The sequence below is a fragment of the Sabethes cyaneus genome, chromosome 3, assembly GCF_943734655.1.
Source record: "Sabethes cyaneus chromosome 3, idSabCyanKW18_F2, whole genome shotgun sequence".
NCBI classification, from domain to species: Eukaryota; Metazoa; Arthropoda; class Insecta; order Diptera; family Culicidae; genus Sabethes; species Sabethes cyaneus.
In genome coordinates, this window is record NC_071355.1 from 150001077 (window position 1) to 150073165 (window position 72089).

At 40.2% G+C, this 72089-nt stretch overlaps 5 protein-coding genes across 5 annotated transcripts; 1 reads left to right on the forward strand and 4 right to left on the reverse strand.

Moving 5' to 3' along the window:
- Positions 1-823: 823 nt before the first annotated feature.
- On the forward strand, positions 824-1900 carry LOC128741641 (serine/threonine-protein phosphatase 6 catalytic subunit). Its single transcript, XM_053837596.1, has one exon. The coding sequence runs from the start codon at positions 901-903 to the stop codon at positions 1813-1815; it is 915 nt and encodes a 304-aa protein (XP_053693571.1). The 5' UTR covers positions 824-900; the 3' UTR covers positions 1816-1900.
- Positions 1901-6922: 5022 nt separating this feature from the next.
- On the reverse strand, positions 6923-14891 carry LOC128742403 (angiotensin-converting enzyme-like). Its single transcript, XM_053838753.1, has 7 exons — positions 14733-14891; positions 13579-13655; positions 9185-9404; positions 7907-8977; positions 7563-7846; positions 7357-7507; positions 6923-7289 (listed from the first exon to the last, which is right to left on the reverse strand). The coding sequence occupies exons 1-7, from the start codon at positions 14820-14822 to the stop codon at positions 7146-7148; spliced, it is 2037 nt and encodes a 678-aa protein (XP_053694728.1). The 5' UTR covers positions 14823-14891; the 3' UTR covers positions 6923-7145.
- A 9819-nt stretch (positions 14892-24710) lies between these two features.
- LOC128743462 (17-beta-hydroxysteroid dehydrogenase 13-like) lies at positions 24711-32989 on the reverse strand. The gene is made up of 5 exons (XM_053840054.1): positions 32772-32989; positions 32378-32707; positions 25493-25749; positions 25090-25203; positions 24711-24974 (listed from the first exon to the last, which is right to left on the reverse strand). The coding sequence occupies exons 1-5, from the start codon at positions 32961-32963 to the stop codon at positions 24890-24892; spliced, it is 978 nt and encodes a 325-aa protein (XP_053696029.1). The 5' UTR covers positions 32964-32989; the 3' UTR covers positions 24711-24889.
- Positions 32990-48783: 15794 nt separating this feature from the next.
- Positions 48784-63565, reverse strand: LOC128740259 (17-beta-hydroxysteroid dehydrogenase 13-like). The gene is made up of 5 exons (XM_053835794.1): positions 63374-63565; positions 62976-63305; positions 49100-49356; positions 48934-49047; positions 48784-48876 (listed from the first exon to the last, which is right to left on the reverse strand). Exons 1-5 carry the CDS (start codon positions 63563-63565, stop codon positions 48804-48806), a joined length of 966 nt encoding a protein of 321 aa, XP_053691769.1. The 3' UTR covers positions 48784-48803.
- A 5647-nt stretch (positions 63566-69212) lies between these two features.
- On the reverse strand, positions 69213-70351 carry LOC128743387 (uncharacterized). The gene is made up of 3 exons (XM_053839949.1): positions 70269-70351; positions 69744-70117; positions 69213-69671 (listed from the first exon to the last, which is right to left on the reverse strand). Exons 1-3 carry the CDS (start codon positions 70281-70283, stop codon positions 69506-69508), a joined length of 555 nt encoding a protein of 184 aa, XP_053695924.1. The 5' UTR covers positions 70284-70351; the 3' UTR covers positions 69213-69505.
- Positions 70352-72089: the final 1738 nt, after the last annotated feature.

Consider the following 72089-nt stretch of genomic DNA (forward strand, 5'->3'; position numbering starts at 1 on the left):
ATCTGTCGGTAGCGCCCTCCAGATATAGTTTGCCAAACGCATCAAAAAATATCCATGTACCTTTATCAATATTTCTTTGTGCTGGAGTTACATAGCAGCGATGGCAGCGACATCAAGATTTAATTTGCCGCTTACTGCTCGAGGGGTGCTCTATTGAAGTATTACTCGTAATAGATTACATTTAAACCTTTTACATACTTTTGTCAATTACCTGGTAGTCTGTTCTCTGTGATTATGTTTTGTTGGTTTGATCGCGTGGCGGTTTCAGAAAACTTAGTAGATGCCCGGGGGTTGGATATGACTAGTTTGTTCTTAACCCATTAAGCCCCTCACTTTTTTCCGCAGAGATAAAAAGCTGAAACCTTCAGGAAAGGTTTGTTCCAAGCATTTTTTTGTGAATTTTGCTAAACAACTCGTTAACATTTTAAAAGGACCTAAGTATTTAATATTGAGTGACTCATTTTGGCGACCCTCCCTTCAGATTATTACGATGATATAAATTCATTTAACGAAAAAAATTATAACGTTTAGCTAAATAATGACGCTACCAACCGATTCATGCGAAGTTTATGTAAAAGTGAATAGACATTGTTATTTTGCGTTTGCATTGTTACTTAGACCCTTTGGAAAAGTTACGCGAGAACCTGTTGAACCGATTCAACGGATTCAACCGATTCAACCAAATTCAACCAAGGATTGAACCGATTGGCCAGTTTTTATTTTTCTCTAAATGGCACCACTGAACAATTGACGTTTACGGTAATCGCGTTTTGTTCTATTTATATCTGTGTTGACAATCCTTTCTTTCAGTGAAAAAGTATACACCTCGATTTCACAAATTTAATCTATTTAATTAAATTCGTAAAACTAGCACATAGTTAGTTTTCAATAGGCTACAATATGACTTCAGAGCTTGACCATTGGATAGAAATTACCAAACAGTGTAAATATTTGCCAGAGAATGACTTGAAGAAACTCTGTGATTTGGTGTGTGATTTGCTGATTGAAGAATCAAACATTCAGCCAGTCAGTTCTCCCGTTACCGTGTGCGGAGACATTCACGGTCAGTTCTATGACTTGGAGGAGTTATTCCGCACTGGCGGGCATGTTCCAGATACAAACTACATTTTCATGGGTGATTTCGTGGATAGAGGATATTATAGTCTGGAAACGTTTACACGGTTGCTGACGTTGAAGGCCCGTTATCCAGATAAAATTACTTTGCTGAGAGGTAACCATGAGTCACGACAAATTACCAAAGTGTACGGATTCTACGATGAATGTTATACCAAGTATGGCAACGTAAACCCGTGGAAATATTGTTGCCGGGTATTTGACCTGCTAACCATAGCTGCCTTGATCAACGAAGAAGTTTTGTGTGTTCATGGTGGTCTTAGCCCAGAAATTAAAACACTCGATCAGATCCGTTCAATCAACCGCGACCAGGAGATTCCACATAAAGGTGCATTCTGTGATTTGGTCTGGTCGGACCCGGAAGACATCGACACATGGGCCGAAAGTCCGAGAGGAGCCGGTTGGTTGTTTGGTGCAGCCGTTACGCGTGATTTCATCCATATCAACAAACTAGAGCTAATATGCCGGGCCCATCAGCTGGTACACGAAGGAATAAACTACTTGTTCGATCGGAAATTGGTCACTGTTTGGTCCGCTCCGAACTATTGCTATCGCTGTGGTAACGTCGCGGCGATACTTGAGTTCGATGCAAATAACGTCTCTAATGTGGAGATTTTCAAAGCTGTACCGGACAACGAGCGGGTTATGCCAAGTCAGCGTGTTACACCGTACTTTCTGTGAAGTTGGTACTTGTGCTACGTTTTGTCGTGAAATATTTGTATAACGAACGCTAAAAATAAATAGCTGCTTTGTGAATATACGTAAATCATTTTGGTTGAACACAAGCCATCGAGTATTTATTAATACCTCTAACATCGTTAAGGTTCGAATCATTGGTGTTTGGGATTACAAAAGCAGTCTTATGCCCACAATAGTTGTAATGTTCCTACAAACATAGTCATTGTCTACTAATAGCTGGAAAGAATGAACATTACTACTGCTTGAGCATAAAACTGCTTTTGAAATCTCAGAAACCTTGAACCTCTGTGGATTAAATGTCTCATTTCTAGATAACTGAAGACTGAACTGAGCCTATCAATAAAAAGAATTTTTGCTTCAATAAGTTGTTTAGTTTCCAAGAAAAGGGTAGATAAAGTCCGAGGAACTCGATTTTGCTGACATATTACAAACATTTTTAAGCCGAAACGGAAATTGTATCAGAGCTGAGCCTTTGAGCGTTCGGTCACATACCTACGATTTCCTTCTAAGTTTATTTTTCATTTTTACGGTTTATTGTCGCTTTTCCACTGTTTTATACAGAGTCACATCATAGCAGCGATTAAATTAAACTCTTGCACCGGACAGTAACATATCACACAGTGTGTGATAACAAACTTCCACATACATTCAGATGTGTTTCCTAAATCCGAAAATCTATTTTTCGCTTTGTATTTATTATTTTCACCATTTTTTAAGACTACTGAGAAAAGTTAATATTTCGGAAAAGGTAATCGACCCAATCCCCAATCGATTAACTTTTCCGTGAGTCAATTGTACCTACATCGTTAATAACAATTCGGAAAAAGAAAACTTCATTCTATACTAGCCTTTTCCGAGCCAACGGAGCTGGGGAGCCTATAGGGCTTTTGCTACATACACATGCAAGACGTCTGTTGGGCACACATTGGATATTTTCCTATTCGATGCAGCAAAAACGTGCTGGATAAAATTATCATTTTTTCTAAAATTATTTATCATTTTAGTTGCTTAATAGTCAAAGTAACCGACAAATGTTTCCTGAAATATATGCTGACTTTTGGTAACTAGGGTTTCGGTGAATTCGCGTTAAATCGGTGTCCCAAATATACTGTTGTTTGAAGCAGTATACGGCATAGGCCAAGTTGAAAGTAACGGAATATAAAATTGGTTTTAGCATAATAAATTGCTTTCTTAGCCGAAAGCAGCTGATGGCTATTGATAGGGCCCTATTCTGTAAGTCACGTCGAGTGTCACTTTGCTCGACTAGTCGACTTTTGGTATTATGTAAGTCACATGCGACCCGGTTTTGTCGAGTAACTTGACTGAGTCCACCGCCAAAAAGCTAGTGACTAAACGGTTAGCAAATGACGCTTGAGTTAGCTTTGTTTTGGTCCTGCATTGAGTCGCTATGCTGCCCGTTTTTCTTGCACTCGACACTCGACAGTGACTGAGTCGAGCCTAGTTGCTCGACGTGACTTACAGAATAGGGCCCATATTTGTTTAATTTTATTCCGCTAACATAGGTCATAGTTACATTTTTGATCATTGCTACCGCGTCTTAGCTTATTTGGTGAAAATAATTTTTTTATTTAGTAAACAGATATATTACCTTGCCATATGTATGAAGCAATTTGTAATTTCTGTTTTAAATGAAGAAAATAAATCATTTAAAAAATTTTGCTCTTCCAGCCCGTGTGTTTTATATGGAGCTGTCACTTTTGCCTGCCCAACAGACCTCCAATACATATGCACTCTGCAAACACCCTATAATTTACAGGACAAAAAATCCGCAGAAAGCATTCCTAAAGGCTGGTCGGTAGGTGTCTCCGAAGAAACGGCAAGCATCAAACCAAAAGCAACAGACCAAAAGCTACAGAAGATCTTTCATACGATTTGAAACATGTTATTTTTCTGTTAGGTATTACATGATTTGTATAACGTTCATTGAGTTAATTCGCTGCAAGTGTATTTTTATTTTGATCCATAATATGATGAAGATTGTTTCATAATTGTGACCGCTCCCAAACGTGATCCATGAGTAGGTTTGATAATTTCCGTGTGGTATATAAGCATAATTTCCGTGGAAAACGTTTGCACTAAACGGGTTTAATAACTGAACTAACTGAAAGATTACATATTTCTGCAGCTAAAAACATTTATAAACTGCTTTTAAACAATGGTTTGCGCTAGAATTGATTATTTTAAACTCATACTTCTGGTTAAATGGTCCATAATTGCAGGGGAACTGTACTTTCCCAATTGAATCGTTTGAAAATATTGTCTAGTGATTCTTTCCCATTTTATAGCTTTTTAAATCTTGCAGAAAATCGTTACTACGGAACAACTAGTACTCCTAGAACGTATTTAACTATTGTAATACAAAGTATAACTATTCAGCAATAACATTGCTCAACTCAACTTTTATCCAGCAACTCCGATCCCGACCTCCTCGTGGTACCAGCCGGAATACGAGCAACCTTAGCGGAGATCGGGTAACCAACCCCGGTGGAAACTAAGGTCGTATACTAACCGGGAAGGAGGTATAGTGAGTCTTGGCACTATAAGATGGCAGCCCCATCGCGAGACTCGGTAGTGTTGTCCCAGTACGGCTACACACCTAAATTCAAAAACTAACAACATTCAAGCATATTCGGAGCGGAATATTCGCCATCGACCTAGGCGACGGAACAAGGACGACGAATTGAGACTCGGGACTTGGAACTGCAGATCGCTAAATTTCGCAGGTTGCGAGCGGGTGCTGATTGAACAACTGGAACCCCCCAAACTCGGCATCGTAGCTCTGCAGGAAATCTGTCGCAAAAGAGAGAAGGTATGGAAAATCCGTGGCGGAAAGGCCCAGTTTTAACAGAGCGGTGGCGCTACCAACGAACTGGGAACGGGCTTTGTAGTGCTGAGCGGAATGCAGGATCGCGTGATAGATTGGAAGGCGATCAACGAGAGAATGTATGTATAGGATTAAGGGCCGTTTCTTCAATTATAGCATCATTAACGTGCACTGCCCGCACGAAGGTAGACCCGACGATGAGAAAGAAGCGTTCTACGCGAGACTGGAGGCAACGTACGACAGCTGCTCGTCACGGGACATCAAGATCGTCATCGGGGATATAAACACCCAGGTCGGTAGGGAAGAAATGTATAGACCATTGTAGGACTCCATAGTCTGCATACCGACACAAAAGATAACTGCCAACGATGTATAAACTTCGCAGCTTCCCGAGGCCTGGTGATCCGAAGCACCTTTTTCCCGCGCAAGGATATCCACAAAGCCACCTGGAGATCACCTGACCAACGTATAATGAACCAAATTGACCACGTTCTCATAGAGGGCCGGTTCTTCTCTAACATCACGAACGTACGCTCCCGTCGGGGTGCGGATATTGATTCTGACCATTACCTAGTAGCAGTACATGTGCGCTCAAAGCTGTCCACCGTATACCGGACACGTCAAAGCCGCCCTCCTCGGCTGAACATCAGGCAGCTAGATAACCCACAAGCTGCCGAGAACTACGCGCGAGTAGTGAATGAGGCACTGCCTTCTTCCGAGGAGTTAGGTGCTTCAAACCTCGAAACGGTTGGGGCAGAATACGCTCGGCCATCGGAGAGGCCGCTACCGCGGCACTAGGTATTAAGCCTCGGAGTACACAAAATGATTGGTTTGATGGGGAATGCCAACAAGCGGTGGAGGTGAAAAAAATGCTTGGAAAAATTATTTAAGTATTGCCACTAGAGATAACCTGGCCAAATACCGACGAGCTAGAAACCAGTTGACCAGTTGAGGAGAAAAAAGCGGCAAAAGGAGGACAGAGATCGTGAAGAATTAGAGCAACTATTCCGAGCTAATGACACGCGCAAGTTTTATGAGAAGGTGAACCAAACTCGGAAGGGCTACACACCGAAACCTGACATGTGAAGGGACGAGGGAGGGAATATAATTACAAACGAGCGCGAGGTGGTCGACAGGTGGAAGCAGTTCTTCGATGAACACCTTAATGGCGAAGTCGCAGAAGGAGGCGGAACGGAAATTAACCTAGGAGCGCCCATGGAAGATAGTAATGTCCTAGCACCCGATCTCCAAGAAGTCAAACGAGAAATCGGGCTGCTGAAGACCAATAAAGCCGCTGGGAAGGACCGCCTACCGGCAGAGCTTTATAAACATGGCGGAGAAACGCTAGCAAAAGCTCTACATTGGGTTATTTCGAGGATTTGGGAGGAGGAAAAGCTACCGGAGGAATGGATGGAAGGAGTGGTTTGTCCCATCTACAAAAAGGGTGATCAGCTAGACTGCTGCAACTATCGTGGTATTACGCTGGTAAACGCCGCCCACAAGGTACTCTCCCAGATCCTGTTACGCCGGCTGTCACCGATAGCACAAGGTTTCGTAGGGAATTATCAGGCGGGTTTCATGGGGGCTCGCGCAACTACGGACCAAATTTTTACTATTCGACAGATCTTGCAGAAATGTCGGGAGTACAACGTGCCCACGCATCACATCTTTATTGATTTCAAAGCAGCATACGATACAGTCGATCGAGACAAGCTATGGCAGATCATGCACGAATACGGTTTTCCGGACAAACAGCCGCGACTGATCAGAGCTACATTGGATCGAGTGATGTGCTTCGTACGCATCTCTGGGACACTCTCGAGTCCATTCGAGACGCGACGAGGGTTGAGACAAGGTGACGGTCTATCCTGCATGCTGTTCAACATCTCTCTTGAGGGGGTGATCCGACGAGCGGACATCGAAACGAGAGGCACAATTTTTACCAAGAGTAGCCAACTCAGTGGAAAAAGTCGTAAGAAAGGATTTTTCTGACTTTTAGGAAGATAGATCAATAATAAATAAAACATTTCTTATACCTAAAAGTCAAAAAAGTTGACATACCGAAAAAAAATTTTGTACCAAAAATGATGATTCGATTATCCGGGTGATTCGATTATCCGGGCTGAAAATAAAAATGAGCACCCGGATAATCGAGTCCGGGCTGTATTAATCATTGGAATATTTCGCTCAAATCGTTTCAATATTTTTCAGTTTTTTTAGTTATGTTGCAGAAAAAGTATGCTTTATTGTATGTATCAACAAATCAAGTTTTATTCCGGTGGTATATGAAATGCTATGCCAACATTCCTGTTACATTGGGATCTTATGACTATCTGCTTCATTCCTGTTGGCAGCCAACATTAAATTGCTTAGCCAAATAATTCGCTACTTGCAGAGTGTCTTATGAAGCTCTACTATTTTAGTGGTTTTATTATATTTACATTTAATAATAGAAATATTACAATATTTATAAAAAGATGTACAAACTACAGGAAAACACAATGATAGCTACTAGACCGTACGCCAACCGCACTCCAGAATTGCGCCTGGTATGATCTACCAAAGACTGGAACAACGCAAAATCCTCCATTCGAGAACTCCAACCAATAATCTGCAAAAATATTACTTTCAACAAAGAACTGTACGGGGAAGTCTATCTGTTACTTTTCTATACTGACTGGTTCGTCTCTGTTTTGCAACTCCAACCAAGCCTCTAAAGGCCTAAAGAAATCCAGAAGTGGATCGACTGAGAGTCGAGAAGTTTTGCCTCGTGTGAGTAGCTTAATCAACTGTGAGGAAGTCAGCGATGCCCCTTGTTGCATTACGTCACTACAATACATCAATGCTGACATCAATTTAATAAAAATATCGAAATGAGAATCACCTTAAAATCCTTCCAGCTTCTCGCGAACGATAGAAATCACATGTATGCAAGGGACCCACATGGTGTGCTGCCAGACAAAGTTCCGAGTGAACTTGGAATTGCAGTACTGTCGCTACGAAGTACTTTATGTAATCCTGGTCTGAGATGACATGATACTTGGCACCGGCGTCGAAGTGTTCCGAGCTTCTCCCAGCGGGAGGAATGATACCCTGGTAACGAAGACGCAGTTCCCACCATCGGGCGTTCATACCAACCGGGCCTTTCTCAAAAACGTACCATCGCCACTGCAATGATAGATAAAGCATACTTATAAAATTTATACAGCATTGGATAAAAGCATTCACCTTCTCCAGTGCCAAACTGTAGGCCATGAATGGCAGTTTATCTAGAGCAACACTCAGAAGATACTCGATGTTGATCATGGTGTTTCCGTTGCTCACTGAAACCGGACTATTTAGAAGTGCTAACTTTTGCAAATGAACAGGACCTCCAACGCAAAGACTAACTGCGTTGGCAAGAGCTTCATGGAAGGCCGGATTTGGACCTTCTCGGTAGAGAAATAGTTGCCCAGAGTACTGCATGTAGTACTGCACGTGAGTCATTTCGTGGTGTGAGTTCACGAAATCTTCCAACGAGACCTGCGTGCACTGCTTGATTCGGAAGTCTATCTTATTGCAAAAGTCCCACGCAGAAGCTGTACAGTGTCCATGCATTTCGTTCGATTTTTGAAGCACCGAATTTCGCCAAAATTCCGGAGCCATTGGTGGTAAACCAATCGAAGTAAAAAATTCCTCTGCTGTCTGAAACATTTTCAGTGGCGTGTAACCTTGACGTATCATTTCTCCGGAGACGTCTGGCATTTCCGATGGACCTGGTAAAATTAGGACAAGTATACTGTGCCAATTTTGAGCCCACATATTCCCCAGTATATGCGCTGGTAGTGGTCCATCCCTACGAACTACGTGTTCACCATAATGCCGCACGAGTCCCTTTCTAACGAAAGTAATCAACTGTTTGTACAGGGGTTGTATTTTGGCCCACAGATCATTCACCGAGAAGAAAAACTCACTATCGTCATATAGCGCACGCATTTGTTCTCCTGCGTCATTGAATCCATGTCTTTCGGCTGCCTGATTGGCAAGATCTATGTATCTCATGAAGGTGTTTTTCACGGGAGGGCCCGTCTTTTCCCGCCAAGCTAGCCAGTAATGTTTCAGTTCCGGTTCTATTCGACTGGTTTCCATTATTTGGGCCAAGTCCGGTTCAAGTTTTAAATCACAATAGGAAGCATACGTAGCCACATAGTTGGAGCTTCTGTACGAGTCCGATCCGATCAGTGTCGGTTGCGTCCCAGGAAACGGACAAAGCCTAGCGTTATTGTAATTGTCCTTCATCAGCGATATGACGTGTGTTATCTGTAATTGGAAGAAAGAAGAACCAGACTTGAGTGTCAGTAAAAATGCAAGGTTTGAACTGAGTGCCCTATTCAGTAATAGCCATGCATTAAAATTTAATATACATTTAATGCCTGTTCTAAAATGAAACGGATTTTTTAAAAGATAGTATTGATAATTTCTACAAAAAATAATTAATTAATTTCACCATATTAGACATTGTCTTACCTCTGCAAACTTATCCTCTCCGAGACCGCATCGCCCTGGTTGAACGATTCTTCCCATCTGTCGGCGGATGCTGGAATCCACGATGGTTGATGAGTCGAATGAAGCAGCACGTCTCCAGCTGAGACACTCAAACTTAGCGGCAAGATTTTGCTGTTCGCGCATTCGCCTTCGGTTAAACTCAGTGGCATTGATGGCGAACTTCCACTCGCTGTTAGCCACTCTAATGATTTGGAAATGGATAAAGATTAGTATAACTTGAACAAGGCTTCGAAAAAAATGAGATGAGAGTACAAATATATTTGTTTAATTGTTTATTAATTATTAAAGTCAACCGATTGCCCTATTCTACCAAAATTCTTAATCGGTTCATAGCTTGGTAACCGGAGCAGATCGTTCTATGGTAACCTACGGAGGCCAATGCGAATGAACCTCTGTTGCACCGACTCGATTCGGCTGACACCGTTTTAGTATCCCAAGATTTTTGAAGCAAACTCACGGCGTAAAGATACAGTTGATAATTGGTAATCGAATATTATAGGATTCAGATTTCTCGAGAACGTACGATGAGTCATTGACTTTCGAGAACAGTTTCAAGTCGTCGACGAACACAAGCCGAGGACTTTTGTGCATTAAGTTGACGTCATAGAAATAAATTACGAAAACCATCGGTCCCAGATAGCTACCTTGTGGTACTCCAGAAAAAGCGGTGAAAGCCGGTGAGATGAACCCATCAATAGATATAATAATAAAATGATTCGACAGATACGATTTAAACCACTGGAACAGCGGCTCTCCAATGTCCAATTTATCCAGTTTTGCGACGGCGATTCGATGATTCAGCTTGTCAAAACCGGCGGAGAGGTCCGGTAGATGACAACAGTCTGGAAACGGTCGTGAAAGCAATCCATTACATAGGTAGTGAGTGTTAGCAGATTGGTAGACTTTGAGCGGTTGGGCATGAATCCGTGTTGTACGTCAACGATGTATTGCTGGACGAACGAAGAAATTGGCTCGATCACAACGAGCTCGAAGAGTTTCGATAATGCACATAAAACTAAGATCCCTCTGTAGTTGTCTATGTTTCTTTTATTTCCCTTCTACTGTACCCAAGTGTACTGGAAACTTGGTTGGTAAATGGTCGGTTAATGCGCAAAACAGACCCCATAGTGATCCTTAGCCTTTTATCCAGCAACTCCTATCCCTACTTACACGTGATACCAGCCGGAATACGAGCGACCTTAGCAGAGATTGGGTACCAACCCTGTTGGAAACTAAGGTTTTATACCAACAGGGAAGGAGGCACAGTGTTGTCTGGACACTATAAGTTGGCAGCCCCATCACGAGACTCGATAGCGTAAGCCCTAGTACAGCTACCTATCTAAACTCATTAAACTAAAACTAAAAAGAGGCAAGAAAATTCTACATTCGGCATGGCGACGAAATAAGGACATAGAATGGAAACTTGGTACCTGGAACTGTAGATCGGTAAATTTCGTTGGTAGCGACAGGGTGCTGCTCGATCAGTTAGAATCCCGAAAGTTTAGCATCGTGGCACTGCAGGAAATCTGTCGCAAACGCGAGAAGTTGTGGAAGATCCGTGGCGACAAAGTCCAAGTTTTCCAGAGCGGTGGAGCGACCAATAAGCTGGGAACGGGTTTCCTAGTGTTGGGCAAAATGCAGGATCGCGTAATGAACTGAAAACCGATCAACGAGAGGATGTGTATGTTGAGAATAAAAAGCCGTTTCTTCAAATACGTCATCCTAAACGTGCATTGACCACACGAAGGTAGACCTGACGACAAGAGGGAAGCGTTCTAACCGCAGCTGGAGGCAACGTTCGATAGCTGCTCACCACGGGACACCAAGATCGTCATCGGTGATATGAACGTCCAGGTCGGCAGCGAAGCTATATATAGACCGGTGATCGAGCTCCATAGCCTGCACACCGACATGAACGATAACGGCCAGCGATGAATCAACTTTGCAGCTTCCCGAAGCTTGGTTATCAGAAGCACTTTCTTTCCCCACAAATAGCGCTCAAAATTATTGACGGTTTATACCTCGCGACAAAGCCCCCTTCTTCGGTTAAACATTCGGCAACCTGTCAGTTACCGAAAACTACGCGCGAGTACTGCATAAAGCTCTGCCTTCAGGAATTAGATGCTTCGACCCTCGAAAGCAGATGGAGTATGATACGTTCGGCCTTCAACGAGGCCGCAACCGCTGTGCTAGGAGTGGAAACCGGAGTGCACGAAATGATTGGTTTGACGAGGAATGCCAACAAGCGATAGAGAGGAAAAAAGAAGCTTGGAAACTATCTAAGCCGATCCACCGGATAGAATTTGGCCGAGCATCGACGAGTGCGAAATGAGTTGACCACGATTCTGAGGAGGAAAAAGCGCCAGAAGGAGAACAGATATCGTGAGAAGCTGGAACAGCTATTCCGGGCTAATGCCACGCGTAAGTTTTACAAGAAGGTGAACCAAACTCGTAAGGGCTACACACCTAAACCTGACATGTGTAGGGACGAGCGCGAGGTGGTCGACGGTTAACGGTTACTTAACAATGGCACTTCATTGGATAATTTCTAGGATTTGGGAGGATGGGAAACTACCTGAGGAATGGATGGAAGGTGTAGTTTGTCCCAACTCCAGTAAGGGCAACCAAGTAGATTGCTGTAATTACTGCGGTATCCCGTTGAGTAACGCCGCCTACAAGGTGCTCTCCCAGATTTTGTTACGTCGTCTATCCCCAATAGCAAGAGAATTCGTAGGGTATCAGGCGGGCATCATGTGGGCCCGTGCTACTACGGATCAAATTTTTACTCTCCGACAAATCCTCCAGAAATGTCGAGAGTACAACGTGCCCTCGCATTATGTTTTCGTGGATTTCAGAGCAGCATACGACACAGTTGAACGCGAACAGCTATGGCTGGTAATGCACGAGTACGGTTTTCCGGACAAACTGATGCGATTGATCAAAGTTACCCTAGAGCGAGTGATGTGTTACGTGCGTGTTTCGGAGACACTCTCGAGTCGAGTCGCGCAGAGGGCAGCGGCAAGGAGATGGACTGTTCTGTATGTTATTCAATATCACTGTTAAAACGAGAGGGACGATCTTCAGCAAAAGTAGCTAACACCTAGCCTTCGCAGACGATCTCGACATCATTTCTAGAAACCTTGGGACGGCGGAAGCAATCTTCCCCAGACTAAAAACGGAGGCTAGAAGGATTTATGTATTTATGCAATTTATGTGTTTTCCGAGTATCTTTTGGTCGGAATTTCTTTTTGAAATAAAAATTAACTTTGAATTAGTTGTATCACGTTGTATGCTAATGCAAAACAAACTTCATACAGTAAAGCTTTTCACTGGTTTCAAATTTTTCGGTTATTAGTGTGCTCATTTGTACGCATTCTTGTATAAATATGGCCGATGACTGCCCAAAAATAGATTATTATTTTTGTGTCGTAGAATGATTTTATGTGTAAAAGGAACATATAGTTAAAATGAAAAATCCCACCGGATTTCCCGCTCTTTCTCCTCACGCCAAAAGGTTTTCATTACTTTCCCCTACCGTCCCTCCATCAGTTGAAGAATCACCGTTTCAAAAAATATTAATGTTAATGCCTGACCGCATTTCAAGGTCAAAGACTAAAGACACGAGTTTGGTCTATTTCATAGGAAGGGAGCCTTTCTCCGAAAACCCGCGCTGAGAATCGCGGCTAACATGCTGACAGACGAACAGCATCACGCGCAGTACCTTGCAAGTCGTAAGGGCCTGCCGTAAGGGTGTCGTCGTCCTGACAGTAAAAACAAGTTAGATTAAAACTTCTCAGTCGGTGGTTTCTACAGTTGACGGAGGAAGAGGCACAATTTATGTTTAAAAATAGCCCAACCACATACGTCGCTACTTCAACAAGGGGGTTGCGCAGTCTCCTTTTGTCCTGCGCTCCTGCAGTTTATAGGTACACGGGTGCCAGCGAGCCACATGCCCTGGCGGGTGTTGTGGGTTCAAATCTGGGTATAATCTTAGATTATAACTTGGTTCGACCCATGCACCTTCCTGCATTGGACAAAAGTTAGGAGTCACAACGACTGCTTGTTAAACGTAGCTACCAATAAACCCCCCCCCCTCACCTTCCCGCTCTTTCCTAACCACACCAAAAAAATTTTTATCACTTTCCCCTACCGTCTCTCCATCAATTGTAGAACCACCGTTTCAAAAAATATTAATATTAATGCCTGACCGCATTTCAAGGTCAAAAGCTAAAAACACGAGCTTGGTCTAGTTATAAGTTGTTGAAATGGACAGATTATTCTTCATTTTATTTCATTTTAAACCTACTAGATGTTTCAACGGCTTATATGACTTGCCTTACTTTTCAGAAACTTACCTGTTACACATTTCTGCCGCTTCACGATCAAAGTCACGGAGAAACTGGATTGCATTTCCTAGGTTATCATTCGTGTTCTGTGGGAAGATTTCAAGCAGTTCCATTTGTAAGTAGGTATCGCTATTCAAACAAGATTACACATAAATTAGTTTTTCCGAGATTGGTACAGACTAACTTTTGAAAGTAACTCAGTTTTCTTTGGAGAAAATGCAATTTCAAAATTTGAACTCCTACTCAAATATAATTTTTGGGTGACACTAGAAAAAAAAATTAAATCCTGCACTGAAAAAATGCATTTGATTTATCCAAATCCGTCGTATCAGAAACGCTATTAGATACATTCTTGCGTTACGGGATTGCAATTAGGATTGCCATTTTTACTGTGCGAATTGGTCCCGCTGGAATATCTGGAAAACTATGTACCTAACTAAAGGTGGCCTGATTCGCAAAGTGGGAAGGGTGTCTCGCAGCGCTGGAATGTGTCATTAGCGAGCCCAGCTGCTAATGATTGATGCCTTGGCCATAGCACAGTATCCAATGTATATTTCTACAGCAGAGTCCGTAAATTACCCAGTTGACTTCAATGTAACAAGGCTTCATCAAAGTAACAGGGCCCGTCGTCGAATGTTCAAATCTAGGCTGAGAGAAACTGTTAGAATCAATCGAGTTTTCCACAGGCAAGAATGGCGGCATGTCGTAGTTGACATTTTATGCAATTGGCATTTAACATTTCATGGAAAGCTCGATAGATCGTAGCACTAGTCTCACAATTGTTCTATACACTATCAACCGGCGGAATGTAACGTTTTTGTTTTCAACGATTGTATTGTACGATAGAAAGAAAGAAACTGTCTTTTTCATTTTTAAATACATTTAATATTGCTACAGCTATCAGCATGATGACTCTAAGGCACATTATTTCGTGTTCACAATTCTGTTCTCTATGAGTGACAATTCAGTGAACATTTGGGTCGTTTGATGTTTTCGCCCATATATGCCTGGATGAATGCTGAAGTGAATGCTGAATGTCTACTAAGCAACGTTGGAGGCATTCTCTACCTCCAAGAATTATCCTACTATTATATTCCTTTATTTATTTTTTGTACTTTCGTTCTACTCATTTCACTAATTATTACATTAAGGTTTCAATTTACCTCCGTATATCGAAGGTCACTGATTTGGGCTAGCACAATAGTTATTCCCAACAACATACAATTTAGAACTATTGATAATTTTAAAACCATTTTTATCTCTTAACTAAGGGTTAAGACACAAGTATAAAAGATGACAAATATTTTGGATTTTACGAAAATTTCAAGAAGTGTTCGCGCCGCGATCCCGAATGAAACTAATTCCAACAAATTGTTCAATAGGTGCTTTTCCCTACTGTTGCTTGCGGTAAGAATGATTTTTCCCCATGTACAAACACTAACTTGAAGTCAATTACCATGCATGCATCTTCATCTACATACCTACTGTAAGTAGGCGTCGTCATGTGCGGCGATCATTATGATTGTTTCTGAAATCACTCATTGTGACGATTTTTTCGTTCACCTCACTATACACACACCCAAGAATATGTACCAGCTTGCGTATTTTCCTCGGGGGTGGCCGATTAGGAGAGTTTCATTACCGGTTAAGTTTTTCATTCTTCAATGACACAATGTCAGGAACACTTCTCAAATGTCTAATTGAGTTTTTTTTGAAGCATCACTGAGACTTGTCGAATTCTTGAGACTCCGTTTCTCGAAATAATGGCTGAACTTAGATATAATCTGACTGTTCCACTCTGCGTCCGAAATATAATTTGAAATGTTTACTGATTCCTATATCAAGCAGTAGTTTAATCGCTGTAGATGTCATTATATTTGAAGTCCAATAATGGCTGGGATAAAGTTCTTCGTCCAATCAGATACCAAGCAATTATTATTTTACAACACAGTTTTAAATTACTGTAGTCATATTTAATTTGTTGCACAAAAAAGGTTTGATTCATTTTTTTTTGCAAAATAGGGAACATTTACACAAATACTGTAGATCAATGTTTGTAGAAGGTTCTTAAGAATACTTTCAGAAGTCCTCTTGAAGCTTATAATTTTAATTGTCATCTGTTTATATCGAGATTCATAGTACAATTCTCATAATATATAAAGGACAAAGCTTTTTAATGTTTTTGAAATTTCCACTTGTCAATGCCACTCCTTATTTTCCCCTCTCAGAAATTCCCTCTTGTCATCCAGTCAAAAGAAACGCACTGCTTTACCCATTTGAACTTTTCGCCATTTCGCCGAATACCATTGTGCGGAAGACCAATTCTCGGTTGACCATAACGCGGAATATAGAGTTTCGCAGAATATCATTTCGCGAAAAACCTTACGCGGGATGTACCATTTCACGTAAAATCTTTTCGTGGAAAGTACCATTTCGCAGGGGTGACCCAACTGAAGAAAAGTAATAGAGGTCAGTAGATCTAGGAAAATAATCTAAATAATCCTAGATAGAGGTGATCTCTACGGGGGGCTGCCCCCCGCTGTGGCCGGCACTTTCGACGGCAGGTTGCTGGCAACACTCGCGGCCTGTGGCCGTCTCGCGCTGAATTATCTAATGTTACGCAAAAATTTCTGTTTTATCCGTAAGAGAGTCCTAATCCCCCTACCACAGGGGTGAGGGGTTTCAAACCATCATTAAAAAAATTCGTGCCTCCAAAGCCTCCCACATGCCAAATTTGGTTCCATTTGCTTGCTTAGTTCTCGAGTCATGAGGAAATTTGTATTTCATTTGTATGGAAGCCCCCCCCTCTTAAAAGGAGAGGGGTCATTTTTCTCCTCCTATAGAGGGGAGGGGTCTCAATTCACCATAGAAAAAAATTGCCTGCAAAAACACCCATATGCTAAATTTGGTACCATTTGCTTGATTAGTTCTCGAGTTATGTTTATGTTTATGTTTATTGAATATAATCATCCGATCTAACTGATCTTAATGATCTTGGGGTGGGGCGTCTTGATATTCTCAAGAGGCATAACAACCCCACCATCTTTTAGGCACATACATACATATATCCAACTATGAAAAATTACAAATAATATAGTAGTCATAAACAATTAAATTAAAACGTCCTACACATAATACACCACTAGTTAAACATTCTTGTCGTCTTTAGCTTGTCTTTGAAGGAAGCAGTAGTTTCGTGAAAGTCGAATAGTTCGATGACCTCATCAAATGTTCGTTGGAGACTGGTTGTTGGTTCGATATTGCCGTATTGACTACTGTGGAATGGTAAATGGAGCCTAATCCGTCCACGTTGACGTAACGGCCGTTCAGGCGTGTTGAACTGGAAACGTGACAGCAGGGCGGGGCAGTCAACTTCGCCTTTCAGAATTTTGGCGGCAAATGTGGCCTGGGCAATTTTCCGATGTGTAAGCAGTGTGTTTAAATTGATCAGTTGACACCGATCAGCATACGAGGGCAGATTATTGGCATCTCTCCAAGGTAATCGTTATAGAGCAAACCGAACGAATCGCTTTTGTATTTGTTCTATACGGTCGTTCCAGTACTCCTGATATGGGCCCCAAAAAAGGCAAGCTGTGTCTAGGAGAGGTCTTACCAAAGCGCAGTACAACGATCGAAAGCACAATGGATCACTGAACTCGTTACAAACTTTTTTGATAAACCCAAGCTGGCAGTTTGCTTTCTGTATGATGATCGATCGATGCGTATCAAAAGTCAATTTATTATCCAATGTAACGCCTAGGTCTTTTACTTCATGAACTCTTGCCAAACAACTACCTTCGATGTAATAGTCGTGAAGTATTGGATTTTTACAACGCGTGAATGATACAACACAGCATTTCTCGACACTTATGATAATACGGTTCCACTTGCACCACTCAACAAAACGATGAAGAATTTTCTGAAGCTCACGGCAATCTTCAGTGTTTCTAATAACCAAGAAAATTTTCAGGTCGTCAGCATACAGCAAGCGGCATCCATCGGAAAGCAGAAAACAAACATCATTCACGTATAATAAAAATATCAAAGGGCCAAGGTTACTGCCTTGCGGAACTCCAGATAAATTCGTGAAGGCCCGGGATTCAACACTACCGAGCTTAACTCGAAGCGTTCGATCAAACAGGTAAGATCGCAACCATTGAGTGAGGCATGTGTCGGCTCCGAGCTTAGAGATTTTGGCCAAGAACAAATCGCGGCCGATTCTATCGAATGCTGCTTTTAAATCCGTGTAGATAGTGTCAATTTGTTGGTGGTTCTCCATGGCGTTAAGGCATTTTGAGGTAAACTGTAGTAGATTGGTGTTAACCGAACGGCTAGCGTAGAAACCGTGCTGATCGACCGAGATATATAGCTTACACTTAAAGAACAGGTAGTCATAGGCAATCAGCTCTAACAATTTGGAAGCACCACATAGTGACGTAATTCCTCGATAATTTTCCATGTTTCGCTTTTCGCCTTTCTTGAAAACAGGGAACATGAAAGACTGTTTCCAAAGAGTTGGAAAAACTCCACTGGACACCGACTTGTTAAAAATCACGGAGAGCGGTTTTGACAACTCGGAACAACACTTTTTCAAAATTACAGATGGTATGCAATCTGGGCCTGCTGCAAACGACGATTTGAGCTTCTTCATGGATGCCACGACAATGTCCTCTGTTATAGTAAAAATTCCTAAATCCATGTAGCCTTCCGGTACAAGCGTCATTGCTATTGCAGTTTCCAGTTGAGAGGGAGGTACAGCTGCATCAAACACACTTTCGAAATGAGTGGCGAAGAGATTGACTATGTCCACCGGAGTGGACGCAACAGTATCACGCAAATACATGGATAAAGGATAACCGTAGCTTTTACGTTTTGAGTTCACAAAATTCCAGAACGATTTTGGGCTTTTCCGTAGGTTTTCTTCCACCCGTGCCACGTATCTATGATAGCAAACTTTGTTATATTGTTGATATCTCCTACTAGCATCAACAAAGCTACATTGGTTACTATGATTTCGAGTGCGTCGATATTTGCGTAAAGCTGAGTTTTTCCTTCGTTTAAGTAATTTCAGTCTTGAATTTCCCCATAGAGGTTTGGCAGGAGCACTACGTTTAGGGACGTTTTCCATAAGCCAATTTCTGATCACCGAAGTAAATTGTTCGACGGAACTGTTAACGTCAGCTGCATTCGTGACGACTGACCAATCAGTGGTACGCAAAAAGGCGCGCAGAGTTATGAGGAAATTTGTATTTCATTTGTATGGGAGCCCCCCCCCTCCTAAAAAGGTAGGGTCCTAATTCATCATAGAAAAAATTCATGCCTTCAAAAACACCCACATGCCAAATATGGTTCCATTTGATTAATTAGTTTTCGAGCTATGAGGAATGTGTATTTCATTTGTATAGAAGCCATCCCTCCTAAAGTAGGGGGAGGGGTCTTTTGCCATCGAGAGAACCTTCCCTGGCCCCAAAAACCCCTACATGCAAAATTTCACGTAGATCGGTTCAGTAGTTTTCGATATTAAAGGAACATACGGACAGACAGACAGACAGAAATCCATTTTTATAGGTATAGATAAAGGTACAGCAATCACTTGCAAAAACCGAATTTCGAAAGAAGGCCCAGCGGGTAGAGTGTCTAGTACAATTCGATTCAGTTTCGAAATCACACATCACACATACACATCACGTGACACGGTGTGGGACTCTAACCCACTAAAAACCTCACGGGCTGCTGGCCAAGAACCCCCCCGGAACTACCGCAAGGCATTACTTCGGGGGGAGGCTGTGTTATCACACTGCTTCGTAAACCTGTCGAGACGTACACCGATCCAGAGATGGCGACCAACATGACTTCATCCTTTCACGGCCACCCTCGCAGGATTTTTTTTAACATGTCGGATGCTATGCTAACAGTACGCCTGTCGAGACGTGTACCGATGCAGGGATGGTGACCGTCCCGACTTCCATCCCCTCACGGCCACCCTCACAGGGCTTATCATCAAGCTAGTTGGCGTTGCTTGTTCGCCGATTGTCCCTTCACGTTCGTTGCAGCTGCACCATAATCTGTGCTAACACGCTACTGACAGCATTCCAAATGCTCTCCTCTTGACACATTTCAACCACAATGCTCTCCACGGTCAGCCACATGCTCCGGTGTTTCTTCTGTTTGTTCGCATTCTGGACAGACGGGTGTCACTGCATATCCGAACCGATGCAGGTATTGCCTGAAGCAGCCGTGTCCTGACAAAAATTACGTTAAGTAAAAGTTGACTTCCCCATGTTTCCTGTTTAGCCAGGTCGACAGCACCAGTATGACCAAGGACTCTACTCGAGCTAGATTTCGAACTCCTCTAGTTTCCCTTCTCGTATAGCACTCACTATCCTCCTTGAGAGTGATACTGATAGGAATCATCCCGGCAATGACGCATACTGCCTCGAATGATATAGTTCTGTATGCACTCGCGACGCGCATGGCCATGAGCCGGAATGTGCTGTTCAGCTTCGCAACGTTTCGTTTGTTTTTCAACGCTGGAATCCATGCCGGACCTCCATATCTGAGGATTGATAAGGAAACATTAGCCAAAAGACGACGTTTACTACTGCTAGGTCCTTAGCTGTTTGGCATAGTTCTACCCACTGCGTTGATGGCCTTCGCTGCTTTGTCTCACAGGCATAGTCCACGTGGCTGTTAAAGTTCAGTCGATCGTCGATCATCACCCCTAGGTGCTTCACTACTCGCTTCGAGACTATGGCATACTCTACCAACTGTGATTTGGGCTCGCTGCACCGCTTTGCCGTTACTGACCAGCAGCACTTCCGTTTTGTGATGCGCTATCTGCAGCTTTACTCCCTGCATCCAATTTTCTATCATTTCGATCGTTTCAGTGGCCAGCATTCCTACCTCTTCCAGCGTCTCTCCTGCTACCGGCAATACTATGTCGTCCGCAAAACCTACGATCATTGTCCCTTTGGGTAGCTTCAGCGTTAACACCCCATTATAGATTCCGTTCCAGAGGGTGAGTCCGAGGATGGAACCTTGAGGAACTCCTGCCGTAATGTTCAACGATCTCTGCCCCTTAGCAGTCTCGTAGACTAACACTCTGTTTTTGAAGTAGCTCTTCAGGATCTTGCACACATAGCCAGGGACTCACATTTTGTGCAGTGACGCGGCGATGGCCTCCCTGCTGGCGCTATTGAAGGCATTTTTGACATCGATCGTTATCACAGAGCAGTACCGATCGCCCCTTCGTTTCTGTTTGGCCGATTTTTGCTCATGGCGCTGCTTTTGCACTAACAGGTGGCAACTAAAACTTTGGAATTTTTTCGAGGCCCCTATACTCAACAACAAACGAGCTCAGGGAGAAATTCGAGTAAGTATTTTTTAGCTCTGGTTTTCATCTTTCTGTCAGTATTTTTTGTTTTGTTTATGCTTGCCAAGTTTTGCTTAAAACGGCGTCAAAACATCTCTGGTTTTTATCTTTCTGTCAGTATTTTTTGTTTTGTTTATGCTTGCCAAGTTTTGCTTAAAACGGCGTCAAAACAAGAAGCATTCCGCGAGCGCGTCGTACACTTCTACGAACTTCCACAGAAATCTCGGGAAAAAGTTTACGGTACAACATTTAAAAAGCAAATATGTTGCGGCTTCGACTGTTTACGATATTCTAAGATGCCCAGCAAGGCACCTACCAAGGCACTACCTTCGCAAGCAAGGTAGTGAAAAACCAGCTAAAATTATGGACGCAGAAGGACATCGTTCTCTTTCTCGTTTCTTCAACAATAAGCTCTCTGATTTGGCTATCAATTAAGATGCACCAGACGAATGTTTGAAGAAGATTTTGATCTCGTTTCTAGAAAAACATCATGCAGATGGACAATACGTGTTTTGGCCGGATAGAGCATCATCGCATTACCCCAAAAAACACAATCGTTCCTGAATACCCATTCGATCCCACTTTTACCTGAAAGCCACGACCGGTAAAATCTATCTCAGTGCGCCCAATCGAAGATTTCTTCGGGATTTTGAGTTCCTTCGTGTACAACATTAACTGGAGAGCCACAAATTGCAAACAATTGATTGGTAGAATCAAGAGATGCATTCACAAAGTTGACATGACGGCCGCACAACGCTCCTGTTTCGACGTCAATCGAACGCTTCGCCGAACAGCCGATTACGAACCGTTTTAAAATAACTATTTTTTCATGAAAATACGTACAAAGGAAGCTCTAGTTTTGATTTTCATGCAAAAAATATTTATCTGAAGAAGTCCTAACTAAGGAAAAACCCACTCTGTTTCGTTTATTAGGTATCTAATGCTCTACCCAGTTATGTTTCCATTTCAGATATATTGCATAATTTAAGTCGAGCATTTAAATCACTCATAGAAAAATATTGAGGTCAATCTTTTGGTTCTAGGATATTCTTTTTTTTTCAAATGTGGAAAAGGAAATACATATTCGCGCAATAATTCATTTCGTATTTCTTCAGAATTCTTGTTTTTGAAAGATGGTTGAATAGCATGGTGAAAATGCTGTGGTAAAAATATTAAGATATCTGTGCACACATTGTTCATATGAGCATTTCACCTTTCATTGAACACATTTTTCATATTATCAATTCAAAACAAACATTTTTTTGAGTTAAACAATAAGTTTTGTTATTCCTAAAAATAGCCAGTTCCTATAAAAAAATAAAAAAATTAGGATCAAAAATATGTGTTTTTGGGTTTATTGTCAAAAGTCTAGTAGAAGCAAACGCACCATGAATTCAGTTTAAAAACTATTTTTTGATTCAAAAATATGATACTTAAGTTGAACTTAACAGCAGAGATTGTTGTTACTAACTATTATCATTTTTCTGCGTGAAATCAAAATATATTTTTTTAACATATGTATTTCCATGTGTAATAAACAGGTTTAAAAACGTTTAATTTCTATAAACATTTCTCTAGAACGAATATCAATGTACGGCATAAAGATTTTTTTTATAAAATGCTCGAGGCGTCATCATTTGAGCACATATGTAGGGGAATGTCCCCAGTTGTGAAACAGTTTTTTTTCTCATATCTTTTGATCGAATTATCCAATTTCAAATCTTTTTAAAGCATTTGAAAGCTTGAAGACTTACGTATCTTTTTGTTGAGAACAGTATATATTTTTCGCTTTAAACATAGCGAAATTTATTCACCAAAAAAAGTGTCTCCGGCTGTAAAACATTCCGGAAAATCCCTAATTGAGAAAAGGAATCAAGAAATATAAAATGAAAATGACATATTATAATCATTCATTTAATGGAAAACACCTATGCGAAGCAATTTATCAGTTTCTTATTTTAATCATCCAAATCTAAATTGCAATCAATGTATGAAAAAACAGAAAGTTCGAAATCTCAAATATACAGCTTTCGCTCTAATGTTCCAGTAAAGCGTTTTGAAAGTAAATGTGATCATTGAAGTATTAAATAATTGATTTTTATGATTTTTCATGACCGGATAACTTAACTGTTTCACAGCCAGTTTGTAAAATTTTTTATAATACTTTTCCAGCTAATTATTTCACTTAAAAATTTGTCTGTGTAATGAAATAGAGGTCCAAAACTAAGGTTATATGGATTGTACAGCCTTTTTCTGTTTTATTTGTGTATCAAACAAAAAAAATCAATCCCAAAATATCAAAAAAAAAAAAAAAAAATTCTGGGTAGTTCTTTCGAACACATTTACTTCAAAACATTCTATAAACTGTAGTTTGATTGTTGTTTGCTCAAACGCTAGAATACAATCAGACGAGACGTTGGTACTAACTTGGTAGTGCTAGCTTAATAAACACGGCAAAAATGGTGGGTGTTTCACAACCGGAGTCGTTTCACAACCAGGGACAATCCCCTACTTTCAAAAAAATGTGTTCTTGAAAAATGTGGAATTATTCCACTCTGCTCACAACAGATGTCTGGCTAGAATTCATTCAAATATTGACCCGTTTAGTGAGTTGCAACAATCTCCCCGGTGGTTTTCTCATCTGTCTAAATACTGCACAATAAACAAACACATTATACTCCGATTATAGGGGGAAGCCCCCCAGCGCTGGACAGGCCCTAATACCGGACACTTCTGATTCTTATGGTCCAATCGGTACCGGTACATCTCAATAACGAATATGATAAACGTTATCAAAAAGAAGAAAGTATTAACATGTATGAGGTTCAAGTCATTCACGAAAACAGCAGTTTATTTTGTTTTCTCGATTGTTGTTGGATCTATTTACTTAGATTTGAATTTATATTTGGTAAAATTTTTAAGTTTCCGGTACTAGGAGATCTCCCTCTACGTATCAAAATTTGATAGCTGTGGAGATCACACACCAATTCTATGTCCTTTTGACCATACAAATAATTGTTTAGTATATTTCTCGATCAGTGAGCTATCTGTCAATTCTGTTTTTATTTGCTCATCTTTTATGGTGCGATTATCATCATCATTTTTAGCTTAGTTATAGGGCGGGTCGGAAATTTGAACGTCAAACCTTCCACCCGAACAGTAAAGGCCCAGCCACAATGCATACGGATTTCACTACGTTGCGGAAATTTGACAGAAAACCCATGAAAAAACTGTCAAATTGCCGCAACGTAGTAAAATCCGTAGGCATTGTGTCTGGGGCTTAACTGTACTACTCTTTAGCAGACACCAAAACAAAGCACCTTGAATGTTTACGGAAAAAATAAATACCCATTCAAGAAGTAAACAAAACTGTAACCAAGTTATGATAGTCACCACTAACCTCAACCTTAACAACTAAGCAGTGCTGATGTGACGTTTCTGTGTCAACCTGTACGGTTGACTGCTTCCGGTACAGTACAGAGGTGTATCTGACTTCCCTTTTGTTTGCTGGTTTCCATCTAGCACGTGCGTGCTGGCTTGCAACTAGTGAGTACTACTGACGTTAGGTAATTATTTGATGTTGAACGACAAGATTTTATCTGTTGACTTGCGGTTTTTAAAGCTGCTTTTTGTGTGCACGCGATCGAACAAAATGTATTTGAAAACACCTTTTCAAAGATTTTTCATTAAAATTTTTTTAAAAATCATTTAGAAACTTCTTTTTTTAATTCAAAATATACATAATACAGAATAATTGTAGATATGTCTTTATTATTAATTATATAAACCACATCTAATCTAATTTGCACATTTCAAATACCGATAGATGATGGAATGCGAGAATTTGCGGTAATGGAAAATATGTAATTGCACGGCGTCACTAGATGTCCTTCTTAACCATTAAAATAGTTCTGTATAATGCAGCTACTATCTTGATAGAATCAGGTATCAAAGTGGAGTTTTCGTCGAGTTTAGTTGGTGCTCTCTAATTACAAAGTCGCGCACCAACTGTTGTATTTTTATGGGAAATAATCTAAAAATAATAGAAATAATTTTTATATATGGTAAATTTGACGATCACATTACAGAGACGGTAGGATACAGAGCCTCTTACTCTGAATTCTGCAGTCTCCGTAGATTTTACATACTGCATTAGCCTTATCCCAAGATCGAAAAGTGGAGGAACAGAAACGTTGATTTCGTTACGCAGGATACCGTCCACGATTACACGTGCTGAGTATTCAGTTGTCAGTAGTTTGAATCTGTGGATAATTTAAAGAGGAGGGTTGAAATCTTGGTTGAAGTTTTTCTAAACTACGAAATATGCGGATGAGTGATTAATCTTTTGAACAGAGGCAATATAATGTAATGCAAAGCATTTTTATCATCTGAGAATTTAAATATAATAAATATTGGAGAAATTCCATTCGCTACTACTACTTGCTACTTTTCAGACACGCGTATTTCGGTTACGACTTATAACTTTCACTGTGGCAATTTGAGCACTGAGGAAAAGTAGAAATAAATGGATTTTGTTACGATTTTAATTACCGAGGTTTCTGCAAAAAGTCGATAACGTCCTTTCGTGTAGCAATGTAATACGGCGACACACATGTTGTCCTGATTTGGCGGTCAAAGCCTTGCAGACGCAGTTGCTCTGTTAGTGCTCCCATTAATCCGCTTACGGCATGCTTCGTTGCTGTGTACATCACGGCCCACGGATGTGGATAAATTCCGCATATTGAGGAAATCGCTACGATGTGGCCCTGTTTTCGTTCCATCATTTGCTTTAGGAATATTTTGGTCACCTAGAAAAACAGAACTATTAGATTAGAAAATCTATATTGTGCATCCAAAAGTATGAGTATGTTTATTAAAATCCTATTTGGAAAATTGTTTGAGTGGAAATGAATGATTGTCTGTAAATTATTTCTCCCTAAAGTTTCTGCGGATAATAAGTTTTGTTTGAAAATAAACCTTTAGCTTCTTTTAACCTTCTCTCAGATGGATCATGTCTTGATTGACAGTCGACACTTTGCGGACGTTATCGATGTACGGTGTTTTCGGGGACCAAATATCGACACTGACCACTATCTCGCAGTGAGTAAGATTCGCGCAAGGCTGTCGAACACGGCGAAAGCTCGCATTGAGAGGACGCTGCGTTTCAACATCGAGCGGTTAACGGCAGACGGCGTAGCAGTGGAGTACGCCAGGAAGCTTGACCAACGAATCGCAGAACAGCAGGTAGAAGGAGAAGATATAAATAGGCTGGGAAGGAACATCCATGGTGCCCTCGAAACAGCTGCGACAGAAATGGTAGGCACGACGCGTGGAAGACAGCGTAACAGCTGGTATGATGCCGAATACCACAGACTGGCAGATGAAAAGAACCAGGCCAATAGTCGCATGCTCACTGCGGCAACGCGTCAAAACAGAGAGAGGTACAGAGATACTAGAGCTGCAGAAAAAAGAATCCTTCGTCTAAAAAACGCGAGTACGAGGAGCACGTGCTCACCGGCGCAGAGGAGCGATACGCCAGCAACGACATACGGATTTTCTATAAAACGGTGAGATGCAGGAATTTTGCCATGCCTGTGATGTGCAATGATAGTGCTGGCAACCTGCTTACCGACAAAACGGCAGTAGCAGCCAGGTGGAAGGAGCACTTTCAGACACTGTTAAATGCGGAGATCAGCAGAGACAGGATAGGAATTGTAAGCGATGGTCAAGCTGTGGAGCCACCAACGCAGGAGGAGGTTAAAAAAGCGATCAGTGAGCTGAAAAACGGTAAGGCTGCTGGGAAGGATGGTATCCCGGCTGAACTTCTAAAAGCGGGGAGCAAGCGGCTGTACGAAGCAATCCACCGGATCATTGTCAGGATCTGGGAGGAAGAACAAATGCCGGAGGAGTGGTTGGATGGCCTTATTTGCTCAATTTTCAAAAAGGGACATTGACTGGAGTGTAAAAACTATCGAGGAATTACATTGCTCATTTCTGCCTACAAGGTGCTTTCCCTTATCCTGTTCTGCAAACTGAGACCGTTAGCGGAGTCTTTCGTCGGCGAGTACCAAGCTGGTTTTCGTGAGGGTCGCTTCACGACGGATCAGATGTTTACCCTGGTCAGTTACTAGACAAGTTCAGGGAGTACAACTTGCAGACACACCATCTGTTTGTGGTCTTTAGAATAGCGTACGACTCAGTTAAACGAAATGAGATGTGGCAGAACATGCTTGAACATGGTTTTCCGACGAAACTAGTTACGCTGATTCGTGCGACGCTGGACGGATCCAAATTATGCGTTAGAATAGCGGGTGAGACCTTAGCTGCTTTCGAGACGTTGGATGGACTGAAGCAAGGGGATGCACTCTCTAACCTGCTATTCAACATTGCCTTGGAAGGTGAATTAAGAAGGGCAAACGGAACTATGGAATGGGAATGGAATTATCATCACGAAATCTCACATGCTTCTTGGTTTTGCGGCTGATATCGTCGGAATCAACCGTAGAGCAGTGGAAGAGGTCTTCAGGCCCTTTAAAAGGGAAGCGGCGAGATTGAGACTTACTATTAACACCGCCAAAACGAAGTACATGGTTGCTGGTAGGGAACGTGGGAGTCCAAGTGATGTTGGTGCCGTGCTGGAGTCAGATGGGGAACGATATGAAGTAGTGGAGGAGTTTATATACCTTAAGCCGAAAAGTGAAACGACGAGTTGCAGCCGCGAATCGGGCTTTCTACGGATTACGTAGCCAGCTGAAGTCCCGTAGTTTGCAAATTCGCACAAAACTGGCGCTCTACAGAACAGTAATCCTTCCGGTGGCCCTTTGCGGACACGAATCATGGACGCTAAAGGAAGCTGATCGGCGAGTGCTTGGGGTTTTTGAGCGTAAAATTTTGCGACCTATACTTGGTGGCAAAATGGAAAATGAAGTGTGGCGCAGACGCATGAATCCCGAGCTGTACCAAGTATACAAATATGCTAAAGCTGATATAGTGAAGGTAGTGCAATTTGGCAGGCTACGGTGGGCTGGACACGTGGCCAGAATGCCCGACGAAAGAGTAGCCAAAACTATTTTCAGCAGAGAACCAGCAAGAGGCCGTAGACTCCGAGGCAGACCACGCACTCGGTGGATGTGTGCTGTCGAAGACGATGCACGTTCAGCTGGTGTTCGTGGGGATTGGAGAACGGCAGCCTAGGACCGACGGTACTGGAGGACCATAATTCGTTCGGTGCAGGATCGGTAACGGACCGTTGCCACTAAAGTAAGTAAGCTTCTTTTAACCACAAACAAACAAACGTAATGGCCAAACCTTTGTAGACGAATGAGGTGGGGTCCATCATCATCATCATCATCATCATCATCATCATGGAAAATCCTACAAAAATATCGTTCAGCACATTTCGGGTGCACACTAGCATACTCTATGAACGACATTCCCAAGTATTAGCTTACAGGAGTATCCCTCAGTTAACCTTCGTAGCCGGTTATTAGAGGACAGGAAAATTACGGGCCTAGTGCAAAGATCCTATTAACTCTGTAGCGGCACCGCCCAGTCGAGATTCGAACATATGACGACTGGCTTGTTAGGTCAGCATCGTACCCCGGAGCTAACTGAGCGGGCTATCCGGAACCGGATATGTCTCTTAAATCCATCTTCGTTGTATTCTTAAAAAGTACTAAATATAATCCATATTTTGAAAGCAAGGTGCACCACGTACTGCTGGTGCCAATTTCTAAAGTTAAATTTCATTTGTTTTCAGAAATGAATTTTTTCTGGCTTTCACAAGGAATTTTTTCCGGAACTTTGTCCTTTTCTATTTTGCTGTCTTCCAGGGAAACTTTGCCAATTGAACAAGATATTAAATTCTTGTCCAGGCATTTGTCCGTTCCAGATTCCCTGTCGATGATCACACGTTTTCCAAATTGTTTCAGCACATCACACACCGTGGATTTGGGATAAGTCAACAGTTCTTCTAAATATGATTCAATAAACTTTGAACGTAATTACATGTAATTTTGAAAATTTTTAATCATACAGTAAATAAATGGCAACATTTTCCATGTGTCCTAATTTTTTCGTGTTGTGCCCTTGTGCAGTAAACGTTCTAGTCTACCTCACCCTGGACTACGATTAACTTTTGCAAATTTGTGCAACTCATAATTATTAATTTAATTGAATGATCCATCAGTATTTCCAGCAGATCGCTTCGGTACAAATGTTTTTGTTTTCATTTTTATTAAACTGGAAGATAGCGCAAAACATGCATAAATGCGATCATTAATTCAATTTGCAAACTGAGTCTTGATTTACTGTTTTTGCTCTTTTGACTACAGCACATCAGCAACAGAAAAAGAATTCCAAAACGTGGTGTAGGGCATTTATTAATGTTTTATCTGTTATTAGCTGACCCGACAAACTTCGTATTACCACAAATTAAACTCTGTTTTACATAAATCACAATCTTGAGTTTCTGAAGAGCTCAACCTTCGATGATTCATTTTGACTATGAAAGCGTGGGTAGTTTAATATACAAATTTGAAATTTTTCCTCACAGAACAGTAGAAAACAACCCCACCCCACAGTTCGGACCGAACTGAAGGAAAATAATAGAGGTCAGTAGACCTAGGAAAACAAATAAACCTAGACAGAGGTGATTTCTGCTTCCACGGCGGGTCGGCGGCAACACTCGCGGCCGTGTCACCCTGAATTATCTAGTGTTCCTATAAATAGTTTTTGGTGGTGCCTTCTTGCCTTCTGAAGCCCCCACATGCCAACTTAATTTATTTCCATTTGCTTGATTAGTTTTCGAGTTTTGAGGAAATTTGTATTTCATTTATATGGGAGGAAGGGGTCAAAATTCCCCATAGAAAAAATGTCTGCCTCCTAAGACCCCCACATGCCAAATTTGGTTCCAGTTGCTTGATTAGTTCTTGAGTTATGAGGAAAGTTGTATTTCATTTGTTTGGGAGCCCCCTTCTGAAGGGGAGAGGGGTCTTAATTCACCAAAGAAAACATTCTTGCATCCAAAAACCCCCTCATGCCAAATTTGGCTCCGCCGGTTGCTCCGGTTGCTTGATTACTTCGCGAGTTATGCAGAAATTTGTGTTTCATATGTATGACAGCCCCCCCTCTTAGTGGGGGGAGGGGTCTCTAACCATCATAAGAACCTTTCCTGGCCCCAAAAACTCCTACATGCAACTTTTCATGCCGATCGGTTAATTAGTTTTCGATTCTATAAGGAACATACAGACAGACAGACAGAAATCCATTTTTATAGGTATAGATAAAAGCCATCCATTTAAAAAATCGGTCGCCTGCGATGGGCTGGGCACGTCGTGAGGATGTCGGACGACAGCCCGGTTAAAAAGTTCTCAATAACGATCCGACTCGAACGAGACGGCGTGGCGCGCAGCGAGCAAGATGGATCGATCAAGTGGAAGGCGACCTGCGGACCCTACGCATACTACGTGGCTGGCGAATTGCGGCCACAGACCGAGTGGCATGGAGACGACTTCTTCGTACAGCAGAGGAAACCATGGCCTGGAGCTGACTAAGTAAGTATCTAGAAATGGTCCGTCTCCTTCACTCTCATAATTGACGGTGTAATTGGCGATTCTATGCATACAGATTCTGTACAGGCGATTTCTTTCAAATATCTGTTAAACACAGAATAATCTGTGCATGTGGTAACCCTGTATGGAGGTACATGCAACAGAAGCTCAATGATTATAAATATCATAATTTGGATGAATTTAAGTTAGTTGTCAACAAGATATGGGATGACATTCCGATGAAAGCAGTGCGTGCCGCATGTAACGACTTCGAAAAGCGTTTGAAGCGTGTTATCCAGGCAAAAAGCGATTCAATAGAGTAATGAATGTTTGTTGCATTCTGAATCTATGGGTAAACAACTTCGAAAACTAAAATTTTAAATAAAGCCTTTATTTACAAAAATATATGCCTTTGTTTTTGTTCGAATATATATGTGTCTCACTGTATGTTTGTTGTTTTGGTATCTAAAAATCACCCAGTCATGAAGATTCCCAAGGAAGATTTTTGTTGTATAGCTGCTTATCAAGCGCTTGTTTCATTGCTTTTAGCTATACAGTAGTTGAACAAGCTACTCTTAAACAACAATGTTTGTTGGGTTCTTAGCTCTTTTTATAACGCTACTGTTTTACCTGACTCACAGCGAATATGCGTTGTGTTCGCGGGAGCTCAAAATCGGGAAAAAGTTGAAATGAGCGACGTTTCCTTGCTTAATTCGCACCTTTGGAAATAACTTACAAAAATGTTATTTTTCAAGTGACAGTAGTATGCAATGCTTTCTTTCTTTGTCAAACTCTGAGTTTTATTCGTGCAAATTTTTACAGGTTTAAAGCAAAATTAAGAACATAACTTACAAACAACTTCTTGATATTCTTATTAACTGAATAAAATGCATATACGCTATAAACGAATAAAACGGTATAATATACATTTCATTTCAATAACACGTATATTCGTTGTGAGTCAGGTAAGACAGTAGGCGCCATGTTACGAAGTGCGTCTATTCAGACGAATGCTGTCTCTAGGGCAGACGTATGTATCTAACCGTACAAATGAATTCGTTATATTGTGTTATGCTATGCGTTCTTTTGCGTGACTGACTTGAAAGGGCCGAAATGAATCTTGAACCGGATTTTCCAACAATAGGAACTTCCAAGGGCCGGTTTTTGGTATAAATAATTAAAAATAGACAACGCCTCTCCTACCATAAACAGGTTTGCTTTCTGATGTGACCCGTAGGTTTGGCACCCTTTTTTCATGTGAGCGTTTGTGCAAGTGTTGAACAGAAAATTAGAGGTTCAAATGTTGACATCAGTATAATTATATAAATTATTCGACTAGGAATTTAGCAATACCAGCTCGAACATAATTGTTGTTTCAGAGCTTTTTCAAATCAATTTCTTTGCATCCAAAATTATTGTTAAAAATGCTACATAAGATAATTAAAAACTAAAATATTTTTAACCAGTAACGCGAATGTTGCTCGTTAATTAACATGTAGCACTGAGTTGTGTTGAATTATAGCATACAATTTAGCCTGATAATGCTCAATGTTGGTATCTGACTACTCATTTACCGTAGAACTTCCGTAGTATAAACATTTAGGAGAGCAATTGTGCCTACATTCGTAGTGCTAACGTATAGGCTTCTACTTTTTTAGTCAAATGAAACTCCCTTTCAGTCTTTTCGGAAATCGTTCCCGAAACTCAGAAACCAAAGTCAAATAATCAAAAGAATATTTTTGAATGTCCTAATAGGATTATTGGGAGAATTTCGTGTAGGATTTCCATTATTAGGAATATCGAAATAACACGAAATACGTTTCAAATAGCTTTAGCTAGTTTTGTTACTGTCCACACAAATATGCTTCTTTTAGCTTCTACTTACCCAAATATAAGATTTTACATTAACATCGATTAATTTATTCACATCATCTACGCTGCTATCTTGGAGGAACGTGAAGTGAATCAATCCAGCGTTATTGATCACAATATCGACAGGCCCAATTTCACTATAAATTCGTGCTGCCAACGTTTCAACTTCCTTAAACGAGGACACATCCACTCGAAAAGCATGTGCGTTCACGTGTTTCTTTCGTAAATCTTCACATGTCCTTTTCGCCGACTCTAGATCGATATCCACGATTATGATGTTGCAGCCGTGATCCGCCAATAGCAAAGCCATTTCTCTACCCAACCCATTTGCTCCACCCGTAATCTACGGTAAAAAAGAACCACCAGGTCACTTAACATTCGGAAGAACACAACACTCCGTAACATACCATCGCCAACTGCCCGGAAACATTTTTAAATTTTTTAGGACTAATAAAACTCAAAACTTTGCGAAACAATATAGGTACACCTAGAACAATCACTTTTATCACGTCCACTAGAACGTAGAAGTAATCAGCTATCATTTGTCTAGCATTAATTCGTGTTGAACAAAAAGATGATTCCACTTCATGATCCGCCATTTCAGCAAACAACCCGCCGATGCAGCGCTGCTGCTGCTATTCGATTGGACTGCTTTTCAAGACTATATGAATGTTTAATCGAAACGATTGTCGACTCGGACGAAAGACGGCCACCGGTGGATAAAGCAAGCGTTTCTTGTTGATTTTAACCCAATAACGGCCCTGTGGCAGCTCATTTGTCACGGTTGAAACGTTAGGCAACGGATCTGACCGAAACATTTTGAGCTTGTTTTCTAGTGTAGGTATGTTGCAAAATATGACTACGGGGTTTTCACGCCCTGTTGAAAGTGGTTTTATTGGTGTAACGAGTGAAGTGGACTTTTCTACATAAAATTCAATTCATTTCACAGTCTACATTAATAAATTAAATAAGTAAACAAACAAATACTGAAAATAAAATTCCATACTGGGAAGCATTAGGTTAAGTTTTCGAAATCTCACAGGTCACCGACTAGGGTTCAAAAGTATTAGAACAAAATGAAAAATAATGCAAGTCATGATTCGTTGAGACAACATCAAATTAAAATACATACGCTAAATAACGAATGATTAGACATGAATTAAACATGAGTGGATAAAATACATCTGATTGTCTTTGAATTGAATATGAGAAATTCACCTTCAGCTTTCGACATTCGGCAATGTCGGGCTGCGTCAGCAACTAGGTGTTGACTTATTTTAGCCAAAATAATGCGTTTCATCAGCCTACCGAAAAGTTTAGCAATTGATAATTTAGCAGGTTGTGTGCTCAGCATTACTCACTACTGCGTTTTCCGTGTTAATATGTAAAAAGAACATGGTAAACAGGTTTAGATTATTTTGACTTAGTGTACATTAAAATATTTATAAAAAAAAACTAAAAAACTATATTTAATTTGACGTTTGACGTTATGTTAACTTTTACCAAATGATTATAATTTTTATTATGTACATACAATATTTAATTGATGAGGCATTTAATTAATGATTAATCGAATGTCATTTCGTGCACTCATCAAAGGGTGACATTCTTTTACTCGATTTATTTACTTTTTCATCGTGTCGTGGTAGGCATATGATGCTTGGACCCTGCGTTCAGTAAGACAAAAAAGACAAGTCAGATTGCCAGGTCAGGGTGCTGCATGGCTTAATCTACGACATAACTACGCTCACGTTCCCATCATAGAGACGGAAAACACAATTGCAATTAACTTTGTTGCGAAATAGGTTCAAAATATTACTTAACATCAGTATTTATGGATTGTCTATTTGCTATAGAACTTGCTGATCGTTCGGAGTAAATACAAACTCTAATATAATCTAATTCCACTTTTCATGGAAGCAATGTAACATTTATGCAATGTAATGTAACGGGAAATTAGCAGTCATTAACTTTTCATGGGAGAGCCCAATTACGGAAGCAGTTTTTGGGACCAAAAGTGGAGTTCTGTTTATAGAAATATATTCAATGCATTCAGCACAGCGAATATATTTTCATGAACAGAAAAAAGTATAAGGGTCCATGCCTAGTGGCACGGGCGCAGGCTTGAAGTAGGACTACGAATGTAGAGCAATTCGTCTCCCAATCGTAACACCGGACAGAGCATTTCCCACCAATTTAAGCCGTTCTGCTTCCGCGACCAAAATTTGGGTTTTCTAGCTTATTTAATATTCTATTATAGCAGCTTATTGTCAATTGCAAGTAAAATTGTACCATCCAAAGTGCGATATCGCTCATAAAAGTGCTATTTTGCATTAAATCGTTTCGGTATCTTCGGCGCACTTTTTCGTTATCTTCCAAGCAATAAGTGCGCCGAAGAAACCGAAACGATTTAAGCTAAAATAGCACTTTTATGAGCGATTGCACACTTATTGATTGGACAATTTTCCTTGCAATTGACAATAATAGATCGATGTTTCGAATCCAACACGGTCGGCGTAATTTACACTCCACACCAAACAATAACCGGCTGCTGCCGAGTTTTACCACCTTTGCTGTGTCCAGAAAGGGAGATAAAATCGTAACTCTCATTATTATTTGTAACTCAAACAACGCGAAAATGATGCCGTTCGCAAAATCAATTCAACTGCTTCATATACTTATTCAGTAGTTCTTAAAAGAACTGATTGTTTTTTACCAGCTGTTAGTAATACGAATCGAAGAAATTTACTGCTTGGCAGCAGCTTTTTTCGGACCGCATTCTCCGTTAGAACTTGTTTTGGCTTTGGAGTTTTCGATGCCTTTGCTATGGTCTTCATTGACTTAGTAATCTTGCTTCTCGCTAGCAAGTTTGGAAGGCGAACGAACCGGAAGCGCCAGTTCTTTGTTTGGACCAGCTTTCTCTTGTTGAAAACTAACTTCAAAGCCTTTTTCACGAATGTGTCCAACTTTGAAACGTCACAATTGTAGCTGGCGGCGATATACTTCTAGACGGCTTGCAACGAAGATCCGTTGACTCTTCGGTTTATTGGCGTCTCGCTTAGTGAATTTGGATGTCTTCGTTGCCTTATTCCGGGGAAGTAGCAACAGTTGAAGCTCAACGATTTTCGAGCGGATTCTATAGAGCGTAAATTAAATACAATCAAACTTTGATCCCTTTGATTCAAAGGGAATTTAATCCATAGCTCTTCTCCTATATATTTCTGTCATCCGTGTTAGGGAAGCATTGGCGTGGGAAGGCAAAAATTTTTAGCAAAAATAAAATTAAAGCAACGTCATGAGTTAGAAGACCGCGAGTCACCACATATTTAACGTTTTATAGATCAAATCAGAAGAAATTCTTCATGATTTAAAGAATCAGCGACATTTGGAAATTTAATTAAAGAAATTTAATATACAGAAAATTTTCATCTCTTCATAAACAAATTTGTTCGTCCTAAAAAGGACGGGTTGTGGTTGAAAATCCGGCCAGCAGAATGGCTTGAATGTTTGAAACAACACCTCCCAGGGCAATGGTGACAATGGTTACCGGACAGAGCATTTTCCATTGATTCAAGCTCTTGCGCTCCCGCAACCAAATATTCTAATATAGCAGATAATAGATCGATGCTCCGGTACCAACGCGTTCGGCGCACTCTACACCAAACAATGATCGGCTGCTGCCGAGTTTTACCACCTTTGTCGCGTCCGGACAGGGAGATAAAATCGTAACTCTCACTCACTAAATCGTAACCCAAACAACGCGAAAATGATGCCGTTCGCAAAATCAATTCAACTGCTTCATATACTTATTCAGTAGTTCTTAAAAGAACTGATTGTTTTCTACCAGCTGTTAGTAATACGAATCGAAGAAATTTACTGCTTGGCAGCAGCTTTCTTCGGACCAGATTCTCCGTTAGAACTTCTTTTGGCTTTAGAGTTTTCGATGCCTTTGCTATGGTCTTCATTGACTTAGTAATCTTGCTTCTCGCTAGCAAGTTTGGTAGGCGAACGAACCGGAAGCGCCAGTTCTTTGCTTGGACCAGAAAATTTTCATCTCTTCATAAACAAATTCGTTCGTCCTAAAAAGGACGGGTTGTGGTAAATTATGTGGTTGAAAATCCGGCCAGCAGAATGGCTTGAATGTTTGAAACAACACCTCCCAGGTGACAATGGTTACCGGACAGAGCATTTTCCATTGATTCAAGCTCTTCCGCTCCCCGCAACTATTTGGTTCTAATATAGCTGATAATAGATCGATGCTCCGGCAACCAACGCGTTCGGCGCACTCTACACCAAACAATGATCCGCTGCTGCTGCTGCCGCTGCGCTGCGTTTTACTAGTTTGTCCTTGCCGAGTCCAGTGAGGGAGATACAATCGCAACTCTCTGCTGTCTGTTCGGCACCGTACCGATGCCAATGCGAAAATGATGCCGTTCGCCGGCTTACTTCTGATTATATACCAGAGCAAACGGCAGCAAGTTGTAACAAAGGCGGATCAACGTAGGGTAGAGAATCATAGACACGAAAGAAAGGCGGTACAACGTACAACGAAACTGTACATTGTTTGAACAAAACCGGTGTCCGGTGGTTCCTTAATGAAGAGCTACCAGTTTCTGCAGAGCAACCTAATATGAAGCATCGTCTTCATGCCACCGAAAACCAGTGGAAAGGCCGCAAAGCGCGATAGGAAAAAGAAGAAGAAGCCACGCCACTAGGAGAGCAACGCTATTTTCTTTCATTTAATGCCGACAGGGATGGCACGGCAACGGGCATGGCAGACGTGCGCTCACAGTTGTGTGTGGTTGTGCCGGGTGAGTTTGCCAAGCGCGCCGTCTCGGAAGGTACCAAAGTATAGCGGCCTATAGTAAATGTGTCTTGTCAGGCTTCTGTAACTATACAATTAGCCCTTTTTAGGGCCTAATATATAAATGAAGATGCAATTCGATTTTCTCACTAAACGCTTTGCCTCGAATTACGAAGTGGCGCAGTTTTCTTTTCAAAGAATTTTGCCAGGTAATGTGGCTTTTCCGTTTCATGCTTTCCAGAAAGAATCACGAAATGGCATAATTTTGCATATGTAGGTAGGTATATGATCAGTTGTATTCAGTAAGTATGTTATAGTACAGGACAATTATTCAATAACTTTTTCTGCTCATTAACGAGCGCTTTTATTGAAACTGTTGGAAATTGGTGTGGAACTTTTATATTTAATAATTTGGCTAAACTATAATGGTCTTTTCGACTCCATAATGGATCTGTTGTGGGAAAGTTGCTGGAAAGAAGGCAACTTATTAAAACAAAATGAAACTGTGAATGCTTGCATCTGTTTGTTCATTTGTTACAATAACCTGATGCTTTTAACATGAGTTCGCAATATTTGTCGTAATGCCGTTTAAACATCCAATTACTGTACGTGTTAAAGCTTGGATAAATAAACTGCCAACTTGTCATGTGCATTTTTAAATGAGGAATATCATTCATGAGAAAAATCAATTCAACTGCTTCATATACTTATTCAGTAGTTCTTAAAAGAACTGATTGTTTTCTACCAGATATTACTTACTTACTTACTTACTTAATTGGCCTAACGTCTTATGACAAGGCCTGCGCAGTATAATTTCTCCATCTGTTTCGGTCCATGGCAACTGATCTCCAGTTCCGCGGGCACCCAGTGCTCGCCAGATCTCGCTCCACCTGGTCTTGCCACCTCGCTCGCTGTGCCCCTCTTCGTCTTGTTCCTACCGGATTTGATGCGAAAACCATTTTTGCAGGATAGTTGTCCGGCATTCTAGCAACATGTCCTGCCCAACGTATCCGTCCAGCTTTAACCACTTTCTGAATACTTGGTTCGCCGTAGAGACGCGCGAGCTCGTGGTTCATTCTTCGCCTCCATACACCGTTCTCTTGCACTCCGCCAAAGATGGTTCTTAGCACCCGCCGTTCGAAAACTCCGAGTGCTCGTAGGTCCTCTTCTAGCAATGTCCACGTTTCGTGCCCGTAGAGGACAACCGGTCTAATTAGCGTTTTGTACAGTGTGCACTTTGTACGGGGGCTCAGATTGTTCGACCGCAAGTGTTTGTGGAGTCCGTAGTAGGCCCGACTTCCGCTGATAATACGTCTTTTAATCTCACGGCTGGTATTGTTGTCCTCTGTTGCCAGCGAGCCAAGGTATACGAACTCGTCGACTACCTCGAACTCATCCCCGTCGATTACCACGGTGCTGCCCAAGCGAGCCCTGTCGCGCTCGGTCCCGCCCGCCAGCATATACTTCGTTTTAGACGTATTTATCTGCAATCCAATCTTCTCTGCTTCGCGTTTCAGTCTGGTGTACTGATCTTCCACCGCCTCAAATGTTCTGCCGACAGCATCCACGTCGTCAGCAAAGCAGATAAATTGACTGGATTTATTGAAAATCGTGCCCCGCATTTCGATCGCCGCTCGCCTTATAACACCTTCAAGCGCAATGTTGAATAGCAGGCAGGAAAGACCATCTCCTTGTCGAAGTCCCCTGCGAGATTCGAATGGGTCCGACAATCCACCCGAGATTCTCACACAGCACTGGATCCCATCCATCGTAGCCATGATAAGTCTAGTAAGCTTACCCGGAAAGCCGTTTTCGTCCAAAATTTTCCATAGCTCTTGTCGGTTTACGCTATCATATGCGGCTTTGAAATCGATGAACAGGTGGTGCGTGGGGACTCGGAATTCGCGGCACTTCTGGAGGATCTGTCGCAGGGTGAAGATTTGGTCTGTTGTAGACCGACCCTCCATGAAGCCGGCCTGGTAACTTCCCACAAATCTATTGGCTATTGGCGATAGTCGATGAAAGAGGACTTGGGACAGCACTTTGTAGGCGGCATTCAGGATAGTGATGGCTCGGTAGTTCTCACAATCCAGCTTATCACCTTTCTTGTAGATAGGGCAGATAACCCCGTCTTTCCACTCCTCCGGTAGTCGTTCCGTATCCCAAATCTTGACAATCAATTGATGCAGACAGCCGGCCAACTTGTCCGGGCCCATTTTAATAAGTTCCGCTCCAATGCCATCCTTTCCCGCTGCTTTGTTGTTCTTCAGCCGCTGGATGGCTTCTTTAACTTCCCTTATCGATGGGGGTGGCACATCTTCGTCGCTTGCTGCACCAATGTGGTCACTTCCTTCGCTATCATGGTCTTCCGCCTGCACGCCATTCAGGTGTTCATCGTAGTGCTGCTTCCACCTTTCGATCACCGCACGGTCATCAGTCAAGATACCTCCATCTTTATCTCTGCACATTTCGGCCCGCGGCACGAAGCCTTTGCGAGATCCGTTGAGTTTCTGATAGAACTTCCGTGTGTCGTGAAAGCGGTACAGCTGTTCGAGTTCTTCGCACTCCTTCTCCTCTTGGTGGCGCTTCTTTTCCTTGAAGAGTCGGGTTTGCTGCCTCCGCTTCTGTTTGTATCGCTCCACATTCTGACGGGTGGCTCTACGCAGCATTTGTACCCGCGCTGCGTTCTTCTCATCCAATATCTGCTGGCATTCCTCGTCAAACCATTCGTTACGTCGATTCGGTGCCACACTGCCTAGGACGTTCTCCGCTACGCTGTTAATGGCTGTTTTCACGGCATTCCAACAGTCTTCAAGAGGGGCTTCATCCAGCTCTCCCTCTTCCGGCAGCGCGGTTTCGAGAGATAACGCGTAGTTTTCGGCGACCTCTGGTTGCTTCAGTCGCGCTAGATTATACCGTGGCGGGCGGCGGTATCGTATGTTGTTCACAACAGATAGTTTTTGACGTATCCTTACCATCACTAGGTAGTGATCCGAATCAATGTTAGCGCCCGGATAGGTTCTGACGTCGATAATGTCTGAAAAGTGCCGACCATCTATCAGAACGTGGTCGATTTGTGATTCTGTCTGGTTGGGTGATCTCCAGGTGTACCGATGGTAGAGGTTATGCTGGAAGAAGGTACTACGTATGGCCATGTTCTTGGAGGCGGCGAAGTCGACAAGTCTTAGGCCGTTTTCGTTCGTTTGCGGGTGAGCGCTGAACCGTCCAATCACCGGTTTGAATTCCTCCTCCTGACCAACCTGAGCATTACAGTCCCCGATGATAATTTTGACATCATGTCTTGGGCAGCGGTCGTATTCACGCTCCAACTGCGCGTAGAATTCGTCTTTGTCATCATCGGTACTTCCGAGGTGAGGGCTGTGCACGTTAATTATGCTTATATTGAAGAATCGGCCCTTGATTCTTAATCTGCACATTCGGGGGTTGATCGGCCACCACCCGATCACCCGCTTCTGCATCTCGCCCATCACTATAAAAGCTGTGCCCAGCTCGTGTGTATTGCCGCAGCTCTGGTAGATGGTATGACCATCTCTATACGTACGTACCATCGTTCCTTTCCAGCATACCTCCTGCAGCGCTACGATGTCGAACTTGCGGCTCTTCACTTCTTTAGAAAGCACGTGGATACTTCCGAGGAAATTTAGAGACCGACAGTTCCATGTTCCTAATTTCCAATCGTTAGTCCGTTTTCGTCGCCTGGGTCTTTGCCGATTGTTCCGATTAGAGTTATTATTATTACTTACGGAGTCCATTGCTTTGGTTTTTTTAGTGGTTCAGGCTTGCAAAGCCCGCAACCAACCCCACAGTATCGCCGGAGGGCCAACGTAGCTCGAAGGAGCCCTCCTCCCCTGTCAGCATACGACCTTGGTTTCCACCGGGGTTGGTTACCCGATCTCCACCCGAGGTTGCTCGTATCCCGGCTGGTACCACGAGGAGGTTGGGGTAGGAGTTGCTAGGTAAGAGGCTGTGAACCACTGTGGGGTCTATTTTATGCCCAGTGCACAAGGCACCGATGGTACGCATTACCTAGCCATTTACCAGCCAATTAATTTTACCAGATATTAATAATACAAATCGAAGAAATTTACTGCTTGGCAGCAGCTTTTTTCGGACCGCATTCTCCTTGGAACGACTTTTTTTGGCTTTGGATCGTTATTCTCGGTACCGATGCCCATGCGAAAATGATGTGGTTCCTCGGATTACCGTTGGTTATATATCAGAGCAAACGGCAGCAATTTGTAACAAAGGCTGATCCACGTAGAAAAGGGAATGGCAGAGAAGAAAATAAGGCGTGACTTTGTACGTTGTTTGAAGCTTCCAGTTTCTGTAGATCAAGCATCGTCTTCATGTCATGGCACCGACAACCAGTGGAAAGGCCGCAAAAAGCGATAGGAAGAAGAAGAAGCCACGCCGCTAGGAGAGCTACGCTATTTTCTTTCGTTTGTTGACTACGGCTCAGTCAAGCATAATATCAAGTTATAGTGAGTGTGGCTGGCTGCCGGGTGAGTTTGCCATGCGCGCGCCGTCTCGGAACGTACCGAAACAGTCACCAAAGTACAAATACTCATAGTAAATGTATCTGGTCAGGTTTCTGTAACTATCCAACAATTAGCCCTTTTTAGGGCCAAATATATACATGAAGATGCAATTCGATTTTCTCACTAAACGCTTCGTCTCGAATTACGAAGTGGCGCAGTTTGCTTTTCAGAGGATTTTGCCATGTAATATAGTTTAAACATTACTGGCGGGCTCGTACGTTCATACTTGATAAACTTCCAATTTGTCATGTTCATTTTAAATTGAGGAAAAATGTGAGAAAAATCAATTTAACTGCTTCGTACACTTATTCAGTAGTTCTTAAAAGAACTGATTGTTTTCTACCAGATACTAGTAATGCAAATCAAGGAAATTTACATCTGGGCAGCAGCTTTTTTCGTGCCACCTTCTCCGCTGGAACGACTTCTTTTGGCGGCTTTCGGTGCCTTTGCTGTGGATTCCATTGGCTTAGTAGATTTTTGTTCGGGGGCAGCCGCATATATTACTCCAGTAGTACAGCTTTAATCGGAGCCGCCTTTACAGCAGTTAGCAAATTTAATTTGTTATCGTCCGTTTTATCAACCTTGAACGAATCGGAAGCGCCTGCTCTCTTTGTTTGGACCAGCTTTTCGACCTTTTCGACAGCTACCTAATTTCAAAACCATTTTCACGAATGTGACCAAGCTTGAAACGTCACAATTGTGGCAGGCGGCGATTTACTTGAAGACGGCTTGCAGCGAAGATCCGTTGATTATTCAGGGCATTGATAGCAGCGAAAACCATATCGTTCGCTGGCGGACGAGTCGATGGCTTCTTCGGTTTGTTGGCGTCTCGCTCAGTGAATTTGGATGTCTTCGATGCCTTATTCCGGAGAAGCAGCAAGCAGCAACAGCTAAAGCCTAACAATTTTCGAACGGATTCTATTACAAGGCGTAAACTAAATACAATCAAAGGAAGCTTAAACCATAGCTCATCTCGTATATATTTCTGTCATCTGTGCTTGGGAAGCATTGACGTGGGGAGGGAAAAAAATGAAAATATTGAATTAATGAATGTTCGTCTAATATTTTCTTAATTATTACATGTCTGTTAGGGAAACATGTAATAAACTATGTAGAAATGAATTTTTTGAAAAATTTCCAATCGATTGATACCAATATCTCTAGAATCTATTGAGGGATGATTGAGTTATAAGCGTGTAAACCATAACCACTTTTCGTTACATGTTCCCTTTTCGTTTTTCTGAAGTGCACCCCAATATAGAAATCAAAGAAGTAGTCCTACTTCAAAAACTGCTTTTGAAATTTGCAGAATCGATGTTGTCTGTTGGGTACTCTTACCATTGCGTCCATTATTTTGAACTATTGTGGTATGCCCCGGTTTATTATTTTACTATACGCTTCAAGCTTACCTATCACTTATTGAGGAACTGACAGGCTGGTAGCTGGAGCGAGACATGTGCCAATCAGGGATGACTAGGTTTATGAACCTAGTACCTGATCGGCGACGCCAACCAGATCTCATTGCAGTCTGCGTACTATTTGTACTTCAACGATTGCAGAGCAAGTGTTCCGAGGTTAAATATCATCTTGTACGAAACTAAGATTCCGAAGATGATATTTACTCGGACAATGTCCTGTCGCAAGACTGGTAAGCTTGCTGAGATCTCTCTTATTGAGACTCAGCAACTTTTGAGTAACCCTCATAATCGACGTTATATATTTTTAAATTGTTTGAGCGATTGTACAGCCATCCTACTGGCCATAACTGTTCGGCTCTCCTTTGTTTCCGCCCTCCCTCCAGCACACAGTCAGAGATCAGGCAGATGAACCTCGACCCGTGAGTAAAGAATTGCAGCCACATCTTCGTTTGTCGACTCACAACGAGTCGGCGTGTTGAGGATAGATGAGGATCAGGACAGAACCTCTGCTAGCGCATCGTTCAAGTCCTGCTCCTCCCCTACTCCCCTCTCCACCTCATTCGTTTCTTTGTTTTTCGGCAGAGAGAGCTTGCACGGAAAAAATCGTCCACTGCATCATGACCGGATTGATGCAGCAAGGGCAAATTGCTGTGGAGGGCGCCCTGGTACTCCACAGGCTCCGTCGCGGCTATAGAATTTATAGAACCCCCTTCACCATTCATCCTCCTTTGTCTTTCGACCACATTTGTTATTGTAACGAAAGTTTTCCTCATGCAAGAAAAAAACCCTTTTTCTTCATTTGAGTATGTTTAATCCCTTTGCCAGATTCCCCCTGTTGTCGTACAGCCACTTGTAAATCTGTCTTCTTTCCGGTAATCCATATAAAACGAGACAACAAGTTTTTTACGTTTGCGAACCTTACCTTTGCCAATGGTCACGCTATTTCCTCATTTCAGAAATCCTCTCTTGTCATCCAGCCACTTGTACAACTACTGTCGTTTAAAATGCAAGAGATCCTCCCTCCCTGAGAGCGCGTCCCTTTTGTCAACCCCTCTGCGCTGATTCTTTTATGTTAAAGTACATGTGTTTCAAGTTTGATGAAGAACCATCCAGGCGTTCCAGAGTTATGGCGGAACATATATTCATACTTTCGTTCCTCACCCCCTCCCACTATGTGAGCTGCCCCTTCTATACCGTAGCCAATTATGCATCTGTTTGCTCTCGAAAAATCCCAATAACGCAAGAGAAACAAAGACTTTTTTCCATACAGCCCTCCTCGGTGGATACCCCTTCTATTGCCCTAACTTGTAACAAAGGGCTAGCTGATTGCCACTCTTTTTTTTGGGTCGGCTCGCCCAACACTGCTTGCGGAAACTAATGACCTCTATACTTATGTGTATACCAGACAACAGTTGGCTCGACAAAACATACAAACCTTTAGTTTCGCCTCTCTAACTCTAACTCTAATATTAACATAACATATTTAGTGACATATTTTGATATATAGGGATATACGACTTGGGGGAAGGGGGAAGGCTATGTTGCGGCCGCGCAGGATTCGTTGTAGCTCATTCTGGTTTCATGCGGGGCATATAGAGGCTGACTTACTCTCGTTTGTGACTTTCAACGGGAATGTATTTTAGTGGACGCCATCGACCTAATTCTCGACGAAATTGTTCGGATCCGTTGATCACGTGGACGAGGGTTCTACTCCTGATGCTCGGATGCGGAGGGGAAAGTCATCGGCCTCAGCGTTGATGAGCTTCAGCCTCCGAAACGTCCGTTTCCTCCGGGCTACACACCCGTGTGACGACGACGATATCACCCAGATAACACAAAATCGTAATAGAAAGTTCACATTGAATCGTTTTCATGTCAATTTCACATTGGAATTGTATAATGATTAGAGTATGTCAAATCGAAGTGAACAATAAGTTGTTTTGCAGTCGTGCGTGTCTTCATATACAATTCATGGCTGTGAATTATAAAGCAGTATAGACGATTGCAATATTTGATTATATCTTAATCATAAATTCAGGAGTATTTAGTTGCGTGTTATAAAAACTCCGCAAAATAGAATTACAAATAATTGTCAAAATTTTCGCACGTATATCGCCTCCACTTTGGTACATATATGTTCTTATATGGCGTGAAATATAACTTTTTCGTTCAGATATGATTTCGTATATCCCAGTTGCAATCGAGATATACAAACCAAATGGTTTACTGGGCAAAAAGGGTCTCGCCGGCCACTACCACCTTCCAACGGTCCGACGTATAGCTTACAGATGAAACTGGTACTACTTCCGGCATAGGGTGAGGTTATAATAGAACTTGATGCCACTACGGGCCGCAATGGACGATATTCCGTTAAATGCACGTGGTTCGCAACAATGATCGTATTCTCCCTCCGTTCCGGGAACTTTCCAATTTGCTGGTTCGCGAACGGCTCCGACAACTTGACGACTTTTTAATACTGGTTACAAGGCCGAAATGACAAGTCAAATCTTCCACACGCAGAACACTAATATGTGCGACCACTAAAGTGGCTTCTGTTCCAAACAAACGTCCACAGCCAACTGCCTTTTGTTCTTTTGTGTTTTTTTCGTCGCTTTTAAGCCAGACAGAGACCGAACATCGCCTTCCTTCTTTGTTAAAACCCGGGTACCACAGGGCTGCGTCATTTTTTGGACGAATTTCTTTTTGTGGAATGCTAGACGTTTTCTCCTGGGGTGGGAGTTAATAGGGGTTATTCACAGCTTGTGTGTATGTTCTACTATAATTTTTAGCTTTTGTCCCTATCGTTCTGCAAAGTTGCGTAGGCCGTAGAGCGAAACCATTGTTAACGGTAAACAACCGGTAACAAACTCCATACCCCGTTCAGCTTCTTATCTCCCAGTCACTTGCGCAATCGCAATCGGTCTAAAAGCAAGATAAATGCAACCCATTTTATTTATTTGGACATCGAACCTCCATTAGAGACCACCCCCCCCCCCCCGCACCTCCCCCCTTTTGTCAACCTACTAGTGCTAAATCCCTTATGTGTGCCAAGTTTGGTGGAGAACGATCAAGGCGTTCTGGAGTTATAACAGATCATACATACAAACATACTCACGTTCACATATAGGAGAGACGGCTTCAGGTTGAGACCAATTTTTGTTTTCGGTCCATAAAACTTAATCAGAATGTTTTAATTATGAGTGTTATACATCATTGAAAAGGCATTTCTATTGTCTATCCAGAAAAAATGGCAAAATACTTGATTTTAGAAAAATAAAGAATATATGGTCATTTCCGTGAAGGACCCAAAAATTTGCGAAAAAAATTATTGCTGCAGATTGACAAATATTTTGTTTTTGCAATAATGATTAATGAAAACAAAATTCATTTTTTCGAGTATTAAATTGAGACCAATGTTCATCAAAAATAATGGGCAAGACAAGACAATAGCACCCGGTAGGGACGCCAATGTTTATTTGACCGTCTACCCAATATAAATCATAAAATGCACAAAACTTATTGCAAACAAATTTATACGAAAATTGATGGACAAGACACAAACATAATTTTCAACAGGAGCAGTCAACTCGCAGGTTCCGCAGACGACCTTGACATCATTACCAGCGTGCTTGGGACGATTTGGGCAATCTGGAACTCGAACATCTCGACAGGGGTGCAGGTGTACCCGGTTGATCAACTGAGGGTTAAGCAGCGAGGCTTTTTTGTATGCCAGAAAGGCATTGGCTTAAAACGCAATTGACATTCTTAAAGATCGTCTTTTGGAGCAGGGCTAGATTGCTGTACACAGGTTACGGACTGCTCAAACCCATTGATGAAGTTGAGCTAAATAGTTGTAATCCTGTGCTCCAATTCGGTATTACATGGCTAGTAAAATTAATGACTTTTTGGGTTTTGGGTTCTATACTCGGTATGAAGTGGGAAGGAAACTTCCGAAGAACTTTATGCCTAGATAGAGCAAGATCCCCGCAATTGCAGAGTAGATGCGCTGAACTTTCAAGTTCCGAGTTACACAGCAGGCAGGTGTCGGTGTCATCCAACATTCTTTAAATGATAAAAGCGGGTTTGTGTTCAGTTAGAAGCCCCCTGATTGTGCGCAGTTCACTATTTAATTGATTAGTCTACAACCCTGTATTTGATTCCAATCAGATGCTTTCTTAACAGTGTAATCTAGGTGGGAAGCCCAGTTCAGTTTTTATACAGAATTATTGCGAGGAGCTTGACTAAATTACTGAAGCTCAGTCTGACAGTTAGACATCAATATAGGGGGAGTAACAATATGTTTTCTTCGCCTAGTGAATGGTATAACGGCCAGTTTATAGTTCCCAGTTTCACTGCGTCAAACTTTCCTTAGACGATAAGTACTATGTTGGCGGCATAAGCAAGAATCTCCTAACAAAGCTACGACAACTTGTGAAAGACTGGGTTAGCCACCAATGACCAAAGAAAGGAACAGAGAACTCCCTGTGAACTTCTTTTCATAGCCAAAATATTGACCGACGTCTCTGCCAATGATGCTGTGATTTCTCTGCTCGAAAGCATTGCATTTGTTTTAGCTCATTATAGTGTGGTCAATTTCATTTTGAAAGAGAGCCACACTATAGCCGTAATAATTAAAGCGAAGGTTGTGTTATCAAAAGCGCCTTCAATATCATGGAAAGCACAAAATGCCGTCTCTTGATAGTTGAGCGGTATCTCAATCAACGTCACTACACAGTACGGTTTCCGTAGATTTACCATGTTGGTATGCATGTTGATTTCAATGCAACAGAGAGTTTTTTAAAAACTCATTGCGGATATAGTTACCCGAGATTTTATCCATCAAGTTGAGAGCCGTTGATGTCAGACTTATTGGTCTGAAAGACTTATGCATAATTTTCTTTTTCTTATCTGCCGTAGGTATGCCTTTAGGTATCTGCCTACTTTCCGACAATGCTCCGGAATGTGTCCCAAATTGAAATAAGAAAAAGGATAGAATACCATTCTAATTGGGAGATTTCATTGATTCAAAAGAGCTAAGTGCCCATTTGATTGAAGGCTCCGTAAAAAATCGGCTGCAAGCAGAGTCGTTTGACACATTATCTAACAACATTTTCTAAAACAGCGAAGCCTAACTTCATCGATTTATTCTTAACACTTTACACTTTGCATTTAAATAAAATAGGAAAGGATACAAGGGAAATCATGCAATTTTTTTAAATATTTTTCTTTAATCATTGTCAAGCGCGAGGCTGCAGGCACTCCTCATATTCTTATCGTACTTCTGACGAATGTCGGATGACCACGTTTTGAAGATGCTGCGCAATAGTGCGGCGAAATCTGTTCTATTCCAGCATTTCACCGGCTCCAGGAATAGGGGGGATCAACGTGCTGGATGGTTAGACCGAACCGAGGCTGGCTTGCGACTTTCGAGACGCTCGAGAAATTAGCAACGGGCGGCGCGAAGCGGATGAAAATCAATGAAAATAAAAAATATAGAAACTTATAGAAATTGCCTGTTATATATTTTTTGAGAAAGATTTACATTCATTGGGATAAAAAGAAATGAACAACAACTTCAACGAATTGCAATATAATTTATTTTTGTACTTGTAAAAATAAATAATTTGAGCAATTGGGTATCAAAAGTCTTACTCCAAATCAGGCCGAATTCAATTCGTGCTCTCTGATTATATAATCTCGAACTAGCTGCTGTATTTTAAGTGGAAATAACCTGAAAAGTTAGAACTAATAGCTGAAAGATCCTATATGCAAAGCAACTTGTACTTACTGCATTATTCTAACTCCGAGATCAAAAAATGATGGAATAGCAATAGTCACCTGATTTCTTAATATGCCGTCGATTATGACTCGTGCCGTACGTTCAGTAGTAAGCAGTTTGAATCTACAATATGCAATGTTTTAGTTGTATAAATGAAAAAATGCCGCTTCCTTACCGTGGTTTCTTCAAAAAATCTACAATATCTTTTCGGGTAGCTATGTAGTACGGGCACACACAAGTTGTCTGGATGTCATTACTGTAGCCTTGCAGCCGCAATTGTTCTGTGATAGCGGCCATAAACCCGTTGACTGCATACTTGGATGTGGAGTAAACGACAGCCCAAGGGAATGCGTACATACCGGACATCGACGAAATGCCCACTATGTGACCCTGCCTCCGTTCCATCATTTTTTCCAAAAACACTTTTGTGGTCTGCGATAAATTAAAAACAAAATAAAGACAAAATCAAACTAAATTTAGTAGTAATTAGTAAATTCTTCGACTAACATTTTCTGAATCAGTGGAATTGTTTAGGAGAAAATTTAGTTATGATGTTTTTACACAAATGTGTCCGCATGGGGGTTTGGGCCGCTGTTTTTTGTTGTAGGTATAACAAAAGCAAAACTATTGTGTCTAGAATTACCGTACACAGACGAAATTGCAATAAAATGATACTTCACTCTAGTGAAGAACACTTGATCTTGCTCCTGTTCTTGAGCGTGCCGCCAAGTAAAGCTATTGGAAGCAAGCACACTTAACGTCAATCAATTTTCAATAGCGTATTTTGATGATCTAGTGTTTTGCAAAACAAACTTGTTTCTTGATGAATTGAAATTTCGGGTATTAATAACAAGCCATATGAATAGTTGCCGGAAATCGACTAATGTTAGTACACGTAAATATGTTATGTTATATTCCCAAATTATCTGTCTTCAAGTACCTTAAATAGGCACCGTATGCTATGTACACTGAAACAAGAGTCATATTTCCCGTACCATTTACTATGATTCTGGTACAAGCCACATTTAAAAAAGACTATCAATTCCACTGTCTTGCATATAATTTTGACCACGATTCTGTTATATTTACTATAGGTCATGGCAACGTCGAAAGTAACGCATGGTAATTTATAGTATAACAAGCTTGAGCCAAAAAGAAATCTTTTTAGCTGAAATGTACTGAGATGTCATCTTATTGACTAAGACTACGTCGCACTGCAGAGTGTCATTCCACAACTTAGATTCCTGTTCCTGCAGTATACAATCATGAATATATGGAAGATTTTGAACGCTAATAACTCTGCCAATTATAAATGGATTTTGATGGTTTGGATACCGATCGATTCATAATGTATGTAGCGATTATGTGGTGTTTGTCATAATTTTCTTTTTTCAATTACTAATTAGTGAGAATTAGCGAAAAGTTGCAAAGTCAAATTTCCCCATACATTTAGCATACATTCGCCTTGCTTCACAGACAGGGACGACAGTTGAATACATCATCTGTTTACCAATTTGATGACTGTGTTGGGCAACTGTGCTAGAAAAGTAATAAAAACTCCTTATCCCAACAGGCTGAAGATTCTGTTATACAAATTCCGAAGGTTTTTAAACAAATTGTTTTAATGAGCAAGCTGGAATGGAAAGGATCGTTAACCAAAATTTTGTCAATATTTACTAGATTATTATTACCACAATCGCCTTTATTGTATTAATTTTACTTTACTTTGTCCCACTTCACGTGACTGCCGTCCTCTAGCGCGTATTGCACTTCTGTGCTCAAAATTATGGTGGCCTAACTCTGACTACACAAGTTGCCCGATTTTTACAATAAGCACTTTTGTAGCAGGTACTGGGTACCGGAACAAGCCGACCAAGAAATAACTGGTTTGATGAAAAGTCGAGTGCCAAAGAGCGATAAATGAAAAGAACGTGGCTAGAAGTCGCATGCTCAATGCGGCTACACGTCAAAACAGGGAACGATATAAAGAGCTACGAGCAGCATAGAAAAGAACCCACCGGCGGTGTAAGCGTGAGTTCCAGAAGCAGATGCTCAGTGAGGCAGAAGCTTGTTTGCCAGGAACGACGCGAGGAGTTTTTATAAAATAGTCAACAGTACGGCGAATAAGAGCATCCCGGTGCCAGTGATGTGCAACGACAAGGAAGGAAACCTGTTGACTGATGAGGCTATGGTGGCTGCTAGGTGGAAAGAGCACTTTAAAGACCTTCTAAATGGTACAGGTAACGGCGAAAGCGTCAGACATGGAATACGAATTGAGGAAGATGGTCAAGCTGTGGAGCCACCCAGGCTAGTTGATGTTAAAAAGGTGATAAAAGAGCTTAAAAACGGAAAAGCTGCTGGGAAGGACGGAATTTCAGCCGAACTTCTAAAAATGGAGAGCTGCACAAAGCAATCCATGCCACGATCAGAAAAATTTGGCTGGAAGAAGGAATGCCTTCAGACTGGCTTGATGGTCCCATTTCCCCGATATACAAGAAGGAACACCGACTCGATTGTAGTAACTATCGGGGCATAACCGAGGCATTCCGCCTATAAGGTACTCTCCCGTATTCTGTTCAACAGATTAAGACCATAATCAGAATCCTTTGTCAGCGATTACCAGAGTGGTTTTCAAGATTTCGAGAAGATCGGCTACAGGTCAAATGATCACCTTGGGTTAAATCCATGACAAATTTCAGGAATACAGCTTGCGGACTCACTATCTGTTTGTGGATTTTAAGGAAGCGTATGATTCAGTGAAAAGAAATGAATTATGGCAGATAATGCTCGAACACGCTTGCCGACCAAGCTAATAAAACTGTGTCTTACAACGCTAGACAAATCAAAATCAAGAGTCAGAATAGCTGGTGAAATATCAGATGCGTTCGTGACGTTAGAGGGACTGAAACAAGGCGATGCACACCCTAACCTACTGTTCAATATAGCACTTCGTATCGTCCCTTCAACGTAGAGCAGGGGTATAAAGGAATGGAACCATAATCACTAAATTGCACATGCTAGGCTTTGCGGATAGACGGGACGACGGAGGCAATCTACGCCAGGCTAAAAACGGAGGCTAAGAGGATAGGGTTACAAATCAATGCGTCGAAACCAAATATATGGTAGGAAGAGGCTCCCGAGAAAGTAACGCTGCCTCCCACGGACAGTGACTATTGACGGCGATGAACTGGAAGTGGTTGATGAGTTCGTATATTTGGGATCACTGGTCACCGCCGACAATAATACGAGTAAGGAGATCCAACGACGCATTCAAGCTGAAAATCGACCTACTTTTCCCGCCGCAAGAGTTTCGATCTAGGAGCATACACCACCGCACAAAACTGACGATGTACAAAACGCTAATAAGACCGGTAGTCCTCTACGGACTTGAAATGGTAACTTTGCTTACGGAAGACATACGTGCACTTGCCGTTTTTGAAGGAAAGGTGTTGTGGACTATTTTTGGCGGAGTGCAAACGGAAAGCGGAGAGTGGCGGAGGCGTATGAATCACGAGCTACAGGCACTGCTTGGAGAGATTCCCATCGTATACCTGGCGAAAATTAGGAGACTACGGTGGGCCGGCCACGTCGTAAGGATGCCGGACGACTGTGTAGTGAAATCCGTTCTCTTCAAGAACCCCACTGGAACCAGGAATAGAGGGGCTCAACGTGCACGATGGCTCGACCAGCTTGAAGCCGACTTGCGTGTGCCGAGACGCGCAACAAATTGGCGACGAGTAGCCCATGACCGAGTACAATGGAGAGGAATTGTTGATACGGCAAGAACCACGCCGGCTCTCGGCTGAAAAAATAAGTAAGTAAGGCGGATGGCGGTAACGGATAGTATCGAAATTGTTGGTGTTGATCGTAGAGCTGTTGTAGAGGCATTTGTGCCTTTCAAAAGAGGTTCTGCGAGAATCGGACTGATCATAAACACTGCCAAAACGAAATACATGGTTGCTGGCAAAGAGCGTGGAAGTCTGGATGATGTTGGATCTGAAGTGGAAATAAATGGGGTACGGTGCGAGGATGTCGACGAATTCACATTTCTGGGATCTCTGGTAACATGCGACAATGACGCCACTCGAGATGTGAAGAGACGCTGCAAATAGGGCTTTCTATGCACTCCGTAGCCAGCTAAAGTCTTGAAGTTTGCAGACGTGCACAAAATTAGCTGTGTACAAAACATTAATATTGCCGGGGCCCTCTACGGTCATGATTCATGGACGTTGAGAGAAGCAGATCGGCCTATACTTGGTGTATTTGAATGAAAAGTTTTGTGGCCAATACTTGGCGGCAACATGGAAAACGGCGAATGGCGTAGACGCATGAACCACGAGGTGGACGAGGTGTATAAATATGATAACATTGTGAAGCTGATCAGGCGCCGGCGGTTACAGTGTGCTGACATGTAGCCCCAATGCCAGAAGAAAGCTCAGCGAAAATAGTGTTCAGCAGAGAACCTGGGCGAGGTCATCGGCTTCGAGGTGGACCACGCACTCGTTGGGTGTGTGCGATCGAAGAAGATGCACGCGCAGAAGGAGTGCAGGGTGACTGGAGACTGACAGCCCACAACCGAGAATCCTAGCAATCACTAGGATCCTGCTAGGATCCGCTAATATGGATTTTCGGCCATTAAAGTAAAGTACTCTCATGTACTTTTGCAGCATTTCGCCTTGACCTATCCATAGACCTTGCAGGCACAGGGCGGGATTTTTCTATGGTTTTCGTAAAAGGCACAACACACTTAAAACCATTTTTAATCTTGATAATTGCATTTCATAAATTATTTCTTGAAAAGAAATTTATTGCGGTTATTGGAAAACTTCTTTGTAAAGTTTAGCCACTGAATTCAGCACACGAATTTTGCATACACGATTGAAAACCATAATATTGTGAAAAGTTAGCTATCACAATAAAAAGTTTTATAATGCTTGTACCTAGATGGTATGAGCTGCTAAAACTGTAAAATCACAGTCGCCCGACCCTAAAAGTAACCCGACTTAGAATTAGAATTTTCGAAAAATCGATTTTCCGTTTATTTCATGATCGTAGTGTACATATATTTAAGTATGCACACAAAAAATTTTATGCCAATCCGTCAAATATTAACGAAGTTATACGCATAATTGTAACGACGTGTAAGAGCGATAGAAGAAGGAACGCGAAACTTTAAGAGCGTGTTTCTCAAAACCGTGTTTTCAAAGTCGGTGAGCAAGATTTCTCGAAAACGACTGAACCGAATCGCTTCTGATTTGGACACAAGCGTTCTAAGGATATATTCTACAGATTAATCGAAGGTTTTACCTTACCGATTAATATTTCTCATTTTATTGACAATTTAAGGCAAAATTTATGCCAAAACCGATTTTTTATGTTTAAGAAGCCGCCATTTCGTCAAAAATTATTATTTTCCTTCGATCCTTCTTAATTCCTTCGATCAATCTATAGACAATATAGGGTATGTTGCTGCTTCGTCGTGATTGCCTATTCCCGTCCTATCCAACACAAATTATTAAAAATATCAGCAATTTTCATGACACATAATGCAAAATTAGTTATTCCCTCATATTTTAGTTTGTTGACTATCATACGCGATCAATCAAAGTGAGCTGAGATCTATTTAAATGCTTTTTTTCATTAAAGAATTCTTAGCAGCAAAATTTCTCACATTTTTTCGTGCGACGAAGAAGAAAATGTCGACTAATCGTTTCAATTTCCATCATTCATAAAATGAAAATAACCCACGCAACGCATTGTCGTTATTCTGCAGCCGGGAAAACTTGCATGACCTGCAGAAATTTTGCAGAATAACATTTGTCATGCCGTCCTACACAAATACATGCGCGCTAGCTTCGTAAACATTATTGTGATTTTTAGTTCGGGCGATGAAAAATTTTGATGAACGGATTTCAAAACGGTACGACGAATTTAAGATATAAAGTCAGTTGCGTAATTTCAATAAAATGCTTTAATAATCGCTTTTTAGTGAATTCAAAGCGCACGGATCTGAAGGTAAGTGTGTTTGAGTCAAATTAGCAGCAGAACTTTTGGAGTATTCTTTAAATCCACCTAAGAAATGATGAAAATTAGAGTGGCTTTCCTTACTACGACGGGAATTAGAAATAAACCCTATTTTATGGCCGATTCCTTTTTGGTTTTCGATTTCCGATGATTCAGTCCAAAGATACCGTGCTCACCGCAAGACGCTTTATTCTAGAAGAGTTCCAGGGGAATAACTAGAGCAGTTATTTCAATAACTTTTTTTAATTACAAAATCTGTTAAAATACAGCCAAAAGGTGCGTCAAGATGTATACAAATTTTCATTTTAATTAGTTAAAGGGGGTTCTCCAGAAAAATTCTAGAAAAATCTCCTTTTTATGCCTTTTAACAGTATATAACCCCTTAATCACATTACCACAGATAATTATCCCTAATTAATTATACAGTGCCATTAGCATCTCTTACTGCATAGTCGACAATTTTATTTCGATCTATTGTGGTATTTTACAGTAGAATCAATATAGAATGCCAGTGTCGCTGCAGTGCTTGTGGTAAACATCACACATTTGAAAATTATATGTATTTACATTGTATGCGCATATGTGTGAGTGATCGATTCGAAACGGGAATCTGATTGTCAAACTAAAAAAGTAACCCAATAAAAAATCCTTCTGCTTTTCCGTAAATCCCGTAGGATAATCACCCGATTTGGTCGTTTTGAGGTATTTCGTCGGCAGGAAAATTTTCTATTGGGCAATTTGACAATGATGTTCCCGTATCCAAGACACGAACCAGCAACATGTTTGCCACCAAAATATCCATGAAACACCAGCGACACTAGCATTCTATATAGGGTAAAGAACCGGTTTTCAGCAGTCTAAGCTGGTCACTGATTGTTTTACCTCATTACAAGCGATGGGTTGACTAAGTGGGGGATATCAGCATACCAATCTTCTTGCTATCTTTAGTTCTTCAAGCTGTTACCATTGGAAGACACTATTGTTGAGCTAAACTTTTGATTTTTCGCTTTAAAAGTTGGAGCGGTGGAACTAATTTTGAACAGACCGAGCATATTTTCACCCGCTAGGTGCTTTTTTATGAAATCTGAATTTTTTTACGTCCCCATAAAACATCCCTCGAGCTTTCCCCCTATTCAGTAAGTTCGCGTTCCTATTCGCGACCTGCTAATCGGCATCTGATGTATAATCGGCAGTGTTGGGCACCACTAATTCGCTAATTCGCTAACCGATACAATTTGTTCGATAATCGTGGTAATTTCGCTAATCACTAATCGCAAACTGCAAATTACCAGTTACTGTTTATTTTTGAACATATCGCAATGACTTGCATTGTAATCTATCACTGTACAAATTATTTGTAATTTACATTTATTACATGGCTTTTCTTAATTTACCTAAGATCAAAACCTATTATAATGGATAAAATGATTACAGTTTATTAATTTTTAAAATAAACAGCGGCACTTCATTTAGAATCATGGCCCAGCAGCAATTCGGCTAGTTTGAGTATAAATTATAAAGTATAACTAGCGTTTCTCGATTGGTCGGTTAGCGAATTAGCGAATTAGCGGTGCCCAACACTGATAATCAGCATAGCGTATCGGCATAGATGCGTAAAATGCCATCTGTCTAAATTGTTTATCGGGGTATACACTCACCGCACCGTTCGGCAAACGGTATTCGTCGTCTCTTTTATTCTCTAGTGTTCTTATGGGAAACTGCGAGTTTGACGTCTCACTCGCTGTTCATAAGGATGGTGGGAGAACAAAAGAGGTAAACATAGCAGTACACACGGTCCGACTCAGAACAGTGTTGTCAAAGCAAATAACATTGAAACACATCGTTGCTTCATTGAATCACTGAGAAAATCTTCAAAAATTATTGAAAAATCTGTCTTTTCTGTTGTTTTTAATAAAGAAAAATTAATTATGAACATACATTTCTCTTGAAAGTATTGAACCACGTTTTCCCCATTGGAGGTTTCAGTTAATTTCAAACCTATAATTCTTATTTCCAGAACCGAAACAGTGTCTTGGCAACACGATAGTTCATCAGTTATGCTGCAGCTGCTGCTACTGGTGAACAGGTTCCGTCAATTCAGAATTTGTTTTCAGTTTTGTTAGAATATAATAAAACTTTCGGCTAGTGACAAAGCCTTAGATAATAGAAAAACCCGAATTAATCCACCTAGCGGCGTGACCTAGCCTTTCTACTGCCACAATAGTCATTATTTAATTTCTCAGGAACATCTATAATTGACTTGACTATATTTTTAAATATCCGTTCCGTATTCCTCAAAATCCTTATTTGCCAGTAAAATTCACAACGTATTGCGTAGAATAATTATATTTTCTTTCCTTGGGTGCGTAAATACTTGTAAGCGTCATTTATGTTATTTGATGAACACCTTATTTAGTTTTATAATCGGTCGGCCTTAACTTTTGGGTTTCAGAGCCACATACGAAACTTGTTTTGAACTGACAATATGAAATATATGTTCATAGCAGATTTTTTGATATTTTTTTTTGAGTGGTTTTAGCCCAAAGGGTAGATTTTTTTTGATATTTTGATATTAATACCATGCGTTCAAAAGTTAGCATCTTTGAAAAACAAGAGTTCAGAAAAATTATTATATACTTCACTTTTGAAAAAAAAAGGATTTCGACAATGATGATGACAAAATGATTAATCTCAACATTTTACTATTAGTTTGCTTGGCTTCAATTGTGCAATATATCTGAATCAGAAAAAATAACTGAATAGAGCATTAGATATGAAAAAGAGAAATTGAACTTTTTCTTAGCTGGCGCTCCTTCAGATAATTATTTTTGCATGGAAATCAAAACTTGAGCTTCTTTTGAATGTACTTTCATGAAAAGATAGTCATTAGCTTGATCGCATCGTTTTTACAATGTTAGAGGGTTAGGAAAACAAGATGAGGTCGAAAAATAGTGCAAAAACTGAGCCATAAACATGCTTGAGAATGAGAAATATGATCGATATGATTTCCAGTGCTTGTCATTTTTGATTTATTTATTAAAACATGATACATGACATAAGACATCTGTCCTTTAAAATGTCACTAACGAAAACAAATCTTACAAAGTTACTACCGTGCAACGTTTACTTCCTATTTTTCATATAAAATTGCTAAGTTCTAGTATCTATGGATTGAAAAGAGCATATATTGATGCGCAAAATGTGTTTGAAATTTGTATAAATTTATTTGGAAAAATCAACTCACTAGTATTTTGATCCTATACACCTAGTGGTATACTTATATACTTAAATTAACTGCTTTTCTCCGCTTTTTGCTTTTCGTGTACAATTGTGAGTAGCAGCAAGTGAAGAAAATGACAATTGAAATCTAAAATCAAAGAAAAGAAAAAACGTTGCAATTGAATCCCGCTATTTAATATTTATTTGTGACAGATACGTAGTTCGCCTACGACGTGCAGGCTTCATCAGTGTCTTTTTTCAAAGCGTATACGTATCTGTCGCGAATAAATATTAAATAGTGGAATTTAGTCGGTAAAAGTTTTTTTCTTTTCTTTTATTTCAGAGTTCGTATTCCACTAAGAGGCTTCAAAAGCTTCTGACTATTGACATGTTTCTCACTTTTCTTGAATTTCATTGCAAATTGTCATCACATACACATACATACATACATACATACATACATACATACATACATACATACATACATACATACATACATACATACATACATACATACATACATACATACATACATACATACATACATACATACATACATACATACATACATACATACATACATACATACATACATACATACATACATACATCGTACACATTGAATACAATCAACATTTGATTGATACGTTTTGGTTTCACACGTTTTAACGGTTTAATATACGGTGCTTAAGTGTTAAAGTTTGAATAACTTTTGAATGAACCGTCTGATTTTAAATAACTCGGTTTCGTTTGATAGATCTCAGCAGTAATTTTCAAATAATAATAAAATGTGTGATGTTTTTCATTGAATTAATTCTTAAATGTTACAAAAATATGTTTTAAATACTATTTTTTCACATTTCTTTATGTAACTTTCAAACTACAAGTCCAATCATCATGAAATTTGGAAGTTAAGGGTTTGTAAGGCTCCTCTTTCAAATGCAATCAATTTTGTTCAAATCGGTTAAGGGATCTATGAGATAATGAAGTCCCATATTTTTCGTATTTTTATACATAACTTTTGAACTAAAAGTCCGATCAGTATGAAATTCAATAGCGACCAATGGGACACCTAGACCTTTCATTTGACACCAAGAACATTAAAATCGGACAAGCCATCTCCGAGAAAAGTGAGTGAGATTAAAAGCGTTACATACACACACACACACACACACACACACATACATACACACACACAGAAAATGCTCAGTTTTCGAAACTGAGTCGAATGGTATATAACATTCGGCCCGCAGGACCTTCTTTCCATTTTCGGTTTTCCAAGTGATTTCTATACCTTTATACTATATATTTATATAGTAGAAAGGCAAAAAGATAGTGAATAATATGGTATGTGACAATTGAGTGCTTGACTTTTAGAGTGGTTGTAATCAGTGCTGAAAAATGTGATGGATTCGTTAGTAGCGAGGTGGCGATTGCCTTCAGCAGCTGAAAAATGTACGTTTTTGGACAACAATTTTTAATTTATCATATTTTTGTCGGAAACCCAGTAAATTGTGTTTGTGTGAATCAAATGTATGGTTAAGTGATTTGTGAAGATGATCCTATCAAAAGATTTCGAAAAGATGAATAAAAAAGTGCATTTTCGGCTCATTTATGTTCAACTGATTAAAATAGGGGACACTGCTTAACTCGTTCCTTACCCTATATTGATTATACTTATTTTACTCACAATTGGTTTTGTTTCACGATGTTGAAAGTCTTGACCAAGTTTTAGTTCAAGCGACACTGTTAGTTACGTACTAATTGTTCATCCTTCAACTGATAATATGAGAGAATTATACTTATATTCTAATTCCACCGCGCACTGTATCATAAACTAAAAATAATTGCAGAACGCGGATGCGATCTTGGGTTTAGAAAACGATGCAACAAAGTGAGATCGAGCAGTAAACTGTAATGGTTCAAAACAGAATCGTTGCATCATCATGATAAATATTCAGCTAATCATTTAATATTGTACTTTTTGCCTCGTAATGGTAAGCCTTTTCGGAATATCAACGACCAGACAAGTAATTATAACGGTTCGTATCAAAAGAAAAGACCAGACAAAAGTTTGTGGTGTTAATTTTTTTCTTGAATGCACGAATGCTTATCTTCGAACCGAAGTTGAATATACCGCCACAGTCGGTATGGTGGTTAAATTTATATCGCCGAATATCAATGCCATCGAAAAGAAGACGAAAAACATGATATCTCGCGTAACTTTTCAAAATGACCTAAGTAACAATGAGAGTTTCTCTTTGTGCCTCTTCTCTTTCGGTTGCCACGGCGATGCAAATGCACTTTAAAACATCAGCCTAGCATAATTTGGTTGCTAGTGTCACTAGCTACCTAATCGTCAAGATAACTTTTGTTGAAATGCATTTATAACGCCGTAATAATCGGAGGGAGATCAAAGAGAGTCCCACAATGTTACTTAGGTCCTTTTGAAAAGTTACGCGAGATATGTTCGACGACGACGAATAATTATTTCATGACGTACATGCAAGTGGAATTCTTGAATACAAAAAAATATAAGTAACTAAAATGGAATGTTGCTCACTAACAACTGCCTTTTAAGAAAAAAGTGTAGGAAAAACTAATATGAATATCTGGACGAGAAGATAAAAAAACTCATCTATATATGAAGAATGGAAGATATTCACAAAAACGGTCGAAAAAAATAGAATCAGCTCTATGTTTCTATGTCAATTATTATTCACTAGATGACTTCTACGACTATATCATAGGGTGGAAAAACTTTTTTATGTCTTATAGGAACTAATTCGATATACCGTCAAACGGGATAACTTGCAACACCGGGGTAACATGCAACAACGCTATATCGATCCAATTTAATGTACTTTTTGATCTGTTACTTGAATTTTTAATCTATATCAGTCACTGAATCTTGTTGTTAACACTTCAAAGAAGCCTTTGACACTGTTATGTTGATTTTCTGCTGTTTTGATGATTTTTAAAAAATCCCACAAGATGATGTCAAATTCATCGTCAATTTTTCGTCAGTAAAACGTTTATGTCGCCCACAGGCACTTCAAATAAAAGAAGCCTAACAACCATTTTTTATAGTAAAATGAACAATAAGGAAACAAAATAATTGATTTATGATGACTAGTTTTGTTTATCTTACTTGTTACCACGTTATTCGTAAAACAAGTACTTAAAAGGGGTAACTTGCAACAGCTGGTAGATATAAAAAGGTGTTTTCCGTTACCTTCAAGAGGCGCGTTATCATTTAATTTTGCATCAATCAGAACTAAAGCACACCTGAAGAGTGTAAGAGACTTTCGGTAAGTCGGAAATATGCCAGTTTTTCTCTGGATATACTGAAAATGGCCATAGAAGCGGCCAAAACGAAAATAAGGTCACTGAGAGAATCGACCAGCAATACGGCAGTGTCTAATTACGATCACTCGTAACGTAATGAACAATCATATATTACGTAACCGAGATATCGATGATTTTTAACTTTCCCGCCCCACTTCATGACGCGATTTTGCATAATGGATATACGACGTGTAATGCGTTGTTACACAACTCTCACTTCACTAAGTGCGTTACGTAATATGTGAATGGTCCTTAAAAAGGCAGCTCTATTATATCCAGACAAGGAATATCAACTGCATGAATAATATAAAAAGTTATTTCTGTAATTTCCGCTACAGGGCTCATAAATTGTTTTTACCAACGTGACATAGGGCATTTATGCGTATATTCATAGCAAAAGCATTAAAAATCGCAAGTCGGATTATCATTTGCATATTCAAATCAAAAGAAACTCATACAAATCTTTAAATTCGTTCAATTTCCAAAAAATATTGCTTGTTGCAAGTTACCCCGTTTAAGGGGTTACTAGTAACAAATTAGTTAAAAAATTCTACAACAGCCAATATTGACCGCATATTTTTTCTCAATATGTGAAATTGTTCTATGGTAGACCTAATAACTACGTATTAATCAAACGTCCTCAAATGTACTACAGATAAGTTTTCACTTGCACTCATAGTTGAGAACTGTTGCAAGTTACCCCGTTTGACGGTACAGTACAACTTCACACTCGATTATGTGATGAAACTTTGATTTTTCGCTCTCAAAATAACAAGCTTGTTTCAAAATATTTTTTCTTCTGAGTTTCTTTATACCGCATTCTGTGAGATTCTAGCAAGTGTAAATCTTTGTAAAATTTAATAATTTCGCCCAACGACGAGCTAAATAGATACAAAAACCAACTCAAGATTCTCCGTATTAGATATTTTCCAAATATTTAAAGTTTTTCCAAAACATTTTAAAAGTACACTCATTAGAAGGGATGTTTAGACATAAACATCAGAACAAAGCATAATTAGATTAAAAGCATGTGCCAGATATGAAAAAATTAATTGAGAATTCGCCTCAAATCCCAAAAAATAAATTGGTAACATATCTGAAATTAACGTGGAAGAATATTGAAAATGAAACGTTTTTAGTAAAATGATAATGTTTCATTATCTCTAAAGTATTCACAAATTTCCAAAATTATTCTGTCTACGCATAATTTGTCATTTAAAATATTTAATAGCAATCAGCTGTGCTTTACCAACAAAAATTGAAATCGACAAAGCCATAGTTTAAAGAAGCCAAATCATGTATCTTTTTATTTACTCATCCAATGAATTGTAATCAAAGATATTTGAATAGGAAAAAGTGCGAAGACTGATGAGTAGAGAGTCGCATATTTAAAAAAAAGCTGCACACACGCATTTTTTAATTTTATATAATTCAGTCAGCTGTTGCGGGTACATACTCACCCACATGTGGGATTTAACATTGATATCGATCGTACGGCTCGCCATATCCGGGGTCGTATTCTGCAAAAAATCGAAGTACACTAGCGCAGCATTATTGACCAGAATGTCTACTGGTCCGATGTGTTTGTGTACATCGTCAGCCAACGTTTGCACTTGCTCGTATGACGACACATCCACTTGATAGGCGTACGCAGCAACTCGCTTCCTCCTTAGCTCGGCGCACGTATGTTCTGCCGCGGCAAGATCGATATCCACCACAATTACATTACATCCCCGATTAGCGAATTCCACAGCCAGGGCTCTGCCTAAGCCATTGCCCCCACCGCTGATCTAAAGAGAGTGGTAGGATTTCATCAACCGTATTCGGTGAAAACACTTCAATAATCAATAGCACGTACCAGCACGGTTTGACCGGAAACATCTTTTCGTTTTGGTGGAAACAGTGTCCGAAAAATATGATTCAGTAGAATTGGTAACCCGAAACATATCACTTTTATCACATCCGCAATCACTGACAATACTTCTAACAGGGCATTCATGAAAGGATTCTTTGTTGAACCTCCTTCACAATGAACCTCAACTTGCAACATCTTCAGATGGGCTTACTCTAGCCAATTGCTGTGTGGAGCGATCGAAGCGCAGTGCAAGACTACCTGTGAGCTCATTGCGGTTGAATTTTAGTGATATTCTACGGGTACCGTCACTAATGACGCGTTTGTGCCAAATGCTTAAGATCACAGCTCTAACACATCCTCACAAAAACCTTACGTACTTAGGTTAGAGTTGGGATTTTCAAACGTCTGCCGCTTCACAAGCTCAAGTATAGAATATAACAATGAATAAGGCACTTATTTAAGTTTGTTTAACTGTAGAGATGTACCCGCCAAATAAAAATACAGAGATCGATCGTTTACCACCGGTCTTCATGAGAACCTCATCAATGGGAAAATCCATTATGTGTCTCTGCAGCCTTTGGCTTTACTGTGTGATCAAAACAGCACCACCTTGTCTAATTTTATGGATCTTCTGATTTATGCCGCTAGTAAAAAAAATCTAATCCGCGAATCGCCATGTAGTTAATTGAGGTAAGGTAAATAAATTGTCGGACCGTAATAGTCGGTGTTTGAAAAGTGCAAATAACGAAACCTATGTTTTGATATAACCATAAGCGACACTTATTAGCTTCAAAATTCATTCTGAACAAAAAAACAAACGAGGCTGTTCACCCTTTCTCGTAACAACCGGCATAGGAAATTGTAATGCGCTTTATAAATGATGACATTTAACATTCAAAAAAGTAAACGAAAACGTTTTATATGAAATACGATAAGATATTTTCAAATGCTTTTATTTGGTTAAATCAATGAAACAACATTTTATCCAAAATATGGTAATACAGCAAAGTTTCGTTAATTAGTGGTTCGTTAATTGGGTGTTCGCTAATTGGGCTATGTGACAACTTGAATGTCAAAATTGTATGGAACGAACGAGTTTAGAAATTTCTAACAACTGTCAGTCGGCCCAATTAGCGAATCAGCCGGAGTGCAGTCGTGGCCCAATTAACGAATTCAGGCTGTATCTTTTGTCCAATGCTATAAGGTGCATGGGTCGAACTAAGCTATGATCAGAGCTTATAACCGGATTCGAACCCACAACACCCGCCAGGGCATGTGATTCGCTAGTACTTGAACCTTTGAACCAACGCTGGATGTTTTTTATGTGTAGCGTTTCTTTTGTCCAACCTATTAACTTGGCGTCTACTCTGAATTGGATAATCAAATTAAAATTTAAAGAAAACATTAGGGGTATTCACGTAGCGCTTGCTATGTTGCGTATACGGAGTATCGCGTATTCATACTGCCGCTACTCGCATAACAGTTCCATCTCCTAAGAAACTGGGACTGTTATGCGAATAGCAGCAGTATATACGCGGAATATATTGTATTCGTAACATAGCAAGCGCTATGTGAATACCACTATTAATTTTACTATTTAGTCCAGGTTGAGAAAATCGGCTATTGCGGTTTGTCTTACCACGCAGAGTGCAGAAATATGAACTAGGGTACGGGGGGGTATTTCCAGCACGCTGTTGCCCGTTTCTTTGGTAACAAAATACGCTGCTCACTTTCTTAATAACTTATGATAACTTGAAATCGTCGCAGAAAGAATCTGCTTGGCTGTATGTAAGTTATAAGTTATGGGTCATTCCACGTGAAATTTACAATCAAAATTTTTTTATCTTCGGAATATTTTTTTTACTTTCTTTGTTCAAAAAAAATCGACACATATTTTTCTATTTCAATGTTACTGTTGAAATTCGCAAGATATGATTTGATATGATATGATTTAAAGTATTGTGATCCGAAAAAAATTATTATTTTTTAAATGCTAATTGTAAACATAGTTTGTAATATCAAAAAATGACTTTCTACCAGATGTGTTCACTATTCCACAAGCTTTCAAAATTGGTATACCATACTTCCTCTCGATTGTTTTTCAATAGCTAAATAGTGCATTTTTATAAACAATTGCAATTTTTTCAAAGTTGGAACTTTTTTTCTTGATTTTTTTTATTTTAAAATATTTCTTGATCTTTCTCGAAGAAGCATGCAAAATTTGGAAATGGAGAAATAAAAACTCTAGAAGTTATGAATTTTTATATCGAAGCGCGCACGTTAATGCAATACAGCATTTGTTAAACGTTTGTTGGGTTTCTAATTAATTGCTAAACGATTGTAGAAAACCGACGTTCTGTGAAAATCCGGCAGTTAATTAACCATTCCCTCAAACTTCTCAAAACAAGTACAAAACGTAAACTATACTTTGAATGCATCCGCCATTAACAATTTCGTCTTTTAATACAATTGGTGGCAGTATGAAGTTCGCCGGGTCAGCTAGTAAATAATAAATCAGCCACAGAACACACTAACTGAACCGTAGCATGACATTCTAGTTTCCTTGATAACCCGATTTGACGCCTTCCTCAGTTCTTAACCGAGTTTATCATTCGATAGCTTGAAAAAATTATTTTTTTATAAGAATATTCTTTTGAAGAGTCGAAGAAACCAGTAGAAAAAAATAATGAAACATATGTGTTTTATAGTATTTCCATAATGAGACTAAACGTGACGGGAGAAAGAGCGAAAATTAGATCCGGGGTGGGGCATTAATGCAACACTTATAGGTTCGAAATCCGTTCTTTCAACCAAACTGGGAGATCCACGGATTGAATCAAGCTATAATGGCAACCAATTACAACAGGATTGGAACCCAACTTTTCTGTCAAGCCCCGTGATTCGCCGTTATGTACATCCGCATCATGGTAATTAAACTTGCTTTTTGGAGCTGAAGTATTTTTTATGCAAAAGATTAACTTTGAAATGAAAATGTCCAAGTCCATAACGCCTGTTCAAAATAGATGAATCACCGTGTGAATCATTCTATATCGTTTTTTAAATTCGAATATTTGTTCAAGTCAGAGAGTCAGGGTTCACGATTTCTTTTATATCAAATTCCCATAGAACCGCCGATTTTGACTCTGATTTGGTTACGTCGAATGTCACTTTTCTCGATTGGTTTAAGTCACATTCGACACGATTTGGTTGCGCAACTCAGCTTCGTTGTTATTGCAGTATCGCTATAGAGTGAGCGAACTGCTAATTATCCGTGCTTAAAGTGTCGGCGTGTTTTCACCCCTTTTTCCCTCTACGCTTCTTACTACTTTTCAACCAATCTAGCTCCAGAGCCAGGAAGTATGGAGACTAGTTACAATTTGTCCTTGGACAAGAGGCTTCATTCGTACCTCGAGCAAGTATCATTCTTATAACCAGCAGGGATGCCACATATAATTCTGTCTTTTTTGTTGAAAAAATCTGACAATCTGTACGGCGAGGAAAAATATCTGTGCAAAAATCTGTCCAATGCAAAACAATAAGAGTGAAAGGGATAGAGAGTACTTTTGCTGACTATTTCCGTCTCTTTCACTCTCATGTAAAAGCTCGAAAATCTGTTTAATCTGTGTAATTTGGCAAAAATCTATATTCTATGCATACAGATTCTGTACAGGCAATTTCTTTCAAATATCTGTTAAACACAGAATAATCTGTGCATGTGGCAACCCTGATAACCAGTCCCGGCTAAAGGCTTCATGGTCGGTAAAGCAGAGTTCAGCACAGAGTCAGGGTGTGTATGTGTGTATGTATGTGTTCCTTACTACTTATGCATTACCAATCTCGTTCCTATAACCAGGAAACGGAACAAGCTATAATTTGCCCTTCAACAAGAGGCTTCATTCGCACCTCAAGCAAGTACCACTCTAATAACTTGCCCTGGCAAGATGCTTTCATTGTTAGTAAATGCAGAATTCAGTAGGAAGGATGTGGAGGGGCCTGAGAATAAACCCATGCTAAAGTCACTTAACCCTCTAACGGGCAACATCGTAAAAACGATGCGATCAAGCTAATGACTGTTTTATCATGAAAGTACACTCAAAAAAACCTTAAGTTCTGATTTTCATGGAAACACAATTATCTGGACGAGCGCCAGGTTAGAAAAAGTCCAATTTCTCTTTTGCGTTTTTCATGGTTAATGCTCTACCCAGATATTTTTTCAACTCAAATACATTACAAAATTGATATAAAGCATGAAATTTACTCTTAGAAAAAACTTAAGGTCAATCATTTTGTTCTAGATGTGCTATTTCATCAAAAGTAAAACAGGAAATGTTCGCGCATTGATTATTTTCGAAATTTTTCGGAATTTTTGTTTTTGAAAAATGATAACTTTTGAATGCATAGTCAGAATGTTGTGATATTAATATCAAAATGTCAAGAAATCTGTTCTGAACACATTTTGCATGTTGTCAATTCAAAACAAATTTCGTATGCGGCTCTGGAGTTCCAAAAGCGAAGGCCGTCTACAGACGGCCTTACCCGTTAGAGGGTTAACATCGAATGGCCTGATTCTACTAAGATTCGAACCCACGACCACTCGCTTGTCAAGGAAGACTCGATAACCTTGCGGCAACAGGGCTCCCCAAGGTTCAATCTTACAATGAGAGATTCTCTTCAATGTCTCTTTCTTCTGATTATCACGGCGCATAAACGTATTTCAACGCAATATTTCTTGAAGATTTGTTAGCTAATGATAGCAGTAACCAATTGATGCAATGCAGATACATTCAAGTGCATTTATTTCTCCGTAATAAAATGAAGAGAGTAAAGGCGAAGAGAATCTCTCATGGTTATATTGGACCTTTTGATAAGCTGCTTGAGAAATCTTGCAACTTGTTATAATTCCATTATCTAAAATTCGGTTCGAAATTTCGCGAAATCTCGCAAATGACGAAATTTAATATTCGATTTCGCGAAATTTCGAATGAAATTTGACGAAATTCAACGAAACTAGAATTTCGCGAAATTTCGCGAATGAGCCGACATGTAGGCAATACCGCCACCGACCGAAGGATAACGGTTTCTCTTTTGATCTGTTTTTGAAAAGCAGTATTGCCTGTGCAGGCTTTTTCGGCCTGCCTGATTTAAACAACACAGACACTAGAAAATGGGCCCAGTTTAGCCGCAGCGACTTCATCATTTCTCGCAACTATAACTCAAATTCAGTAGCGTTTCTTCAAGACCAAAATACATGCCGATATTCAGTAAATCTTATTCTATCAACTGATATAAAAATCTTGATTCAAATGAATATAGTTTCAATGTAATTCCTGAATATTCCTCCCGTACCCTATATCGCCAAAGCTTCCATTTAACTTGAAACCCGAAAACTGTGACAGAAATTTAAGAAACTAAAATGATCTTTTAACTGGAGTTATTACTAAAAGTAATTGATCTTGAGACAGGCATTCAAAATCAAAATCAATATCTTTCATTCGTTTAGTTACCTATACGTTGTTCAATAATCTCGAAATGCTTATAAGCATTTCAGAAACGGTTGTATTAATAATGGATTCAAGTAATTGAAAAACATAAAATCTAGAACAAGTATTGATTTTCTATCATTTTCGTTGTAGTGTAGAATACCTATAATCTTTCAGATTAATTATTTATCATGAAAATTTAAAACATTTCTTAAAAATCTTTTGCTGGCCATATTTTTGTAGGTCGAATGTCATTTTCCAAAAATTAAAAAAAAATTACCTGAAAAAAAATCAGTCTCATTTTAAATGTACCTGACACAAGTAAAACCCAGGCTGTGGTTAAGATTTAATCTCAAGTTGCATTTCGTTTATTTTCAATACATTCTCTTCATACCTGCAGGAAACAGGTGTTTCAAGAAACTACACAACATAATTCACATGCACATCAAACATCAACGAACCTAAATGGAGCATTATTTACACAAAACAAACATGGCAGTGAGAGTTTGGGATGACAAGGATTCAGCAGTCCTCGTACTTGAAAATCTAGCTTTGATGAAGTACGCTTTAGATGCTTTATGGAACGCGTTACAGAGGAAGTCGGAATGAGTTTTTAGTATCTAGCTAAATGAGTAAGGCACTGATCACAGTTGGTTTAGTTACAGTATGGGAAGTTGGGACAGCTGTGTGGGGAAACTCCGGCTGGGTACTGACGCTCGGTGTATCCTGGCAGAGGAGCAACATGCGGGACACCAGCTGGAGCAGAGTTATCACAGTAAGGGTAGTTCGGGCAGCTGTGTGGGCTCACACCAGCTGGGTATCTGTGGACGATAAAAAAGTCGATTCAGCTGGTTATTGATTTTGAAATTTTTACAACCAAAATGTGCACATACTTGTCACCACCGGCAGTGGAAACGGGAGCAGCCAAGTGATTGTGAGATGGTCCAGTAACGGCTGGATAGGAGTTCCAGCTTGGCTGAGCATTCCAGGCTGGCTGGGGAGCTGCGTTCCAGGCGGGTTGGGCATTCCACGCTGGCTGAGCATTCCAGGCAGGCTGAGGAGCTGCGTTCCAGCTTGGCTGGACGTTCCAGTTCGGGTTCCAGTGATTGGCGGCGTGATTGTTGTGTGGATTTGGGTTGTGCAGGGCGGCATTATCGCAATTTGGATACGATGGACAAGCAGCCGGATTCACACCAGCTGGAAATCGGGCAGCTTCCTGATGTTGGGGGGCCGCAATACAAACGGCGGCCAAAGCCAAAACTGCGATCTGCAATCCAAAACACTTGTTCAATAACAGATATAAAATAGTCAACGCTTCCAGAATCACAAATCGTTGCCAAAACTTAATGTCCTTTTCACTGGGTAAATTATTCCTTTAAAATAATCACCATATTCCACTGAACTACACTAATCCTTACCGTTTTCGAATACATGTCTGCACTGATTTAGATTTTCAACTTGGACTTCTATGTTACCGTAACGGTTTTTGTTGCTTAACACAAAACTTCCAATTGAGTACCGAATACTGATCTTTGGAGGATCAGTTCATGTCTTTTATAGTAACACCACACCCAGCCCGCGCTCGGAGTCCAATGCTTCTATATTCTAACATGACCTGTGTACTCTCTTTTCCCATGCAATCGGCAGTTCGTGGGTTCGCTCGCGCCAGCCGCCGCCGCCGTCCGAAGGTGTTTTTGTGCGCGGGTGAGCGAAAGAGATCGCAAACAGGATTTGCTGCGCTATATAGCTCCTTGGTCATCGGAACCACCAGTGGCACGGCCGCCGCACGGTGAGAGAAGTTTGTCGGTGCAATAGGCAAAAAAAAAACTGGTAGCCTGTCACCGATTCATAGAAGGTATGGCGATTGTAAGCAAATAGCCAGCGGGGGGCAAAAAAATGCATGAAATATAAAAAAAATGAAATGTTAAATTTTACTGCACAGCCAGTAGGGTAGTTTTTTATGATCTCGTGATTAATTGAGGCTTATTAACAAAAAAATAATAATAAACATTGTTTGAGCATTCCAGACTGTCTGTGAAGCTGCTTTTCTTGTTATCTGAGCATTTTAGGCAGGCTGAGAAGGTTGCTACTTGGTTTCATTACTCTATCAACTCATTAGTTAATATATCACTAGCTTGTTGTTATGTAACGCAGAAAGAACATTGCAATTTAAAAAGAATCATAGGAACGTACATATCTATTATGTTTAAAAACACAACTGCAGCGTTGACCCGAGCAGGAGCGAAGAGCAAAATAATATTAAAACAATTTCAAACTGTGTTATAATGCTATATTTTGTTATTGAATAGATATGGAGATACATTGATAACACATTTTGTTATTGAGTAGATATTTTAAACAGTGGTTGTAAGATGAGTTTAATAACTGATTTTGTTATCATATCTTATTTTGACCGTAAAATGACATTCGATATATTTCATAAAAATTTTTTTTTAATTGATTAAAGAGATTTTAGATTATAAATATTTTTTAAAATGATTTTTTAATATCTCATATACTACTGCATTTGTTATTCCATACCTTAATAATACTAAAATATGTTATTCTAAACTCTGAATACAGTCATGTTATTGCTTTGTTATTCAGATAACACAAGTAGTTATTCTTTTGGCCTTAAAGGAGCAAAATTTTGATATTTTTTTTTGTTATTTTACCAACTATGTCAACCAAAACAAGACCAAATTTTGATACGAGTTATTCGATTTCCATAACACATTTTGTTATCATTTTGCTGTTCGCTCCTGCTTAAGGAGAAGGTTAGTCAGATATTTTTTTTATTACTGTTATACTTTCTTATTCATGAAACAATATAATAATTAAAATGATAATATATCTAAGTTATTACTAGCATTTTTCTTATCATTGGTCTTTTTGTAGCTAATTTATTAGTTTTTACTAAACTTCTGGGTGGATTCCACGAAATCTTTCGGTTGTACACTTGTAACAATAGTTACTCTTTGTTGAGATTTCTTTTACCAGCAAAATACGCTTTTGATCAATAAAAGCATCAGTTGAAATATGAAATAATTATGAACATTCGACAAAAAGTTAATTGTTTCATAGAAATTGCAAAGAATTGGCTAAACAGTGAAGTTTAATATTTTTGTTGTCTCTTTGGTAAGTACAATTGAAAATGAAATCCTCCTTTTGGATTAACTAGCATAGGTACTAGCCTGGTACATTGGGCACATACCCTATCTGCATCAAATTTATATTAT

Excerpts from the sequence above, each read along its gene's own strand:
- LOC128743462 (XM_053840054.1), bottom strand. The coding sequence starts at position 32,963 with ATGGCGGATCATGAAGTGGAATCATCTTTTTGTTCAACACGAATTAAT. Across the intron at positions 25,204-25,492 it reads GACTTTTTGCAGAAACCTCG|ATTCAAACTACTGACAACTG; the intron begins GTAATTAAAATC and ends AATTATCCACAG. Across the intron at positions 24,975-25,089 it reads CTTGGGATAAGGCTAATGCA|ATTATTTCCCATAAAAATAC; the intron begins GTATGTAAAATC and ends TATTATTTTTAG.
- LOC128742403 (XM_053838753.1), bottom strand. The coding sequence starts at position 14,822 with ATGGTTTTAAAATTATCAATAGTTCTAAATTGTATGTTGTTGGGAATA. Across the intron at positions 7,508-7,562 it reads GAAGCTGGAAGGATTTTAAG|TGACGTAATGCAACAAGGGG; the intron begins GTGATTCTCATT and ends GATGTATTGTAG. Across the intron at positions 7,290-7,356 it reads TGCAAAACAGAGACGAACCA|ATTATTGGTTGGAGTTCTCG; the intron begins GTCAGTATAGAA and ends ATATTTTTGCAG.
- LOC128743387 (XM_053839949.1), bottom strand. Across the intron at positions 69,672-69,743 it reads TCCACTGCCGGTGGTGACAA|ATACCCAGCTGGTGTGAGCC; the intron begins GTATGTGCACAT and ends TATCGTCCACAG.
- LOC128741641 (XM_053837596.1), top strand. The coding sequence starts at position 901 with ATGACTTCAGAGCTTGACCATTGGATAGAAATTACCAAACAGTGTAAA.
- LOC128740259 (XM_053835794.1), bottom strand. The coding sequence starts at position 63,565 with ATGTTGCAAGTTGAGGTTCATTGTGAAGGAGGTTCAACAAAGAATCCT. Across the intron at positions 63,306-63,373 it reads TTTCCGGTCAAACCGTGCTG|ATCAGCGGTGGGGGCAATGG; the intron begins GTACGTGCTATT and ends CACTCTCTTTAG. Across the intron at positions 48,877-48,933 it reads CTCGGAGTTAGAATAATGCA|GTTATTTCCACTTAAAATAC; the intron begins GTAAGTACAAGT and ends CTAACTTTTCAG.